The 72,089-nt window shown below is 37.3% G+C and overlaps 1 protein-coding gene and 2 long non-coding RNA genes across 3 annotated transcripts; 1 reads left to right on the forward strand and 2 right to left on the reverse strand.

Moving 5' to 3' along the window:
• Window positions 1-7,089: 7,089 nt before the first annotated feature.
• On the forward strand, window positions 7,090-10,999 carry LOC132099263 (uncharacterized). The gene is made up of 5 exons (XM_059505700.1): window positions 7,090-7,119; window positions 7,233-9,082; window positions 9,201-9,388; window positions 10,551-10,637; window positions 10,785-10,999. Exons 2-5 carry the CDS (start codon window positions 7,872-7,874, stop codon window positions 10,997-10,999), a joined length of 1,701 nt encoding a protein of 566 aa, XP_059361683.1. The 5' UTR covers window positions 7,090-7,119; window positions 7,233-7,871.
• Window positions 11,000-33,701: 22,702 nt separating this feature from the next.
• Window positions 33,702-35,310, reverse strand: LOC132099179 (uncharacterized). The gene is made up of 3 exons (XR_009423049.1): window positions 34,708-35,310; window positions 34,088-34,311; window positions 33,702-33,941 (listed from the first exon to the last, which is right to left on the reverse strand). It is a non-coding gene; the product is annotated as an uncharacterized LOC132099179 (long non-coding RNA).
• Window positions 35,311-37,912: 2,602 nt separating this feature from the next.
• LOC132099180 (uncharacterized) lies at window positions 37,913-40,905 on the reverse strand. The gene is made up of 3 exons (XR_009423050.1): window positions 40,584-40,905; window positions 38,654-38,772; window positions 37,913-38,072 (listed from the first exon to the last, which is right to left on the reverse strand). It is a non-coding gene; the product is annotated as an uncharacterized LOC132099180 (long non-coding RNA).
• Window positions 40,906-72,089: the final 31,184 nt, after the last annotated feature.

Raw genomic sequence — 72,089 nt, forward strand, 5'->3', positions numbered from 1 at the left:
TTTTTTGCAACTTTAGCCATCATTTAGCAGCTTGTGTTGTGTATCTGAAGTTTTCTTTTTGAGGACTGATAAAAAATTGCAATCATAATGTAATTTTATTAAGCCTAATCTGTACTTTTTTTGTTTGTCATCTTTTCAAAGTGTTGATGCAGCTAGAGAAGATGGCAGCCTCGGGCGACTGGTTAATGATGACCACAAGCATCCAAACTGCAAAATGAAGAGGGTCATAACGGAGGGCAAACCACACCTCTGCCTATTTGCTTTGAAGGACATTTATGAAGGAGAAGAAATAACATATGACTATGGTGGAACTGATTGGCCTTGGAGGAAACAGGTTTGTCAAAAATGTGTTGCTGTTCCGGTAAAAAATGATTATGAATATTGGCTTTGTTGTAAAAAAAGTCAGAATGGTATATTTATTTTACCCAGATTTAAACCAATACTGGTATTTCTGCCTCAGATTAGTTTTGCCTAGTTCAGGATAACTTGTAAACAACGTTTAAAAGATTGAATCATCAAATCATCATCTAAAAGACCAAATCAATTTAAATTTTATAGATATACATTGTGTATATTACACTTACCTCAGGCCATCCTTAAAAATATTTTGGTTTGCAGTAACAGTAATAAAAAAAATAAAAAAAAGGTACAAAAATACAAAAATGTATCCTGTGTGACTGGTTTTCCGCCCTTTTTATTTATTTAACAATGCATGCACACATGATGCTGTTTTGTTTATAGTTCTTTAAGCAACTTAATTAATAATAATTGGATCATAAACATTATTTTAAATATGTTTTTTTCACAGTCATGTATTCTAATGCTTTGAATAAACATGCAGTAATATTTTGGTCGATGCGCTATCTTGAGCCTCAGAGGAGAAGCAAAAAGCTTTTCTTCACCCTAACTGAAATTATGCATTTATTATTCGAATACAACTCGAATTTTGATCATATTTAAGTAAAAAATTCAGCTATTTTCAGCTATTTTGACAGCCCTAGGCGATTCAAGTCCGAAACTGTATGAGACTGAATACCGGCAGAATTCACATTTCTGTTGTAAAAGAAACATTGTGCAGAAGTATTATTTGCTGTTATGCGTGTTTGTCCGAAGCTGCAGTTGCTGTGTGACGCCTGTTCAAAAAAAAAAAAAAATCTTGACGCGCTCTGAGAAAAGGTCGTTAAAATCACTTTCTTATTTTCGTTTTCTAAACTTGTGTTGGTTGATTCGTGCAATAGATTTTCGAACATAAAGTGACAGTCGACACGGTCACGGTTTAAGACTAGAGAGGAGAATGGATGGGAAAAGATCTGGGCACAGTTTTTCCAGAACTTTGTGCCAAGTTAAAGCGGTGTCGAGCTGTTTTAATGAATGTTTTAGATGTATTATGGTGCCTGAACCCGTATGACTTTGAACAGTGACCGCGAACATTTAGTTTACTGCAGCCGCAGCCATCATTACCAAGCACGAACCGTTGACTCTGAAAGTGAGTATGAGACAAAGCGAACGCACAGGCCACAGTGTGACATCCGTAAACACAGATGATGTCAAGGGTTTTTTTTTTTTATTAAAGAAGATAGCCTTCATTTGTATGTAGGCCTAGGCAATTTATATATTCATAATACTTACTTAAATATAATTAATAGTATTTTATTGCGTCTGTATTAGTTGTTTTAAGACTAAAAACATAATTGGTCGGTCTTAACGCAAATTTACAATCGGCAAGTCGGTCGGACTAAAAGCAAAAAAAATAAAAAATTGAGTCGGTGCTAAATTGACAGGGTCGGTCGGGTTACGGCAAATAAGAATATTTTTAAGGATGGCCTCAAGTGTCCTAACACAACCACAGTTCCTTTGTACCTATTATTGAAACTTCTAAAGTCTAAACATATACAGTCTACAACATGTGTCATTGAACTTGAGATCAGTTTGCTTTGTCCAAGTGGTACAAGCTGTTGGCTACAGGTGAATTCAGTCCTGCCACACTTCACTGTTACTGCTTCCTCAACTGTAATGGTTACAGCTGTCTTATAGCAGGCAACATACATATGACACAAATCACAGCCAACTTGAACCCATCAAAAGTAACTTGGATTTAGCCTCAGATACAGGACACATGTAAACATTGCTACCACATGCATGTCTCCTGTCTCTCACATGTGTTTGTTGTGTTTGCACTGATGTAATGCTACTGCTAACCATCTACTCCATAATAATGTTTAACTCACTCTTCAGGAGGACAAACAATCGGATGCCACTGAGTCTTTTGAGCCTGACATCTTCAGAACAACCGAACAGACTCCTCAGAGGTCATCCAACGTCAAGACACAGGTACTAGTTTCTCTCTTTTATGGTCTTTCACTGGTTCAGACTTTAGTAATACCATTCCAACAAAAACTTCCCAGATATACAAAAACTATCCCAGAGGTAGCCAAATAAACACCAATATCAAGTTATTTTTCTGATTGAGTGTAGGTTCCTTGCCGCTGTCGCCTCTGGCTTGCTTAGTTGGGGACACTTCATCTACAGCGATATCGTTGACTTGATTGCAAATAAATGCACAGACACTATTTAACTGAACAGAGATGACATCACTGAATTCAATGATGAACTGCCTTTAACTATCATTTTGCATTATTGACACACTGTTTTCCTAATGAATGTTGCTTAGTTGCTTTGACGCAATGTATTTTGTTTAAAGCGCTATATAAATAAAGGTGACTTGACTCAACTTGACTAAAGTCGTGGCCAAAAGTTTTAAGAATTACATAAATATTGGAATTTGGAAAAGTTGCTGCTTAAGTTTTTATAATAGCAATTTGCATATACTCCAGAATGTTATGAAGAGTGATCAGATGAATTGCATAGTCCTTCTTTGCCATGAAAATTTACTTAATCCCAAAAAAACCTTTCCACTGCATTTCATTGCTGCATTAAAGGACCTGATGAGATCATTTCAGTAATCGTCTTGTTAACTCAGGTGAGAATGTTGACGAGCACAAGGCTGGAGATCATTATGTCAGGCTGATTGGGTTAGAATGGCAGACTTGACATGTTAAAAGGAGGGTGATGCTTGAAATCATTGTTCTTCCATTGTTACCCATGGTGACCTGAAAAGAAACGCGTGCAGCCATCATTGCGTTGCATAAAAATGGCTTCACAGGCAAGGATATTGTGGCTACTAAGATTGCACCTAAATCAACAATTTATAGGATCATCAAGATCATCATTCAAGGAAAGAGGTTCAATTCTTGTAAAGAAGGCTTCAGGGCGTCCAAGAAAGTCCAGCAAGCATCAGGATGGTCTCCTAAAGAGGATTCAGCTGCGGGATCGGAGTGCCACCAGTGCAGAGCTTGCTCAGGAATGGCAGCAGGCAGGTGTGAGCGCATCTGCACCCACAGTGAGGCGAAGACTTCTGGAAGATGGCCTGGTGTCAAGAAGGGCAGCAAAGAAGCCACTTCTCTCCAAGAAAAACCATCAGGGACAGATTGATCTTCTGCAGAAAGTATAGTGAATGGACTGTTGAGGACTGGGGCAAAGTCATATTCTCCAATGAAGCCCCTTTCCGATTGTTTGGGGCATCTGGAAAAAGGCTTGTCCGGAGAAGAAAAGGTGAGCACTACCATCAGTCCTGTGTCATGCCAACAGTAAAGCATCCTGACACCATTCATGTGTGGGGTTGCTTCTCATCCAAGGGAGTGGGCTCACTCACAATTCTGCCCAAAAACACAGCCATGAATAAAGAATGGTACCAAAACACCCTCCAACAGCAACTTCTTCCAACAATCCAACAACAGGTTGGTGAAGAACAATGCATTTTCCAGCACGATGGAGCACCGTGCCATAAGGCAAAAGTGATAACTAAGTGGCTCGGGGACCAGAATGTTGAAATTTTGGGTCCATGGCCTGGAAACTCCCCAGATCTTAATCCCATTGAGAACTTGTGGTCAATCCTCAAGAGGCGGGTGGACAAACAAAAACCCACTAATTCTGACAAACTCCAAGAAGTGATTATGAAAGAATGGGTTGCTATCAGTCAGGATTTGGCCCAGTAGTTGATTTCAGAGGTCCTGAAAAAGAAGGGCCAACACTGCAAATACTGACTCTTTGCATAAATGTCATGTAATTGTCCATAAAAGCCTTTGAAACGTATGAAGTGCTTGTAATTATATTTCAGTACATCACAGAAACAACTGAAACAAAGATCTAAAAGCAGTTTAGCAGCAAACTTTTTGAAAACTAATATTTATGTAATTCTCAACTTTTGGCCACGACTGTAGTTGTAGACGCAAGCTCAAAGGGACATAATGAAATCACTTATGCGATTACATTCTATTTGGCCAAAGATATGCCCATTTACACAGTAGAAAGAGAAGGCTTCAGGAAGCTTTTGAATGCACTGGTCAAATGATATGAAATCCCATCATGCGCCTACTTTTCACAGGTAGCTGTCCTGCAGTTATATTTTTGTCTTTTTTGAACATCTGTGCTTTTGTCAGTGGTCCCGTTTAAACGTCTGTTAAAAGCAGGCTGTCATTTCGTCAGCTACAGCTACGTGTATAATAGATATAACAGCAGAAGAATGATAAATGCCCAGGAAGTTCTGCCAGTGACATGAGTGAAGGAGAATTGGATGAGAGAGAGATTACTGCAGGCATGGGTGCGTAATTCTGTGTGTGTGAACGAGAAAAAGAGAGAGCACTCGTTTTATTTATTCTCATAGCAAGGCAAACTAAGCGATTATTACCAAAACTTTATGGCAAGGCTAGCAGACCCAAGTGCAGGACTAAGAATGGGATTAGTTACAAAAGAGGAATATTTATTGCAGGGTTCAAAGGATCTAATATTGCGCGGGTGAAGAGCGAGGCAGAGTGAAAATAGATGCATGCCGAACCGGGTTGGTGGCTGCTGTTCAGAGCAGGGGTAACCGTAGCTGAGAGTCCAGAGTGAGCGAGTCTGATCCAGTAGATCCAGAGCAGAATCCGGGAATAGTTTAGCTGGGCGGGGGTCCAGGCGGAGAGCAGACGGGATCCTTAACACTTAACTAAACAATGCGTTATTATGCATAATGCTCTTTTAACTTTTATTATAGCAAGTAAATGCTCTTCCTCTACATTCGGCCTAATATAATTATTTAAATGTGTTCATTTATATTGTTGAAGCCTACAGTTTAGCCTAGGGCTGGGCGATATATAAAAAAAAAAAATATCTCTATTGTCAATGTTTACGATATTCGATATATATCTCGATATGTTTGCATTTGCATTTAAATAATAAAAAATAAAACATGATTTTCTTTTGCCCATTTAAAACAAAAACAATAAAACTATTTAGATTAAACGGCTAATTTAAGCAGTTAAAAAAATCTAGACCAAGAGATCACTTACTGCTTTTTATTAATGAATACACATAGGCCTATATGTAACTGAAGCAGTGCAAATTAAGTAACAGTTACAGAAAGTGCATTCTGTCAACTTTTTAGTGCATGCAATTCACAATTTAAACTATGCAACTGGGATAAGTATTTTATTTAAATTTTTTTAACAAGTTTTTAAGCTAAGAACACAAGTCTGTCAACTGTCTGTGGTTTTCAGAGAAGCTCTGTGGCATGAAACTATGGTCCTACTGACACTAAAAACCCTCTTAGATGGGGAGCTAGTTGCTGAAGCACATAGCTATTTCTTATATATAAATATATATATAAATGAATACCAAAGACTTTTGCATTCTCTCTGTCTATATTATGGAAACTGGTAAACATATCAGTGAAATTCCCCAATAGTAATTCCAAATGGCCATAGCCTATGTTTCTCTATTCAAACATCAGCTGTCGAGTAAGTGCATTTATTTTGCGATCACAAACGCAAACAATACAGTTGAGATCTCACGACAGAACACAGACCGGCTGAACGATGCTTTCATTAGATCGCTCAATTCCAGCTTGTTAGATTTTTTCAGATTATCGTCCGCTGCTCTTCCGCAATGAGGAGTGAGCACGTGCGCATGGTTGCCAGATTGCTTTAAATAAGCAAACACGGGGCAGAAAATGTATCCTTGTAACAGTGGAGCTCTGATTGGGAGATTTAAACTCTTGTTATCTGGCAACCGCTATCATTACAGCTCTCGTAGTAGAGGGGCGTAGAGCAGTTAGCAGTTACAGGTTCCTTTTTTGGACATTCGGCGCGTTCTTTTGGGAAAGTATGCTTGAATTTGAAATATTCGATATTCCCGTCGTCGTCGTACATCGTCGTCAAAATTTTTCCGATATTATCGCTAATATTCGATATATCGCCCAGCCTTAGTTTAGCCTATTGATTAATGTTAAAATGTAGGCTATATGACTGTTTTGATCTGTAATGAAATTAAGCATTTAACACAGCTGAGGACTTCATTTTGTTTTCCCTTTGATTTGAACTGGAGCGTTACGTTCACTGCTGTGAGCGGAGGTCAGGCGCGTGAAAAAAAAAAAACCTCCAATATTTGAATCTCAATTTGAAAATCAAATGTTTACCTAACAATGAAATATTCAGGTTCGGCCCTAGTCATTTCCACTTCTAAAATTGCAGTATTGTACTTGCTATATATTTAAACCATTCTTATGCCACATGTCTGTTTTATTGAAAAATATGAAGATTAAGTGTGGGTTTCCAGTGTTTTTGAAATACCATTTGATGTACATAGGTATACATTTATGTATCTGTGTGGTCATTCATATCTTATGTCTTTCTTTGATGTTCTATAGTGCCCACACGATCCAGAACCCTTACCTTCAATGAACAAAGTTGGAATGAATCCTTCCCTGGTGGACTACACAGATTCTGATGAATCTCAGAGTCCAAGCACAAATCATGACCAGTTTAATTCAAGCTGCCAGGTATTGTTTTTTTTTAGCATTTGCATGTATTTGTACAGGAATGGTTACCGAAATATAGTATCAGAAAGCTCAGACATTATTGGTTCTGCTTTCAGTACCTATTTTTCCCTTGTCCTTGTGTTTAAATGTTAATTACATATTTTTCAACACTCTAGACATGGTGTCCGACTTCTTAGTTCGAATTAAGCCTCACCCACCAGGACAGAGATTATGTTCCAAGGCTGAGGAGGACCAAAAGCGTACAGGTAAGCAACTCAATATCTAGAAGATGGATGTACATACTTAGAATCTTGTACGTAACCGAAAAGTAATGTTTAATCAGTGTCCTGACATTGACTTCACTTTTTCTTTTCTGAAGATGAACCGAAAGGTTGAGTTTGCTTCAGATGAGCTTTTTGACCTCACCTCAGGCAGCAGTGGAGAGGAATATATTCCTCACAGTAGTGAGGATTCATCTGAAGGTACAGACACAAGCGAAGTCATTCAACCAGTCAATCAGAAAGAGAGCATGCTTAGATTTCCAATCCTAGGGAAATATGCTGACATCCGAGAACTGAACGATGTGTCGTCAAAGCAAATCCTTAACAGAGGACGCTCACCTTCAAGAAGAGGGGGCAACTCTGGTGTGAGACGTAAAAGGCAATGTTCAAGCAGTTCAAGACGTGCATCCTACCCTACAACACAAGCAAGTAGTGGTCACTCAACAAAACGGAGTGGAGACCCTGAATCTGTATTACAGAATACAACAGCTGATCTGGAGAAAGATCTTCCTGAAAGTGCCTCTTCCCTCCATACAGAAGATGTAGCTGATGGTTCACTTTCCATATCTGCTGTCTGTAAAAAGGAGAATGGGTCAAGAATGTACAACAAAAAACAATACTGTTTGTACTGTAGGGAGGGATTCGTAAAAATGGCAAGGCATTTGGAGCGTGCTCATAAAGATAAACCATAGGTTGCACAGGCTCTGTCCTTTCCAAAAGGCTCCAAAGAAAGACGAATGCATATGGAATATTTGAGAAACAGGGGCAACTTTGCACACAATGTGGATGTATTAAATGCTGGTGTTGGAAATCTTGTTCCTCGCAAGCAACCAAGGAAGGATTGTCAAGCACAGAATTTCCTGCATTGTATACATTGTCATGGTTTCTTCACAAAGAACGTTCTTTGGCGGCACATGATGACCTGCAAGTTCAAGCCGAGTGTTCCACAAAAACCTGGCAAAACTCGTGTCCAGGCCCTCTGCGCATTTGCTGTACCTCCACCACCTGGTGTCAAGGTGGAATTTTGGAAGCTGCTAAACAACATGGTTCAAGATGAAGTTTATTCTGTACTGAAATCGAATTTCTGTATCATGGAGTATGGTGAGCATTTGTATAACAGGCTTGGATATGATGTTGGCAAACATGAATACATCCGTCAGAAACTGAGAGAGCTAGGAAGGCTTCTGATATGCTCAAGAAAAAACACTTCCTTGAAGACCATTAAAGATCACATCAAACCTGCCAATTTTATGCAAGTTGTGGAATCAGTAAAACTCTTAGCAGGCTATGACAGTAAAACCCATGCATACAGGTGCCCAAGTCTAGCTCTCAAAATTGGACACAACTTGACAAAGATTTCAATGCTTCTTGAAAGCCATGCAAATCTACAGAACGACTACAGTGCTGCAAAAGATGCTCGTACATTCCGCAGAGTGTATGAAACCAGATGGAATGAACTGATATCAGCCGCATCACTGAGAACTCTTCAGGAGTCTAAGTGGAATACTCCTCTGTTGCTTCCATTCACAAAAGATGTCCAGACTCTCCATTCGTATTTGGATGTGCAACAACAAGATCTTCACAGTAAACTGTCTACAGAGGTATCCCCCCAGACGTGGGCAAAACTGGCAAAGGTCATTTTGGCACAAGTCATTTTGTTTAATCGACGAAGAGCTGGGGAGGTGTCAAAAATGACCCTTTCTGCATATGTATGTCAAAATCCATCCGACCCACATGAAGATGTGAATGAAGCCCTCTCAGATCTAGAGAAGAAACTCTGTCAGCATTTCAGCAGGATTGAGATAAGAGGAAAAAGGGGAAGAAAAGTTCCTGTGCTTTTGACCCCAGTGATGAAGCAAGGACTGGATCTGCTTGTCGGCACACGGCAGGAATGTGAGGTTCCTCGAGAGAATGTATACCTATTTGCAAGACCATCGGCTTTGTTACCGTGGGTCTGATTGCCTTCGACACTTTGCCAAGGTCTGTAGTGCAAAAAGTCCTGAAAGTCTCACTTCTACAAAACTACGCAAACAAACAGGAACACTGTCTCAAGTTCTCAACCTCAGTAATACAGAGCTGGATCAGTTAGCGGATTTTCTTGGGCATGACGTTAGAGTGCACCGGCAGTTCTACAGACTTCCTGAAGGCACCCTCAAACTTGCAAAAATTAGCAAAGTCCTCATGGCTCTGGATCAGGGACGCCTGGCAGAATTCAAGGGCAAGACACTGGATGACATTAACATTGATCCCGAAGGTACTTATTATTAGGACTGTCAATTACTTAAAATATTTATTGTCCATAGTTCACTCACGATTATCCGCAGATTAACAGTGCATTTTTTTTATCTGTTCTAAATGTACCTTAAAGGGATTTTTTTCAGCATGACATGTTTTTATGTTTCTGCTTGTCAAGTTGCTAGTTGTTTCTGATTCTATACAAAAGGCCACGGTCAGAGTCGTTGCTATGGAAACTATACGCTGTCTGGTACTGTTGCAGCAGTGTAGGTTTTAGAAAGTTGCAGACTGGTACGTTGCAAGTCACGAATCTTTGGTGTGAACTGGCCCATTTCTGCTTAAGGAGTTTTGTTTCTGCTCGCCATACACAGCGGTACTGCTGCACCTCTTCGACGGTCATAATTACTGAACGCACATGCATTAATCATGTGTGGGGCTGCAGCTAAAATAATTTTAGTTATCGAGTATTCTATAGATTACTACATCGATTTGTTGAGTAATCGTATAAGAAATACTTTTGCTAGACAGCAACACAAACTCACCACCCAACCAGGCGGAGAACAATAAACGTACATGTATACAAAAAAATTGTGCCTTTAAAAGAAATTTGGGTTAATTCGTTATCACGTTAACTTTGAAAGCCCTACTTATTTAATTTTTCTTCACAGATTTCAACATGAACACTTCATGTCTCATACATGTTTTTCTTTTGGTGTAATTGGGAGCGTGTCTGGATCGAATGAATTACATTGGGCTTTCACTAACGGTCATTCTTTTCCCTTCACAGAAAATGTGCTCTGACACACCTTTTTTTTTCTAGCTACTTGATCCAAATACTTAAGGTCCTTGTTCAAAAATCTTAATTTGATAAACTGTAATTACTGAAGTAATATGAATGATTAACTTGGAGAATGTCATTTGCCCAAATTGTGAATGTGAATTTTTCACATTTTTCACTTTTGCTTCACTAGCAGACTGTAGTGGACAAAACAGAGTTCAGTCAACAAACACAGTACAGTTATGAAAGTGTCAGAGTTTGAAATCTCCATTAAAAAATGCCCAGATTGGCTTTGATACCGATTATATATTTAGGATCCGCATGGGCCATCTCTAATATACTGTTGTATGACTAATACGTCTTAATTGTTATTTTCTGCATTTTGTGTTTTTCTGATTTTCAGAGAGTCAGGTTACAACTACTCGGAGGGAAGAGAATGACACAGCAGTGCCAGATGTCAGTGAGAGCAAATCCCAAAAGAGGGATAAAGGTTAACTTTTTAGATCTCAATTATTTACATTTTGATCAATATGCCCTATGTCTGTTTCATATCAAACTTTGTCACTGTATTTTAAAGAGACTGCTGAAAACTGTAATATTTATGTGCCACATTCTTTGTTATAACCAACCTGTACAGGTCGTCAGCCTTTCAAGAGAAAGATGTGGGAGAAAGAGGAGATCCTTGCTGTTAAGAAGCACATGATGTCCTTCATCACTTCATGCCGTGTTCCAGGAAAAAGTGACTGTGATAAGTGCCTTGAACTGGAGAAAGTAGCACTTAAAAAGAGAAATTGGCTGGCCATTAAGTTCTACATTAAGAATCGAATCACAGCTCTCAAGAACAAAGTTTAAAATGTTTCTGTTGGCACTTATGCTTGTTATGTCACGTTTAAATTAAAACGTGTTGTTCATTTAAGACGTTGTTGAATGTTGGAATTAGATAAGTGGTACCCAGCACTAAGAAACGTTAAAGGGTTAGTTTACCCAAAAATGGAAATCCTGTCAGTAATTACTCTCCCTCATGTTGTTCCAACCCTGTAAGACCTTCGTTCATCTTCGGAACACAAATGAAGATATTTTTGATTAAATCTGAGAGCTGGATCACTCCTCCGTAAGGGATTGAAACTTGCCAGCCCATAAAAGTTATTAAAGACATCGTTAATATAGTCCAAGTGACTACAGTGGCCCAATCTTAAGTTTATCAAGCGACAAGAATACTTTTTGTGCACAAAAACCCCCAGACTTTATTCCACTATTCATTTCCTTCTCTCTGGGGCTCGAGTGAGTTCATGTAGTGTAACATCGTAGCGCTTCTGTGTTATACATCACACGTAGGCTCACTATTGGCCGACGCTGGTCATGTGTGTGATGTATTACACAGAAGCGCTAACCCTTTAAGATGTTGCTTGTAAAAAGAGCCTGTGAGTGTTTAATGGAGTAAAGATGACTCAATATTCCAGCTGTTGAAATTAAAATTTTGCAGTCAATCTATTGTTGTTACTATTCGTTGTTACTATTTGTTGGGATTTGTGTCCTGTAAAATGGTGACCTTAATTGTGACCTTTGTGTTACAAGGCTTCATATTGCACTATTGCTAATCAAAAACGAGCTCAGACATCCTGAGAAAGGGACTTATTTTCTGACAAAGGGAGTATGGAAACAGTTTACTTCGGTTGCACTTAGAAACTACACAACAGCATGTTGACTAATAATAATACTCTACCGGCCAACCTTTTCAACCTTACCAGTATATAATATAATTAGGTTGTACAATTACATAACACCAATTTTGCCAGAAATTATGCTCCAGCAGATATCTTCGCACATGACAGTTATAATTGGCTCTCAAAGTAAGTTTAACCTGAATGTGTGTCAAGTGGTACCCAGAAGACTGAAAAACCAGATAGTGTGTATATGTGGACCCCATTAATAACGAAATACCTGACAAGTCCCCAGGAAGCGGTTCCTAGTCAGGTCACTGAACTCTACTTGGTCTGAATCATCATTTGATGTGACATCTGTGTTTATGACCCCTCCAGTATGCTTCCTGATTTTTTTTGCTGCTGTAAAACCTTCAGAAAGGGTGGTTCCCAGATTGCATGATCCTGTCAGGTGGCCACAGAATGCCACAAAGACAAGGATGTGTGTGTGTGAAAGTGAGTGTTTGTGTGAAAGTGAGTGTTTGTGCGGGGCATAGTTGGGTGAGTGGTGTGTCTTAGGATACTCACTGTTCAGCTAGCTGCCCTACTGGTAAGCCTCAGCCAGAAAGTCTCTTGGTTTTCTTTATTGTCATGTTAATTTTTCCACTGCCTTTACTTTATGAAAAAACACCATTACATAAATTCATAAAAAAATCTTGTAGGAATCAGGGGCAGGGTTTGGATGTCCTTCCTTCACCCTCTCTATTAGACAACTCTAAAACAGGGTTTTCTATAGTAGGTGTTATGTCTATATCTGAATGTAATGCTCATTATTGCAAGTGAATTTATACTGTCACAGTTTTTAAGTTGCATTGTCTGGAGATTTTTACATTTTTCAGTCTCCAATTTCTGTTCAGTATTTGAATGTTTAAATTCATATATATATATATATATATATATATATATACTGAAATGTAATATGTTAACAAATATTAGAAATCAATGCATAGACATATATTGCAAATTAATATATTTACATAGTCTGATATCTAAATGTATTTACAGATATGGGAAATAAATATATGTAAATATTTACAACATAAAATATATTAACATATGTTTAATATATGTGGAAAATATTAAAGAGCAGACAAAATCAAATATTTAAAATATATTTACATATATTTTATAAAACATATTTTCTTCTATTTAAATGTAAGATATTTCAATATATAAAAATGTATTTATTTTAAATATATTTGTATCTATGTGACTTCTGTATGGGGCCGCAGCCCACTAGTTGAAAACCACTGCACTATACTATTTATACTTTATGTGGTGTAATATGGACCTGTGTCTGCAATGAAGCTTTATTATTATAATGTTGCTCTGTGAGCTATTTGGATTTTGCTCTACAGGTCAGCATGGATACCAAGACTGGTTCTATGCTCATGTTAAGCCCAATGTGTTTAGTATCATTGGTCTGATTGGCTGTACAGTTTGCCCAATTGGTTTTTAGAGACACAGGTAGCCTCCGCGATCGACAGTTGGAACAACAGCTCAATTTCCAATTCAGCTGACGTATATGCACGATTCCACGTCTCATTCCTGTAGTATTAATCATCTCTAGTGCATGCATTTAAAAAGAGCATGGGACTTATGTACAAAGCTTGCGTACACACAAAGCAGCTGCGCACGCCTCTTCTCATGCACACATTCAGATGTACAAAGACTACTTGAACGTGAGTGTGCAGTCATGTGATACAGGCCGTCTCTGTTTTCAATGCCTAATGAAGATCCGATGGGATTGAAACGTTGCGTTGTTTTCAAGTAAATAAATTTCCTTTTGGAGCATAAACAGGGGGCAGACCACCTCTTCTACTATATTTGATACCATTGATTTTTTTGGATGTGCACACCACTCTACTCTCTAATTTCAACAGGGGTGCCAATAAATATTTCATTATTAACATTGAAATGAAACTGAAGTGAAGTGACATTTAACAACGTGTTCTATGTATTCTTTATTGAAGATGGATTTTTTTGTGGACAGCCTGTTGAAGCTGGCTTCGCCAAAGAAAGCTAAAGGGTTGGTAATGCTATGACTAGAGTTGGGTTTGTTGGGTGTGCCTTTTTATATGATAAATTGACTTGATAGAGGCAAGAGTGCAGATAACATCAGTAGAACATGTGTGTTATGTGCCTAATGCAACTAATGCAAAAACAGGTAAAACCACACACTGTGTAGAGTAATGAGTAATGGCTTATGGCTAGAGCAATTGCTTATTTGTCAAACAATATGATGTTGTTCACTTAAGTCTCATGGTTTTATAGGTGATCTTTGTCTAAATATATGTTGGTTTTTGATGTTCACTAAAAATAATGTGTTATGATTGCACAGGCACTTCGTTTCAGTAGTAGAGCTGCAGAGGAGATGCTCTGCACCAGAAAAATTCTCTGGTCACCTCATGGTGACTTATTTGAGGAAGGCAAAGGGGGGAAAAAAGAGCTTGTGAGGGAATTGAAAGAGGCAGGGGTGCAGTGACATTTGTTGGCACAAACAGATTTTCCAGCAGTGGGACATGTAGAATGTGAATTGTTGGTGGTTTGCATTCAGTCAGCAACATGTAAGCACACACACTTATGACCGTAACTGTTGACAGCACAGGTACAAAAGGCAGGGTCACCAGTAAATACAAATGTGGCACTTACATCAGTGGTGTGAACAGTGATGAAATCACCATCAACGTGGTACTGTTTTTTGGCAACAATATCTCTAGCCATGTCAGCACATAGCTGTGCAATATCAATACATATCTATGCTTCAGTGATTGCTGATACAATATGTGTGCATACATTTCCCTTATCATACAATCCACCGTCACACTGGATCTTGACTAGATCCACAGTGTTCAAAGTTTAATCTGAGTTGGGCCCTGCCCATTTGCACAGAGCACATTCCTTTGCTCATTTGTCAGGATCTGCTGTCCCACTGTGTTCTTGGCTGATGTAGATGTTGATGCTGACGAGGAGATCCTCAGTCTTCCTGCGTCTGCCAAGTCGTCCAGGTAACTACATTAACAAAAGAGCATTTAGTCTGAGGATAACAGGCATTATTGTGTATAAAATTAAATATAGTATTGACCTTTTTAATCACACAAATTGATCATTTTTAATTCAATTCTGATTTAATTCCATTCATGCAGGACATGTAACAGTGGACAGTATTGTGAATATAGAATTAGTCGATTCAAGTATCTGAAAGATAACATTAACAAATTTACTTAACACTTACTCAAATGGCATGGCAATGGTGTGAACAAAATTAATGTGATAAACATCACAATAACGTTGTTCTGGCCTTACCAATAATATTTTTGAATATGACCACATAGCAAGTGAAGAAGTTGATCAACTCTTCTGTTTGACTCTCCTCTTAGTCTGGGCTACCAACTTTTGAGTTCAGATATATGTCATCTGGAAATACTTTTGTACTGTTTTTTTATGAAAAAGTTATGTAAAATAACTGCTCAGTGCCGCAAAACAAACAACTCTGCTAATGCTAATTTAATTCTATATAAACTATATAACAGCATAGGCCTATTAGTTACTAGCCTAAACTGGACTGAGACAGGGAGCGCCCTGTAACTCACTGACCTGCCTGCGTTCACAATTCACACAGTGCAGATGGAAGGGAGAATGGCTGACTACACTGTTTATGGGAATTCATTATGCATTTCCCTCACAATTGTCTGGTCTCTCTGCACGCTTTGCGAGATCATGCGGCGCAATTTTTTTTTTCTCACTACTGCACGAGTCTGCATGAGAATATGAGGGTGTGGCGTGAGAGCGTGAGAATTGGGTCAATTGCGTGAGTCTCACGCCGAATGCGTGAGAGTTGGCAGCCTTGCCTTAGGAACTGGTATTTAAGTGCCAGAAAAAAAATAAAAGGGGAAAACAATAATATACTGTTATGAGTAATTCATAGATTGAGAAAACAATACTTGCTCAGTGTTGGGGAGCTTGGATTTTGATATTGGAAACTTTGGAAATTATAACTTAATTTGTAAATACAAAAAAAAAAACTGTTCCAAATGTGACCAGAAAACTTGTGTTGAGTGGCAGATTAGAAGAGAAATGTGCCGTCTAGGGAACCAAATGTTCCCGATCATGAGTTACTTTTTGTTTTATATCATGCATTGTAATGTTTGAAAAAAACATGATTATCAATCTTTGAATACCTCTCTGCCTTGTTGTTGGTGTCACTGCTGTTGCGCTCAAACACTCGTCCAAAATTGGCCCATAGTGCTGCATGTTGAAGCCAGTGCACCTTCAGGTATGTTGTCACTCGATTGCTGCCAAGCTGGGCATCCAGGTCATTGCACACGCTAGTAGACACTTTCACAAAATCTTCCTCCTTGACAGGACCGGGCTAATATGGTCATACTTCCTGGTTCTAGTAAGAACTCTTGCTGCTGCATTTTGGACTAGCTGTAGTTTGTTTACCAAGCATGCAGAACAACCACCCAATAAAGCATTACAATAATCTAACCTTGAGGTCATAAATGCATGGATTAACATTTCTGCATTTGACATTGAGAGCATAGGCCGTAATTTTGATATATTTTTGAGATGGAAAAATGCAGTTTTACAAATGCTAGAAACGTGGCTTTCTAAGGAAAGATTGCGATCAAATAGCACACCTAGGTTACAAACTGATGACGAAGAATTGACAGAGCAACCATCAAGTCTTAGACAGTGTTCTAGGTTATTACAAGCGGAGTTTTTAGGTCCTATAATTAACACCTCTGTTTTTTCAGAATTTAGCAGTAAGAAATTACTCATCATCCAGTTTTTTTATATTGACTATGCATTCCATTAGTTTTTCAAATTGGTGTGTTTCACCGGGCTGCGAAGAAATATAGAGCTGAGTATCATCAGCATAACAGTGAAAGCTAACACCGTGTTTCCTGATGATATCTCTCAAGGGTAACATATAAAGCGTGAAGAGTAGCGGCCCTAGTACTGAGCCTTGAGGTACTCCATACTGCACTTGTGATCGATATGATACATCTTCATTCACTGCTACGAACTGATGGGGGTCATATAAGTATGATTTAAACCATGCTAATGCACTTCCATTAATGCCAACAAAGTGTTCAAGTCTATGCAAAAGAATGTTGTGGTCAATTGTGTCAAACGCAGCACTAAGATCCAATAAAACTAATAGAGAGATACACCCACGATCAGATGATAAAAGCAGATAATTTGTAACCCCAAGGAGAGCAGTCTCGGTACTATGATACGGTCTAAATCCTGACTGGAAATCCTCACATATACCATTTTTCTCTAAGAAGGAATATAATTGTGAGGATACTACCTTTTCTAGTATCTTGGACAGAAAAGGGAGATTCGAGATTGGTCTATAATTAACTAGTTCTTTGGGGTCAAGTTGTGGTTTTTTGATGAGAGGCTTAATAACAGCCAGTTTCTGGAAGCACCTCTTTTAGGAGCTTAGGTGGTATAGGGTCTAACATACATGTTGTTGGTTTAGCTGATTTGTATCATATTTTTACCTATTTAAAAAAAATCTTATGCTATTTGCTTGAACAGCTGGTTAATGAATTCCAGCCTTGTGGATTTTTGAATGTGTGTACTTTTACATGTCTACAGGTGTCACAAATTGGAGTGCTTTCTTTTCATACTACAAGGCAGAGTTCTACAAAATCTACAGACTGGAAACTTATATGCAGTGTGGAGACATATTCAAAAATTGTATTCCAGGTATGCAGTGTTAGTTGTTGCCATGTGGTGTTTTGCTTTCAATGATGAATTAAAACATTACAAAAATAATGAACATTGGAATATTTATTTTTTTCTTTCTTTGCTAAACCTGTAGGATATGTAGGTCGAGGAAGAAGAGGGGAACTCGACACCCACCCAGGCTTCTGCAGTGAGTTCTGCCAAATCTGTGCTGACCTTCTTTGAATGTTGTGTGCATGTAGTACAATAGATGCAAACTCCTCACCTTTCAGTGACAACTCACTTCTTTGAGGTTGAAATGGGTCACCTATGAGATTTGCATGGATCCAATGAGAGTGGATCTAACAAGGATAATTGTGATCTAAAGTGGGTAAATAAAGAACTGGTTGTTTCAATAAGTTGTGCATAGTATTTTCTTTACTCTATACTTCTTTACTTAAAAACTGTCTAAAAATGTAATACTTTATTTATTTGAGGTCTGAGATGTGGGAACAGTGAAGAGAGAGAGGTTGGGCAAATATTTTCTTACTGAAAATAGCCGGCATAGCACGTCATCTTTTACAACATAGAATTTTGACTATATGTTAGTCACATGCAGTTTTCTATTAATGTTCATGATCAGTAGATGAAAGCACACCTATTTTCTACTTGATTAGAAAATATGTAGTAGACACTTGATTTAATACCATTCCAATAAAAGCAGATGTGCCTTATTAATTTAAAGTCAAAGTGGACTACTGAGAGGGGTAAAGATTTAGCCGATCAAAAAACACACTTGTTTTTATTCTTACTTGTAACAAGAAACCACGGGCATTTCATGCATTGTGAAATGTATGATTCTGTTTTTTTATTTAGGTAGTTATAATGTTTTGAAATTAATACAAACGTTCATATAAATGTGTAATGATAAAAGACTTCCCAGTCATCGGGAAGAAGGAGGCGGGAACCGGCGGACAATCAAACAACATTTTAATAATTTAAAATAAACACAAAACAGCGCACCAGCCCCTCACGGACGACTGGTGCGCGCAAATAAAACCAAAACACAACTAAAAGCCCAGGCCTGGTCCTCTCTCGTCCTTCACTGTCGTCGCTCCAGTTTTATATCCTTCCATCTCCTCCATGGGCCTCGAGACCGGTGGGTCGAACAGGTGTAGTTCATCTCCAATCACTCCACCGGCCTCGCTCCCATGTCCCTCGGCCCCGCCCCACTCGTCACAAAATGAAAATATTAAAAGATTTGGTACTTGCCCATAATTATGTGCGCCTGATTTCAGTGTTTGCAACTAAGCATTTAAAGTGTTATTTAAAAAAAAAAATTCTTAGCAAGTTTATTTTTCTGTCAAAAGAATAACTTTACTTACGACGCGAATAAGTATGACGGGAATAAGTATGACGTTAATCTGCCATATGTCTAATCTAAATGCAGTGGGATGAGATCCAACTCCGCCCCCTGGACCTGGATCTAACTCCGCCCCCTGGATCTTGTGTTCTGCAGTGAGGGGCTACTGCGGTTTTTTGGGGGGTGATCAACTTTTTTTTTTTCTCCATGCACATATAAACAACATTAGTGTGTAGATTATAATTGCTCTTGTATATAATTAAAAGGAAAATAAAAATAATTAAAACAAAATTAAGTATATAAATTTGCCAAAGTCAGAAAAAAATTTTTTAAATGAAAGAAATATGAAAAATAAACACAAATTTAAAAAATAAAGAGGGGAGGATTCCAGTTATTGCATAACACCATATTTATCCTTAAAATAGTTATATGATCACTAACGTTCCCACCTTATGATTAGTGAAACATATTTTTAGAGAATTAAATAATTAAAAATAATTGTTTTAATTTTAAAACAAAATTGTCTACTTTACTTTAATCTTGTCTAAGGTATGTTATAATCGATCATAAAATATGTGAATTTGTCATTACATGAACAGAGTAAGGTATAAATATTTTATTAATTTGCCTAACTATAATCAACCAATGCAGGCGTTTTACCGTCTGTTTGTATGAATTTACTTCCATACATTAGAGATGTGGCTTAGGTTTAACTCGTACTATTTAAATTTATTTAATACAAGTTATTTAATCTGTATTAGTAATACGAAAGATAATATTTTTTAATTTGATCTCCGAAACAACATACTTCCGCCATTTTTGCACATGCGCACAACACATGTTACAAAAAGTTACACAAGAACACAAAGTAACCTTCCCAACACTGGACCTGAGACCTTGCCACTCAGACAAAGAGAATTGACAAAATCAACTGGGTGTTCATCTGGCATCACCTGATGACGTATTTTCTACTGTTGGGGAGGGAAAATCAAACGATGACGTATATGGCATAGGCGAGGCCTCTGACATCACACTTGGATGTGGGCGGGGGTTGGATGTCCACTGCAAGCTGCAGCGAGACGCTCCTCATTTTCTCACATGCGTCCAGGTAGTTTTTCTCACAAATGCAGTTGAGTAACTTCCTCTTCCAAAACAGTAGATGGCGCTAAGCCAGGGGATTAACCCAGTTATTATTACAGTTTAAAAAATTATATTTTAGTTTGATTTAGTCAACTCTCTTTGTCTGAGTTGCAAGGTGTCAGGTCCAGTGTTGCGAAGGTTACTTTGGAAATGTTATAGGTTACAGATTACAAATTACCTTATTTAAAATGTTATATGTAGTGTAACTGTTTCAGTGACTTTATTAAAGTAATGTAACTGATTACATTTGATAAGTTTTTGATTACTTTTCTAAATTTGCGTGTGAGAAAATCTGCCTGGGCACGTGTGAGAAAATCGAGCCAAAGTAACCTTCCCAACACTGGACCTGACACATTGCCATTCAGAAAAAGAGAGTTGACAAAGTCAAACTAAATTATAAACCCATATTGGATTTTAAAGGGTAACTACTGTTTTGGAAGAGGAAGTTACTCAACTGCATTTGTGAGAAAATCTTCCTGGGCGTGTGTGAGAAAATTGAGCCGAGAGATCTCGTAAAAAGCCAACATTTGTATGAACTAGATTTGGTATTTGTTCAAAGGTTAAATGCAATTTGTTGGATGGTTTTTATTTATTTGTGAAATATCATTTAGGCTCATTTATTTATATTTGTAAAACACAATATTACTCAACTACGTTTTCACTCAAATTGACCTTTGTATTTGAACATTGCTTTCTGTTTGTTTGTGAGTCGAGTATTCCTTTACAAAGCAGATCAAGTTTGTTTGTAAAATGCTGGATTTGTTTGTTTACTTATGGCAAAAAATTCGCTCCATATTCTAAACTCCAACACACTGAGCTCACCTACTCTGCTGCTACTCTGAAGCTCCTAACAGGAAGGGTTGAGAACAGAGAGTCAGACTGACTAAATCTTTTATGCAATTCCTGTACCCTAACTGTTGTTTGATATTTGCCACAATACCTTTATGACCTCTTCTGCTCCTAAGCCAAATGTCCACATTCTTTGTTTGTTTTCTTGCTTTCTTGTCAGTTGTGTCCAGTCTGATCATCTGCAGTGCAGTGATGTCATTAAGGATTTCTTCCTTGATGAACCTCTTAAATAGGCTCTGAGAACCTACAGTATACATGCATTATACATATGAACTATATAGGTCAATGTAAATACGGTATCTTAATAATATTGAATTTAAATAAAAACATCATAGATTACATCCATGGCATGTTATTTATTACCTTCATAAGCATGACCAGGACTTTGCTAATGAATGGCAACAGGCTAATCTGTCTGATATTTAGTCAGAAAGGTGGAGAACGTCCTGGAGACAGCCATGAAGAAGTGAAACTTGGCCATAATGAAAAGATCAGGATGTGCCTCTGCAAGGGAGTCATAGGATGATGTTCTTGGATTTGGAAGCTTTTTCTGTGTTACTGCATCCACATACATCCCGATCATTGGCCATACTGCAATAGCCCTGTCAATGACTGGTAGTTTTTCTATCCAACGATGCCCACAAAATGGCAGGGGAAACACAGATGTCTTGGTCAGAGTGCAGAAATCCTCTCTTCTAGCAGGGCTATTATGGAAAACTGTATGTAGTGCCCTGTGCACTTTCTCCATTTGCCATACACTAAAGCCACTTTTTATGGCATTATTGGGTGTGTGGAGACCACAGGTCCCAACCACAGTCAGCTGGGCATCTCCAAACGCCTCTGAATGTTCTTGCTGGAGAATTTCTAAAAACTTCCAGCTTACACTTGATCCATCCATGGAGATAAGACATCATGTTTCTCAAGTCAAGCTGCTGCACACACTCCTAGGAATAAAAAAAAGCAGACATTAACCTTACAATAGTCAACACATCTCATCTCTGACACAAAAAAAAATTAATCAAAATCTACAGTGAGTATAGGATATACTGACAAGTTTGTATATTTTATTAAAGAAATATTTCACCCAAAAATGAAAATTCTCCCATTATTTACTCACTCCCTTGTTGTTACAAACCTGTATATATTTCTTTGTTCTGATGAACACGTAGGAAGATATTTTGACAAATGTTTGTAACCAAACCGTTTGTGAGCCCCATTGACTTCCATAGTAGGAAAAAAGAATACTACTGAAGTGAATGGGTAACAAATTACTCAACGAAAACACATTAAGCATTTTACCTCACTAATATTACACTACGCCTACTAACGTCAACCAAGCCCAAACACATAAAACGGAAACCCTAAAAAACTCACGCATTCAAGCTAATAACATATTACAAACAACAAAATATGAAACATCAATCAAACACAATGTTACATAAACAATACCATCTTACGTAAACACCACCACCATATTAATGCTCTTAAAGACAATAATCAAACTCCCGTTAAGTTTATTCAGTAGTCTTTGCAATATTTCATCATTAGCATACATATTGACTATTATTTTTTATAATCTTTAAAAAAACGTTGTAGTGTCATACGACCTGTATTGTCATGTGATTTTATCTCAACTGCTCTCTTTTTCCGCATTCCACACTAAAGATTATTACAACATAGTAGTCAATTTTAAAGTTTATTAGCTGAACATTATTAAAAATAAAAGCTTACAAAATAAAACCATATAATGAATTTGACTCAATGATCACTCCAAAGCCAATAGCAAACCACCCCACACAGAAAACAACAGAAGTTGCAAGGACATACGATGACACACTTCACAGAGAGAAGAAAAAAAAACTTTTACATTGACATATATATATATATATATATATTTTTTTTTTTTGTTCTTATAAAAAATCATATTATACCATTTATATATAGGATTTATACATATAGGCCTGTTAGTCCTACATATAATTTGTATCTATATAATAGACAAAAAAATGCCTTTCTGCCATTACAGCCAATACCAGTACGTTTATTAAATCTACCCAAAACTGTTGTTTACAATACATATCATATATTAAAAACTTACAGAACATACAAAATATTTATTTTTTTAAAACAATTACAGGTTTTTTAATCTAGAAAGTTATTCGAAACCAATTATTCATACTATGAAATTTACGAAACCAATACCCCTACACATTAAATTTAAACTAAACAGCATTATAAAAACATATATACTCTAAAATAAGGACATTTAAATGTATGTTCACTCACAAAAAAACAAACTATAATAAAACCATGAAAAATATATAAATATGTACACAAAAGTCAATTACACAAAAAACGATCTATAAAAACAACTCTTTATTAAAATGGCAATCAGAAAAATGGCATATAAAATCAAAACAAACAAATTTAACATAAGTAACAAATAGCATAATACACACACAAAATATAGACTTTAAAGTTTAAATACACAAAATGCTTTACAAAATAATAATAACTTATCTTACCCACTAAAAAATTTTATTTTTACATTTGAACATTAATTTACATTTAAACATTTTCCAATAACTTAAACAATCAAGCTTAGCCTACATGAACAACAATTACTTCAACATCACAAAACTTAAGTAAACTTTACTTAACTTTACATAACTTAACTCGGATTCACCTGTAGCACTTACTGCCTCGGCTGCACCTGTTACAAACTCCAATTCACCTGAACTACACGCCGGGCCACTTCATCTGCTGCACCTCCTGCACACACAGACTCCACTTCATCTGCTGCATACAACAGCTCCAAATCACCTGTTGCACACATAGACTGCACTTCAGCTGATCCAGACACGGAGGATTTAGACGAGCATGCCTCAGACGTAGACGCGGTTTGCTCCGGTTCCTTGACCATAGCGACCACATTGCTATTCTGAATGTGGAGTTTCAGAAAACCACATTCTCACAAATGCTCTTTCATGTCTTGAGCATCCTGCAGCAGATGAGTGAGGTCACAGTTCAGTAAATACCAGTGCAGCACAGAATTGATAATACACACATTAAGTTCTCCAGAATCAAAGAGTACAGTCACATTAGCGATGGCACTGGCCGTATACATTCCCGTCTTCTGTAACATGTTGGGGTCAAACTCCACTTGACACCTGCAGTTCCCTCATGTACGGGACACAGTCACCTCCTCTCTGGTTATTCCAGCACACACAGAAATAACTGGATCCTCTCTGACGTCACAGGGAACAATTGCACCAAGACCTGACAAAGGTCTAACCTCCTCAATACTTGTTTGATGTCCGGTGGTTACAAAAAGCTCACCATGAAACTCCCGGGTGGTCAAATTGGAGAATTCATATGTCTTTTAACAAAAAAAACACGCCAACTTGAGATCCCCACAATTGCAGCCGAATTGTTCCAACTAGCATCCTGGAATATCACGCTCTGTGTCTCCGGTTGTCTGCTCTGGAACTCCACATTGTCGGTCCCAGCCCTCAAATGCACTATGCACCCAGTGACTTCACCAATCTGACAAAATATTAACAAAAACTAGACAAAAAAATTAGCCAAGACAAACTTTAGGATTCATCTGTTAACAAGTCCGAATTAAGCAAGCTACTCAAATTATAGTGAGCTACAGATTATTATTTACTAATTTGTAGTAATGTATTTTATGTTACACTCAATTATTCAATTTGATCAGTGAGCATATTTTAAAATCATTATAGCATTTATAGCAACAATAAGAAAATATTTTAGAAAAGCTAGTGTTGCGAGAGACACAATAATCAGGTGAAGGTGATGAGGAAATTAAATTGCTACATTATGAGACACAATTACCCTGCTCCCTCCAAAATCGACAGAAATGCACATTCAAGACAAGGAGGTAAGAAAATGCCCCCTACACAATCTAAATAAATCTAATACGACTGTCACTTTTGAAGTGAAATGTGAAAATAAATAAAACATGTTGAGGCAGTTACTCAGATTACTTTTGATTAATTTATTCTCAACGTTGAGCTTTACAACGAATCACACACGTCTCTGTTGAGGTAATGATGACATAACCAATCAGATGAGTTTAAAATAGTTACTGGTGAAGGAAACAATCAGCTGAACTCTTGGGTGTTTTTTTTGTTTTGTTTTTTGCTGAGTTCACACCGTGTGCTCAGCTCAGGCACTCTCTCTCTCTTTTTTTTTAGTAGTTTTTCATGCTACTAAAATAACAATGTCTTGATCTTCTAATGCATTAAAAAGCAATTAACTAATTCATAAACGGTTGTGGCATACAATAATGCCCCCCCCCCACACACACACACACACACAAAACTTCTTGGTTACGTATGTAACCCTCGTTCCCTGAAGGAGGGAACGGAGACGTTACGAATGGGATCTCGCCCGAGAGCCTAATCACCTTCGAGTGGTACAAAACGAGCCAATGATACACAAAGTACCTTGGTCTGCAGGATTTGCATCGCAAGCTCCACCCCGCAGAGTGGGTATATAAGGATATATATGGGTATATATGCATTTCAAGTCTTCGCTGAGGAGCCGAGCTAGTGACCCGGCCGTTAGGCGGAACACCCCTACTTCAGGGAACGAGGGTTACATACGTAACCAAGACGTTCCCTTTCAGTCGGTCACATTTGACGTTACGAATGGGGTCCCTTACAAAATGCCAAAAGGCAGGTATCCACCAAGATGGTGATACATAAGAACTCTGAGGTACCCAGCCCACAGGGTGGAAGTTTCAACGACAGAGCTGGCAAGGGGCTTGCCAAGGCAAAGACACATGCTGCGGAGAGACTTACTGTGAACATACACACGTGGGATTGCCCAGAAAAGGGGAATCACAACACATGGAGGCACCTAGTCCCACACAGGGCGGACCAAAGGGCATATACGCAAGTGTTGGACATCAACAGTGCTGGAGGAACCCATGGTTCTGACTGAGGAACTCACCTGAGGGGAATAGCGCACGCATCCAGTCAGCAGCAAGCGGACTGACACCAAGCAGGTCCTTACTGGCCCAAAGGGGCGAGTACCCGGGAGGACACAGGCTCTACACGGAGATTATAAAAGCTTTCAAATGTGTTAGGTGTCGCCCAGCCCGCAGCTCTACAGATGTCTGTTAGCTAGGCGCCATCCGCCAGCGCCCAGGAGGAAGCTACACTCCTAGTTGAGTGAGCTCTCACCCCTAAGGGGCATGGCATGTCTTGAGCCTGATAAGCCAGGACGATAGCATCCACTATCCAGTGGGATAACCTCTGCTTGGAGACAGCCTTTCCCTTCTGCTGGCCTCCGTAACAGGCAAATCACTGACTAACACGCAGATTTCCTTTGCTCTGTTAACAAAACCAGATGCGCGTGCTCACATTATAGACTGCTTAGTGTTTCCTCTATGTTGATTAGTTAATGGCGGCCCGCCACGGCAAAATTTTTGCCGCCACGGTAACGTTAGGGCTCTACAGTGCGACCATTTCACTCGCATTTGCGCCTAAAATATGTCTGTGTGCGACCATGAAAAGATATTTAGGCGCACTTGTGCGACTGACCCGATCGAAGATTTTTTTTGGCGGCCGCCAAAGCGAATTTTTGTCCCGCCAAAGTCTTATTTGACCGGTGTGTAATGTAGATAAACTGCTGCGCTTGTGACAGCTGGGCGCATGTTTAAAAGAACAAGAGAGAGCGAGCGAGAGCACGCGCCCTCTGGTCGCGTGCGCGCGAGCACTCTCTTTGCGAAGCAAGGTTCCACTCGACGGGAGAGAAAGAGAGAAAAAAAGAGACTGCAGCGTTCTGGAGAATAAATAACTTGAGATCGGTGTACACGTCCTTGAGAACGGTAAGACGTATAACTTATGTTGTTCATTTAAGCCTGTTATTGTATTAGTCATAGTTCTTGCTAATTTGAATTAAGTCAGGGCTGCCAACTTACACAATTGACACTTTTCACATGCTATCATGCCACACATCCATTTTCTCATGCACAGAAAAATCGCGAAGCAAAGTGAAGACTGACAGACAATACAGAGCAGGTTACTTATGATATATAAACAAAGTCTCAACTCTTAGAATCAGTCAATTTTATTACAAAATTCAAACAATAAATACAGTTTTGGTGTAAATGTGACGTGTCACGTGACAGATCCCTAGCCTCAGTGAACCGATCATCTCGCTGCCAACTTGTACTTAAGATTTTGGTTGTTTAAGGTTACAGTTCAATCGCAACTGAAAATCTGCCTCATTATGTGTGAATAAATTGGACAGACCTGCCCCCACTGCTAAAAAAAATCCTAAAGGAAACACTGTATAAGGATCAGATATATGCTGCCTTACAACGTGTCTCCTCTCGCTCAACCTGTGTCCTGTGCACTCACAACTCTCTCTGTGCTCACGCGCAAGATATTAAATCTTTTCGCACCTTTCTATCTATAACCTTTTCTGTTCTCATCTTTTTACTGCGTGCAGTGTGAACGTTCTGATCCGTTAACATGGGCTCGAAAAAAAAAGGCTACGCATCACAGACAGAGTGTGTGAACCTGGAGTTAGGCATATGCCCAGTCTGCTCTGTTCTCGCGCTCCACTTAGGCGTGCTGCATCCTGATTGGTTCAGATTACATACTGCGGGAGGTCAGGGCCACGGAAAATCATGCTATAAAGCGATTTAGAAATCGCATACACTCAAATCGCGATTTTATTTCAATTTCGATTAATCGCACAGCCCTAGTTTGTATGTAATCCTATCTAGATGTTTTATGTCTTTGTTGAGGTCTATAAAGTAAAAAATTGTAGTGATAAATATACATTTCAAAGGATTAAAACTTCTCAAAGTATTTGGGTTAAAATCCTGTTGCGTCATCTAGAGGACAACATAAATATCACAGCCTTTATCTTTCGGTTAAAATGGGTGATTGACTGAATATGACTTTATATTAAATGTGTATTAACATTGAAAGTAAATGTGATATAAAAACATTGTAAGTTAGGCTACTAATCTTTCATTGTACAGAAAGAGAGCAAAGAACATTTACATTATCAAAGAACATTTACATTATAAAAGAATATTTTCACTGACAGTCTAGAGTTCAATCACTCTCAAAAACTCCCATTAAAATCACTGAAACTGTTAACACTGTGAAATCAATACCTTATTTACAGATTCGTACACACATCTGTACTTTATTGTTTCTGACGAGAGAATTCTCCAGAAAGAGGTATTCAGTCAGCAAACGAGTGAAGGAAGCGCTGGCATTTTAGCGATGACTCATCTGAACGCCTCTGATTGGTCATTGCATTCATAAGCTCAACAGAATCATGTGTGATTGGTTATAATGCGCAGTGCTGTAAAAACACGTCTGTCTCCGGCTCAGCGCCAGCGAACGCAGATCTGAATTTAGCAGCTGATGATGTGACTCGCTGATCGATCTCACACTGGTGTGATTGTATCAAATATAAAAAATGTTAATCGGCTATTTTTTGTCTTTTGGAAGCTGCATTCAACTTGGCTCCCCTCTGTTATAAGTTACACATACAACAAACTAATGTCATAGTGGTATCGTGTACTGTAATTGAATGTAGCCTAAGTAATACCTGTCGAACCGTAGACAGCACACGCGGTGTTCATCTAATACAGATCTTCATCGCAAGCAAACAATAACCTTTGCAGATTTGCTTTCAATTTAGTGCCATAAAACCATAGAGAGAGAAAAAACCCACATTTTTCTAAAACATTGCTGAAGTTGTTTTAAATAAATATAATCTAGAATCATTCAGAATAACAGTTGCCATTTCCTTTACAATATACAATTAAAAAAATAGCTTACCTTAAAATCTTTTTTTCTGCTTTTGCGGAAAGAGAAGTCCTTGATAATGTCACTGACGTCAAGGGATCTGAGAATTACACTTTCCAGGGACATCAAAGTAAGATAGTTTAGTCTCTCTTGTAACATGGATGAACGAAGACGGTTTTTGACTAAAGACAGTTCTTCCTGACATCGTACTCAGTGAATATGCCACAGATGACTCATCTGGTTGCTTTTTACATTGTCTCTCTCTTTGTATGTCACTTTTGTATGTCTGAGATATACATGACAACGTGTTTTTGGCTGTTGACTCAAACCTCTCAAACTGATCACGGAGATCTGCAATGCAATCTCTCAATAAACCCACCAGAGCAACAGCATTAGACAGGTCAAGGGCCACCATCTGAAGTTGTGTGCTTGTTTTTTGAACGCGCTGCAGCACTGTATTCCACACACTGCACAGAATGGCAACTTCAAGCTTCTCCATCTGCCTGGAGAGAGATGCGGCCTCACTACGAGTGGTCAGGTTTTGATGATCATCTTCTGCTATTGTTTGAAGGGACTGGAAAATGTTGTCATAGTTTAGACAAAGGGTGCTGGTTGCTTGTGCATGTGCACTCCACCTTGTGTTTGACAAAGATTTCAGAGTTTGAACACGGCCCTTCTCATTTTCTTCTAGGTTGTACGTAACAATCTGCTACCTACCTATTTTGAGCAGAAGTAAAAAAGAGACTGTACAAATGAGAAAAAACTCCTCAGTCTCAAGACAACAGTTTACAGCATTTACCCCAAATAAGTTCAGAGTATGTGCCGCACAGGGAACCCATACAGCTAACGGGTTGACTTCACGTATGTGAGATTGCACACTTTTATAAGCACCAGACACATTACTGGCGTTGTCAAAGCACTGTCCATGCCAATCCTCTGTTTATGTTCATCTCCTTCACAACTGATATAACTGAATTGAACAGTGACGCACCTGTGTGACTGCTTATGGGTAGAAACTTAAGAAAACATATCTGACAATAAAAGTGAGCTGGTCTGAATGTGAAATGTCTGGGGTGGAGATGATTATCGAAAAATATTTGGCCATCCTGATTTTATCCAGGATTACAGAGAGCAGCTTGTCACCCATCAAATCAATTCACTCCTCACACACAGTAGAAGAAAGATATGAACTGCATTGCCAAATCGTGCAATATGCTCTCTAAGAAATGGATCAAATGGACTGATTAGTTCAAGGCAACCCAAGTAGTTTCCATTCTGGGGTGATCCAAATTGTTGGTTGTCTCCTCTGAAAGCAAGTCCTCGCTAAGATATAAATTTAATAACAGCAACTACTCTTTTAAGAACCTCTGACCAGTACCGGCTCTCTGTTTCTTATTGCCGTTTCAATTCATTGTCAATTTTACCTTGCTCTGCAGTTCTTGAAATCCACACAAGCATGCATTTGGGATGCGACTCAGATCCCTCGTGCTCGACAATCCGTTCATTTGCATGCTTCCAACCGTTAAAGCTATCAGCACATCCGAATTTAGAAAGGGCATTCTTGTCATTTTACACCAAACAGCCGGCACACAAAACAACACACGGCTCCCTTAGATGAGGAATAGAGCAGCCAATCTCATCTGACATTTTCACCATTCACTACTCTGCGATTAAAAAGACTTTTTAAAAATCTTCTCTTTTGATTTTTATTCTGTTGTTCTGATGCAGTGAAATCAGCAGTCATATTTTGACAAAGCTGTGGTCCTCTATCAGCCCAGTACTCCTGAACCTCGTCGTTGATCCAGGATCAGTGCTTGTGTTCGCTGGGATGTCAACGGCGTGCAGGGTAGGAGAGGAAGCCGATGCAAGGCCACTGATCTCAGGTTGATCTGCAGAAGGATGTCTCAGTTCATTAATATTAGCATCAACTTCAACCGAAACGTTATCTCCTTGCTCAGTCTCATTTTCTCCAGCAGCAGATGAAGTCGATGTTTCATCATTCTGGTGATCAGTTCAGGATAAGCATGAAACACATTTACTGTTAGCTGTTAGATTAACACTAACCTGTCAACATGGCTTGCTAACAGCGAATATAGGGGGCGGGCGATGAGCTAAATGTTATAACATTATACGAGTCATTTTATCTATCTATGATATACGTCAAAGTCAAGTTTAAATTAAATAAATTTAATTTAAAATGTAATTTATGCATTTAGCAGACGCTTTTATGCAAAGTGACTTACAGTGCATTCAGGCTATCAATTTTTACCTATAGTCATTTTTATTTATATTACTTTTAATAAGATTTTTATCATATCAAAGTGTAATGCCACTAAAATTTCATAATTCTTGTGACCAATTTCAATAAAAAAAAATAATAATATTAGCTTCAGAAAAGAATGTCAAGCTTACTGATGACAAGAGTCACAAATAACAATAGAACAAAGGCACATAAGAAATCGACCTACTTGAAAAACAAAGCACTGAATAATATTATATTGTATAAAGTAATCAAATATACAATACATAGTTTTCACTATAAATTCAATATTTATTCTTATTTATTTTACAAAAGTGATTCAGTCAAGTTTGATTAACATTATTGACACAAATGGCCACAGCATTAACAGCTTCTGTCACTTTAAGACCTCCCGTTCTCTCTCATGAACAACATCCAACAAGGAAGTGAAAAAAACTGTAATTCATCGACTGGCCGCTTGAGGCTGGCTGCAAAAGGGAGTCAGTCCCTTTGATTTTGGTCTATATACACAAATTGCAATGTATTACTTACAACTGTCTGTTTTCTCAACTGGTGCCATTGTATGAGGCACGAGAGGGGAGTCAGAATTAGAAACACCTGTTTCACATAAGTTAACGTTACAACACAAAATTGGGGCCAATAACTACACAAAAGCCCGAGCTGCTACCTCGGATTGCGGCGACAGACCCTGTCAATCACTTAATTCACAAGAATGTCAACTTTATGGAAAGATACTAGCCTGACCCTAGCCAGCTCGCTAGCTTATGTTGATAGTTGCACAATTAAACCGGTTAACATTAACAATTAAACAACATCTCATAACAAGGAGATAACTAGCTAAACACTTTCTAAGTTATACCGCTCCCCTGTCGTTGCCAGAAGCCACGTTGAGGTCTCAACCAACTGAAAGACAGAACTCCACCGCGCTAGCTCGCGCTCGCGACACAGGCATATCGCGCTGTGTGAACGCGTTCATGTGATTGGCTTAGAAGTAAACAATCCCCCGCGTGGGGTGTGTTCTTGTGATTGGCTAAAACAAGGGAGATATCTGATTGGTTGCAGATCATTCCCCGTTTAAAAAAAATGCATTTGTGTGTCGAGCCAAGTCAGAGGAGTCTCAAAATTCACACACAAATGCAGTGAAGTTCACAGACCGCAAGCAATTTGTAAATCAAGGTATATTTGTGTGTGCATCAGAAATACATTTCTGAATCTTGTCCTGTGGATTTGTGAATCTTGAGCGCATTTGTAAATGTTGTTTGCATTTCTGAATTGTGTGTGTACTTATGAATTTTGTGTGCATTTGTGAATTTTGTATGCATTTGCGAATCTTCTGTGCTTTTTACATTTTGTGTGTGCATTTGTGAATTTTGTGCACATTTGTGTATCCTGTGTGTGTATTTATGAATCATGTGTGTGCATGTATGAATCCTGTGTGTGCATATGTGAATGTAGTGTGTGCATTTATCTTTTTTGAGACTCGTTTAGCTCCATTGTTAACAGCCCAAATGTTTTACTATTCTAACTGACTGTAAGAATTTGATTGAAGATAATGCACACTTTTAGTGATAAAATGGCTTTATAAAGGTAAATATCTCCATATAAGGGACAAATCAATTTAAACTTATTGGAAAAGATACATTTCTATCACTGCTGTGAACCACCAAACAGAATATGATTTATATCAAATATTTTAGGAGTCAGCTGTCCACGGTAGTCCGATACCAGCACAATAATGCACTCAGCAAAATATAATCTTATTATTGTTACTGATAAAATCCCAGAAATTACTGAGATATTATTTTGTTAATATAGCATATCCCAAATTGGAATACTTATGAGCAGAAACTAAAGTTGTTCAGTAAATTGTGCTTGCCTTGCTTTCTATAACATTTACATAAGTTTGGTCTTGAAAAAAGTCCAGCTAACTGTAAAAATTTACTTACATTCAGTCTCCTCTCTTCCATCAACTGTGCAGCTTCCTCACTACGCTCTAAAGACAATCTCTGCGCTTCCTAATAACAGAGAAGTGTATTACTTACATTTTATGACATTTAAACCCCACTTCACAGGCCAACTATGAACATAAAATGGCATGGTGTCAATCCAGTAAATATAACCTCTTCAGTATGTCCCTTGCCTAAAAGTTAAGTTAAACTGAAAAGTAGTAAAAACAAAAGTGAATGTCTAAGAAAAACAAATGGATTTGCATTGTTTTGGACTTGCCCTATCCTGGTCCCTTTGCTGGTCTCTGTTGAGGGCCTCCAGGTATTCTATGTCCTGGCTTCTCCTTAGTGTCCGTGAAAACACACAAATTATGTGGCAACATAGACTTAGACACCGAATTAAGCACAAGTGTACTATTTCAGCACTGGATATGTCCTAAGCAAACTATAAATAAAACTGATTGCATATATAACATTTTTCATTTAGTGGATGCAACTCACTTCCACTCTCCGTTCAAAAGATGGCACCTCTGGATTTTGCCCTCTAGCCTCTGCCAGTCGTGTTTCCTCAATTGAGGGAAAATACATAAAATCACAAAGGCATACACATTTCATTAAAAATTGATTTTTGAACACCTGAGAAAACAAGTAACCTGTTAAACCAAAAGATTTTAACCTCATCCAGCCTCTTTTGTGACTTGGAGGCTAATTATCATTGACTTCTTTGCAATCAGGAATTCAACATTTGTAATTACAAATAGTGAAAATTCATCCAAAGTTTACCTCCACAAACACTGAATCCTCACAACTGACATCATTATGCACCTGACTAGACAATCTGCTTGAGCCATTTCTAGTTTGCTGTGCAGTGCTTAAGGGTATCCTTCCTGGTGACAGGTAAACAGGTCTTTCTTCTGTGGGGGGCACATGGCTGTTGTCAGGTAACAGAGAGTCTGACTGTCTTTGTCTGGTAATTTGAAATTGGAATTTGGCGTTACAGGTAAGGGTGCCTGGTTGTGCACAGTAAAAGTAGGTTGGTCCTCAGCCTGTGTGTATAAATGACAGGTTAGTAAAACTGCTTAATGATCTATAAATCCATCAATGTTTCAAAAACTGAGTATTCATATGGAGTAGATCAATAAATCAAAAAAGGTAGAAATAGATAATTCTGGTTCAATACAAAATGGGTTACCTTGATTCTGACGTAAACCGCAGACCTATTCAATTCAAGGCACTCTTTTATGTCACGTGGTGTGATGCCAGGCAAATTCAGGATGATGATGTGATGATGGGCATCCATCCGACAAAGCTTGAATGTTCTATCACCAAGCATTGGGAAAACACGCCTTATTTCACTGACAAACTCCTCCTCTGTCTGGTCCAAAGGCACATACAGATTTACAATACCCTGGCTCTCTGCAATTAAAACAAAGAAAAATAAAAATCCAAGTCCAAATCCTGTGTCCAAAAACCTATGGCCAAATCAAACACTCGTTGAAAAAAAGACTATAGGGGTGCAACAAATGATTATTTTGATAATGAATTAATCTAACCTACGGAACTATTATTAGAACAATTACTCGACTACTCGCTAGTTATTTCACTGATTATTCAGGAGCTTTTTAAGTATTATTCTGCTTTACAATTACGTATAATATTTAGTTAAAAAATTCAGCTTTTGAAAATGTCAGTTATATTTCTATTGTACAGTACAAGCTAAACGTAATTTTAACTAAATTGTGACCAAAGATTCTACATCGTTTTAACCTCCAACTGTTGAAAACTTATTATTTCGATCAACTCATTATATACCTCGAGCAACTGGACGATTTGTTCCCTCTTCAATGAATCCCAAGCGTACCCTTATCGTACGTGCGGCGGGGTTGGGCCTCCTCCTTCTCCTCCTTGTAGGTCTTGGATTTGTCTCATTTCTGAATTCTCACAACCTAAAAGTAAAACGTTACACTAACTTGGACATGTGGTTTTAGAATATCAATAACGTTAATAGATTAACCCTTCAATTATGCTCACGTGACTGAAGATTTCTTTAAGCTACAAGTGTCTTGCTAAAAAAGCTATCTGTTTAAACGATTAATGTCCGCGGGAGCGCGCGCAGGATGTTCAATAACAATTTAAATTTATGGCTGGGTTATACAAAAAATAAATTAACTCTCTTGCAAGTATTTTTATAACTACACACTGTTTTATAGTAGCCTCAATAAAATACCTTTCAATAAGACTGCCTTCTTGATCCTCGTTTGCCAGACTTGCTTGTCCTATTAACCTATCAAAGTTAACATTTATCTGTGATCGTAAACTTATGAGACGTTATCTGTACCTCTGATCTGACATGTTCTTTCTCTTGTATAACAAGTTGAAGGCTGATCTTTCTCCACTACGACTTATGTAGCTAGATATGTGCTCTATGCAGACCACGTTTTCCCATGATCCTGTTTGTCATGGCAGGATTTCCCAGACTTACACAAACGCATTTCGCGCGTAATTATATCGTTATTATTGGATGATATTATACCCATTTAAAAACATAATATTCATGACTTTAATAATGTATTTAACAACGTAAAACATTAACCCAAAGATTACAAATGCATTAATTAAATATTTGCAAATTAATTAAATCTTTATAAACTAATGTATTATAAATCACACCTTATATGATGGACACTTAGACGAGTATAAACACATATTAATAAATTTATTTGATATTTTACTGTTTGTCGTTTTAATTATTGTATGAACAATTCACTGCCAAATAATATGCCAGATAACTGAATAACAAAAACTCAATTACCCTTTAATAAGGACCTCCATACAACATTCAGGGACACATTTACAAATAGGACAATGTGCAATGCAGTCAACATCACACAAACACAAACTAAACTTATGTACCTGTACTGTCAAAAATGGCCAAGTAGCTTACAATAACTTAGACCAATACATAAAACTTACAAGAACTACAAAAAAAAATTGTCACAAAGCTATAATATTAACAGTCTATGGATGAACCACAGACTGCAGGAACATAATTGTCATCTGAAGAAGGTCAACAGCCATGCCATCCCTGGAGACACCCAGAGGATCCACCAAGCATTGGAGTTGATGAACATCATCTTCATTTAGATTGAACAGACTTTCAGGGACATTAATGTCCTCTCTCCATAGAGGATCGGAATTATGGTACTCAGGTGTGTCCATTTCTTGTGCCATTGCTGGTTCTGGCCCCTGTGGTAGAACATCACCCTGAAGATGTGGGGCATTGACAGGTCCTTCAAATACATCCTGAATGGCTCTTAAGGGCCTGTTCTGCAACCGCAGGCATGCTCGGACAAACAGCTGTATTGGAGTACTAAATCCCTCAGTGCGCAGGCCATGATTATTCCAACGACGGCGGAAACTTCTGAGATCCCTGTTTATTCTCGGGAGATACACATACTGCAAAGCCCACATGTGCAGTTCATTGGCAGGATCAAGGATCCCCTCAGACTCTAGAAATGTAAAGAGGCTATGGTACACTTTGATCATGCCAGACCAAAGATCACCCCAAAACCTCTCGATCCTTTGATTGTGTGTACTCTGACCTCTTAAAACACTCCTGGTGCCCATTCCATGGAAGAGACAAACATCAACGTTCTCTCCACCATAATCACAACGCACTTGTGATGGCACACCATATTGGGTGACTGCTGTGCTGAAATGTTGCAGGACTGTACTGCTGCGATTGTTGTTGGATGCAACAAGGAAAACCACAAGCCGACTGTAGCCATCAATCGATCCATGAATCACAATATATTCACGAAATATTTTTTTAAATTACCATGCAGCTCTTTCTCTAGTTTAATATGAATATGAAGGAATATTTCATACGTAGCTGATAAAGTCATTATAATGAAAATCCTTGAAAACAATGTCTTAATACGAAACTATATAATATGGACTACGAAAATTGTCTAGTATTTGTCTAGCTTGATGTATGACTCAATATATTTACCACAATTACTAGTCAAAACAACTGTAAACATGACGGTTGGATGAATACCAAGTAAATTACCATATAAATAGGTTTAAAATAATTGTAAGTTTATTTTTTTGCAGATGTTAAGAAAATTAATCATTACCTTATGAGCTTGTGATAACCGTCTAGCTGCCAGAGAGAGTTTGGGCCAGCTACGCTATATGTTCTGCGCTGTAGTCTTTGTGATGTAGCTCTCAAAACAGCTGCATCTGGATTGGTTCGAAGCATACTCGCCCTCACCCTCCTCCTCTGTACAAGCACATCTGCTGAGCTTAACTGAGCACTCACAGATTCAGGTCCAATTAGATCATTTTGACCAACAGCATCAATGACCATGCTGTCAAGCTCCTGATCCGTAATCTGTGCATAGCGTCTTGAACGGTTGAGATGAAAGATTCTGTTTAAAGGGAGGATTTGGACAAAGCAGTTACTTAATATTGTTAACCATTTAATTTTGTGCCATTATTTTATTTAACAAATATCTTACAAAGTCTTACCCCAAATTCTGATATCTCTTTAGTTATCTAGGGGATTTACATTATTTTTTTGCAGTTACAAAAGTGTTTGCCAATAATAGCCGTGGGGATTTACAAGTCTACAATCTACAATCCAAGTCTACAATCCTCTAGGCCAATTCAAACAGAGCGTTCTGATGAGGGGGGTTAAAAACTGGACAGAAAATAGTAAATTACTTCTAAATTATGGTGTTTTTGATGCAAAAGTCTTGATAACATTATTAGACCGCAGATAACAGTACAAAATAATAAAAAGGCTGTTCATGACTCTTTTAGGCTCCAAAAATATCCATGTGTCCACTCTATAGTTTCCTGACAGCCACTTGTTGCGATGAAAACATGTGACAACTTGACTTCAATTTAAGAAATTTGGTGCTAACATGTGCTAACATGAACATTTACAGTAATTTTATGGCATGCACAAATGTGTATTAAACATTTGAGATTGGCTAAGCCTTGCCTTAGTCGCCGTCTCACAGTGGATTGTGACACACCAACGATTTCAGCAATTTGCCTTGAAGTAAATCCAGACCCCACCAGAAGTTCTAGTTGTGCCCTGGTTATATCATAGGATGGGGGACCTTTGCCATCATGAATAAATGCTACTTGATACCCACTTACACATTCTGGAAAAATAGAAAAAACAGTTAGCATTTTCCATAAAATGTTCATAGGAACTCACATGCAGACTACATGGTCATACCATAAAAGGATTGGCAAATAACTTCTGCCCATTAACAATCTGACAGGCTAACTGGAGAAGCTTTTTGATTTCGTGTTCAAAAAATATATATTTCCACATTATGGGCTCTTTTAATAGGGTACAAATTTCGGCCATCCCAAGTACATTGCTTTATTTAAACTGAGGTGTGCAAGAAATGTGGTTTTATTACCAAAGTTCGGGAGGAGCACGATTAGATAATCATCCAATTTGGCACAGGTGCATCTCGTGTACATATATCCAGTCTTCCTACCTCCTGTACCACGACAGTTTTTCGGCATCCCTCCTCCACCCCAACACCTCACTTCTAATATATTTATCCCAAATTAGGGATAGAGGGAGTTATTTGGGTTCGGGCTATGCTCCGGGCCCAGACCCCTCCCCCAGGACAGCATGCCAAAATATGCCTACTATTCGCCTTCAGATTAGATGTAGGGGTGAACTTGTGAAAGGTAAATATAAATATTATCAATGACATCAAACAACCTTGATTACTGGCCTGGTCTCGCAGGACCTGAATGAATGCTGAGAGAAGGCCGATGAGTTCTTGCAAAGAAGTAGTCCCAAATGGTATCCCGCGTAAACTGAGCAACACCGTTTCCAATCTACAAGCACATAACAAAAGAATTAAAAAATGTTCAAGAGACAAAAATATAGATTAAGTTCACACCTGGTCTGGTCTGGTCTGGATGCCGTTGGTCAAAAAAATGCATACAGTATGGGTAACTGTTTCAGTAATGTTGAAACAAACTTTAAATAACAAACATTATATAATGCGGATCATTAGTTAATATATATATATCTCAAAAGATCATTAATGTAAATTGAAATGCTTACAAATGTCATTAAACTTTCGTACAATTCATACAAACATGTAATCATGCTTTTTTTAAATCTTCAAATAATTTTGACAGATGGTTTACAATGATTAAAAGCTTTATTAATAAATCATTAACAAACATTATATAATGCTTAACGGATCATTAGTTAATGTTTACAAATGTTATTAAATGTTCAATGCATTTTAAAAGTCTACAAATGATTTTAACAAAAATTATGTTTGTAATATTGTTGTGTAGACACTATTTGTACATCTTAAATCAGTTATTAATTATTTGTTAATGTCTTTGCAGTACCCAATCTAAAGTGGAAACTATTCAGCAGTTGTAAAGGTTTATAAACATTTACTCATCATTAGTAGCTACCTTTATGAGCAGTCATTTTGATGGCAAAACGTTCCCAAAATGACTGGAATTCACCCTATTTTCACATATTTACGAAACATGTATTAATCATTTGTTTATGTTTTTGCAGTACCCAATCTTAAATTGAGACTATTCATCATACTAGTTTTTTAGTACCATTATTGGCACTGGACTTTTAGATACTGTAACTATGTTTGTGTAAAGGGTGATTAGTTAAGTTTGGCTAAATGCTTGGCAAAGACATAACAAATTGTAATTTGGGTTCAAAACATGTTTTTATTGCCTCAACACTTATATTAGTATGTTAGTTTGTATTATTAAACAGGATAGTCCTTGAATCATACATCAAACAGGAGGTAAAAAAATATTTTCAAGAAAATACATTCATGATTTATTAAAGCAATAAAATATAAACAGATTTAATTGTGTTCCCTTATCAAATTGACCTGTACACTGCTGACCCCTTAGCCAACCTTAAACCACCAAACTTGTCCCTAACCTTACCGTATCATACTTAAACCGCAGAAAAAGTGTTGCACTCTAACAAAAGCTTTTAAACATTGAATTAACGTCTGTTAAAATCCTTTTTAGATTTTCAAGATGTGCATGATCATATGAATTAGAAGTTTAATAACATTTGTAAGCATTTTAAATTACATGAAATGTTAATTATTAGGTAATGTTTAATACAGTTATTAGTAAACATTAACAAGCACATTATCTCATATTTATTGATATGTGAATATATATATATATATTACCTAATGATCTGTTAAACATTATATAATGTTTGTTAATAATTTATTAATTAAAGTTATTATAAAGTGTTACCCTGGTGGTGAATGAAAAACAGTGATTAACCTACCTTATAATTGTGGCTTCCATAATATCGAGGTCCGGGTTTACCATTGAAAAAATTTGACGACAACTGTCGTTAAAAGTGATCCTGCACTGTACAAGAATTCTACGAGCCATTGTAGTCATCTAGGTGGTGCTACATGGTGTACAGAGGTAAAGTTAAATAGCAGCTAAAATTAACAACATTCATGTAAACTGTACCACAGCACTGATCTATAATAAAGAGTGTATCAGACCCATTTCTTCAATGAAGCTTAACAACATACAATTAAAATGTGTCCCTTAAACGACATAACATCGCTCTTTACGACCGAGTGAAAAAAAAACATATGTTTGCGGAAGCCATGCCTTACCGTAATAGCCCATATATAGCGGACAAAGCATTACAGACTCCTGCCCTATGAAGTGAACACACGCTTTCGACGTGCCATTTTGAAAACACTAGGAGAGCGCACGTTTCTTTCGCCTGTTTGGATACTTCAAAAGACGTTTGCACCGCCCGTTTGGTTGACCTGTTTACACGTTCAAAACGTGCGTTTTGTCCGACTCAAAACGCACGTCTTGGACGCCCATTTCTATTATGATAAACGCACGTCAAAAACGCGCGTCCTTGGTGACTCCAAAGCGCACGCTAAGAACGAGCGTTTTTACAGCCGATCACACGTCGAGGACGCGCGTTTTCTGCAAACCCAAAGCGCACGCTTAGAACGCACGTGATTATGGCAAATCGCGCGTTTTGGACGCGAGGACGTGCGTTTTGCTGTAAAATCGCACGCTTTTGACGTGTCTGTGTGCAATCAGACGCCCGAGAAGGCGTTTGTGACTATTTTGGCTTTCCATATGACTGACAGACAGCCTCCGCAGTGTGCATTAGTATGGCGGGTACTCCGTGCCAAAATCAAACATCCGAACGACCGACCGACCGATCGAACGTCTATCCGAACGTCTTGAACTTTCAAACGGCTGACCCACGTGACGACCTGACGTGACGCCAGCGTCATGAAATTTGCAGCTTTTTGACCATACAAGTATACAAGCTGATGTGTAAAGGCTATAAATGGACATGATAGGCAATACATATGCCTACAGATGTTATACCTTAAATAATACTCAACCATTTCCTGCACTTCCCTGAATAAGCCTATTGTAGGCTAAGTGATGAACTGACCAAATTACCCCCTGTAGGCTATATCATGACTTTCTGTGTATTTCATGACTCTAATGTTTCAAACACCAGACTCACCTATTGTAACTGTATAGGCTACAGTGGTAGGCTTTTCATTAATGTTGTTGTATTTTTCCTTTTTTATTTTTTTATTTGTCAAACTGATTAATTGTATATTGTCTGATATGTTGTTTTACAAGTAAGAGTTAAAAGTTATAAGATAAAGGGTTTTTAATTTCAAAGTCTTCAATGCCATGGACCATGTTGTCATTAGTTGGCCATTGACTTTTCACGGTAATAACACATTGAGAAAGACACAGTTAATTGTCAGGAGAAACAGGCTAGATTCGGATGCGGGTAAACTCAAAGCTTTATTTAAGCAGAGGAGGCAGAGTAGATGAGTCACGTTCCACAGGTTTCACTCGTAGTGAGAGAATGAGAAGCAGATGAGTCAAAAGCAGATGAGTAATGTTCCACAGTAGTACATATGACCGCCGAGAACGGAGGGATGACAGCTGGAAGCTACTAGGAGCTCTGGGCTTGTAAGAACAAGGGCAGAGAAATCAGCTAAACACACTGGAGCCTGAGGACAAGACAAGGTGAGTGCAAAGAACAGCTAGAAGTTCGGATCTATTGGTACGAGTAACAACAGTCTGACAATAGACAGAGAAACACAGGGAATAATAAAGGGGAAAAAATTAGAAGAACATAGAGAACAGGTGGCGAGCAATTAAGGTTAACAACGGGGAAACAAGGGAGGCGGGGAAAACTCAAACAGGCAGACTGGTGAGCTGTCAAACCATCCAAACACCCACAAATACATACACACACCAAAAAGGCAGGTGATTAGTCCCGAGACCCGACAGTTAATATTATCCAATATAATCTATTGCCTAGGCTACTTTGTTAATTTTTACCATGATTTCATCTTCATTCTGAAATTTACTTTGCTGACTCCGCTGACTCTTGGGCTACAAGACAGTTAGTTCCTCTAACATAAGATGTTGATGGTTTTTTTTTTCTCTGATGAACTCTGATATATAAATTCTGTCATAGAGAGAGGTCATGTAAACAGTAAACACTGTTTCTTACATGCATTTTCACTGTCTCTTGTGTTAAATATAGTGCTAAAGTGCTAAAGGGGCATAAAGGTGCGTTTTCTTATGTAGTAAATGCATCTTGATTTAAGAATGTTTAGATATTTTTAATGGATAAAAGGCTAAGTAAGAAAATCATTTTTTTTAAAGTAGGCCTACATTCATTTATTGCACTTTTTTAATGTAACATCGGAGATGCAGAGCACATTAGTAAGGCAACTGTATCAGAGCAGGAAGGAAAGTGTGCAATTGCTCTCAAGCTCTTTTGGAGAGTTTTTGTGTTGTTTCCTGAACACAAACCAGTGAGATCCATCAAAGAGGAGATTCACAGAGTGCAGGTCAGTGGTTGAGAAATCGGTTTAAATTAGGATAATCTGATAAATGATGTTCACTTGATAACATCTGGTTGTGACCTCTGAAAGTAATAATTATAATTTGTTTTATGATTTCCAGTGTGGTTGGATGCATCGACGACACACATAATCCCATCATCGCACCTTCTGAAAATGAACCAGATACTGGATGCCTGGATTAATGGGAGGATGCCAGATGGAAGGGTAGAGATATATAAGGACCGCAGCTGTTAAATGAACACAAATTATTCACAATGTATTTGGTCCCTTTTATTTACTACAAATACAAAAGCAAAGTTACAAAAGCCATTTTAACATTCTTCCAATATTGAGTGGTGGGACAGGTCCATCCTCTGTTGGAAGTAAAATGTTAATTTAACTAGTCTGATTAAAACATTTAACAGGTTGAAGAGAGCATTTAATTGTGTGAAAATAGATATAGGCTACTACATAGAAACAGCGAGGCACATTGAAATAGAAACTGAATTATATTTATTTAATATGTGAAATGTTTGTAAAGTCATGTAGTCTAGAGCCATGAACCTTTTATGCTTAACTGATTGAGTTATCTGATTTAATTTGATGAGTATAAGTCCACTAACTTACCTTTATGTGCAATAATAAAAAATAAATAATACATAATAATAATAAAGGAAAATTGTTAAAATTGAAAGTAGATTACATCTGGTCTAGGCTATTTTTTTTTATTTGGCTTTGTTATTTATTTATTTATTTTATTAATGTCGGTGAGGCCATCTAATTTGTAACTTTCTTAATATAAGAATGGGGTAGGAGTTTATAAGATTTTTTTTTCTTCATCCTACTCCTGTTCTTATTGTCATGGAATGTATTTTTGTTGTGTTTGTTGGATTGTTGTTGTGGCATTTTGTGTTGCATTACCATGAAAAGAGAATAAATAAATGAAATGAAAAATGAAATGAAATGAAATGTCAGTTTTCAACTGATAATAAAACATTGATTAAGAACAATACTTGTGTATTGACTCGGAAGTATGCAGACATCTTTTTGTCTGTGTTGACAGCTCCGTAAAAAAAATTAATTCACAATTTATTCTTCAAAGAATGTGGTGGTCTTAACTTTCTATTTGCTTGTGATTTTAAATGTACAAAACTCCTAAACAAAGTGGTCTAACTTTCACAAACAAGCTTTGAATGCATGGAAAATATTTTACAAACACAATTTCTCTCCCTATTCTTGTATTGGAATAACCAATATATATTATTAAAAAACAAGACCATTTTTTGGAACGATTGACAATTTTTCAATCATCAAAAAACGATTTTTGTTACAGATTTGATAAATCAATCAGCTGACCTATATAATTACAATGAAGTTGTTAATTATCTTGGGAAAAATTTGTCTTCAAAAGATTTTCTTAAACTTATTAATTGTATCTCCCCGAAATTACTTTATCTTATAAAAAAACGAAAAGATGTATAATCCTATAACTGGTTCTCTTCCCAATCTGACTATTGAGGGCCTTTCCATTAAGGATGAAAAAAGAAATAATATATTAATCAGAAGAATTTTAACTAATGAAAAAAGTTCTTCACCCAAGGCAATGGGGAAATGGAAACATTATTACCACTTTAGTGTCTTTAAGAATTTGTGGTCCGATATATATGTAATGCCTAATAAAGTCAAAGAAACTCACTTTAAAATAATAAACAGATACTATCCATGTAATGACTTTATTAGTAGCCCAAGTTTAAAGAAGGGTTCTCGCCATTATGCAGTTTCTGTGAAGAAGAAAATGAAACAAATGTACACTTATTTTTCAGTTGCAAGTATACTAAATTATTTTGGTCCCAAGTTCTTGGTTTCTTTTTGAGTTATTTTATAAGTTTGTAACAATAACTGATGTAATGGTCTTGTTTATGGATTGTGATTCTGGCTTATTGGAAATGAATAATATAAATTACATTTCTTATACTATTTGGAAAATACCGTATACATAAACCAAAGTGTATATCGACTGTACCAAATGGTATTTCCCACTGATTTGAAGATTTTTATGACATAACTTCAATACCGGAAGAATCGAAAAGCTCTAAAGACATGTACAATGCTGAAAAGGATACTGAATGTAATAGAAACATGATTGATTTGTGATATAGAATGTAGAAGTTTGTTATTTGTGTTTGTGTTGGATTCAAATGTCTCTGTATTCCCCTTTGTTTTGTTATTTTGTAAAAAAAAAAACTCAGATGTGATTTGTGCTGCTCAGATAGAGGGGCATATTTAATGAGCATTATACCAGAGCCCGTCTGATTATACCATAGGGATTATACCAGGATTGTACACGACAGGATTATACTCGACACCAGAACAACTCCCAATTTGTGCTCTCGTGAGAGCTTTGGATTCCAGGGTGCTCACTGACTACATAGATTTTAATTTCGCCAACAAAAATCCAATCAAAATGAACCAATCCAGTTCATCAGGGTAAGTTTTGTTACTTGTTTGGCGCAATTATTTGTCATTACCTGATACGATTATTCCTAATAGTCCTTGTTCAAGTTGTTATGAGTGATCCCCAGCTGCAAAGTTTGGACCAGCTTAAACCCTTCATAAAAAAGCCCATACTGTTAAATTGTGTGTGTGTGTGTGTGTGTGTGTGTCTTCTAGGATTATTATTTTGCATTCACTTTTGCCCCTTCGTTTCTATGTTCTTGTTTTCACATGTTAGGCTACTTCTTGTTTTGTCTGATCTTAGACCTATTAGTCACTAGTCAACAGCTGTTTCTATTTCAATTAATCATAATCACGTGTTAATGTACCCTCATTTTGATTCAAATCTTTGACTGCTGTTGTCTTTATGTGAAGATGTTGCTTTTTTTTCTTGTTTCATGATGGATTACCTTCTTTGTTTTTTTGTTAATGCATAGAACATGTTAGAACATGCAGCAACCCCAAGAATTTTTGGAAGAGTTCTCCAACATTTTACATGACCTTGGATGTAGATTGGCATCCATTCATGAGGACATGGACTTTGTCTATATAAGAATTGAAGAAATTCTAAATGTGTTGTCCAGGTTTTCTGAAACCACTTCAATTCCCAATGCTCCAGAAGTTTTGCGGAGTCTGGTGTCTGCATTGGAAATACTTGACCGTTGTCAGTGCACAGTTCTCAATGGTTGCCAAGCACCAATTATTAGATCAGGAAAAACGGGACACCCTCGTTTTGACATATCAAAAGAGCACCTTGAATTCCTTCTTGAATTTGACTTCACTGTTCCTGAAATTGCTAGACTTTTGGATGTGAGTGTTCGAACAATTAGAAGACGAATGAAAGAATTGGAATTATCAGTGAAGCAGTGTTTTACAGACATTAGTGAGGAGGATCTCCAACGAATCTCCAGACTTTCTTACAACAACTCCCAACTCTGGATACAGAATGGTCTCTGGATATCTGAGGAGCATAGGCATAAGGTATGGCAAAATAACATGCTTACTATAATGTTTCTTAACCTAAGTTTTACCTAAGAAATAAAATGGTTCTAAAATTCAACGCAACTAACTTTCATATCACATATGTGGAATCTATCTTAGTTCAATAACCTGGACTAAACTTGCTTTTTTCCCCTAAAAGGATCACCCAGCAAAGAGTCAGAACAACTCTCCGATCCATTGACCCCATTGGAAGTGTCTTACGAGGCCTTGAGGTCATGCTCATACCAAGAAGACCCTACTCCGTTCCCTCGCCACTGTCACTTTGGCATATAGATGGAAATCACAAGCTTGTGAGGCAAGTCTTTGTTTACTTCATAATATTCAATAATATAAAGAAGTTTCAAATTCAACAAAATCCACAAATATAAAAACAAACAACTGTTAAGCCATGTTGACAATACAAGTTTAAGAAAAGTCTTACAGAATTTTAATCTTTAAATTAAAAAGATTTATCAAATTAATAGATGGCAAAATTTGGGATACAGTCTCTTCTATTTATGCTGGTACATATTGTTTAATAGTAGTATATTACTTTGTTCCAAAATAAATTTCAGTTTTATCATGTGTTTTACCATCAACATATTTGAAGACATTTATTTGTGAAAATGTTTTATTTTTTTGTAATTGTGCAATTTTAAAACCGTATGAAAATGGTTATAAATGTTATTTTAGCTATGGGTAACAATGTAAACTAACCTTTTTCATTAATTTAGTTTTTCTTTTAACAATGTCAGTTACATATGATTGTAGAGAATTATGGTAGTTGACATAATATGACGGCCAAGAATGGTAATCCTCAGAATTTGTCCTCTGCATTTAACCCATCCAAGTTAGTGCACACACATTAGGAGTACTGAACATACATACACCCACACGCTTCAAACTGCAGACTTTGAAACTGTGGACACGCATTCACATGCAATGCTTCATTTTGCAAAGAAATGTGAGGCATTTTGCATTCTGTGTGCGCAATTCTTGGATGTGTAAAATTTAGAGGGAAAAAAGCCAAAGTTTTTTTAAAATGTGTAAGCAGTTGAAGAAAAAAGTAATACTATATTAAATGCATACAGTATTCCTCAGCTATACTTTCCAAGATGCACTTATTTTTAACAATCCTATCGCATGTGTTCTTCTGGAATAATAATAATTGTTATTTTGTTGTTCTTATTTTAGATGGTGAATAATTGTCCATGGAGGAATTGATGGTTATAGCAGGAAAATCATGTATCTTCAAGCAAATGCTAACAACAAAGCCTCAACGGTGCTTCATTGTTTTTTGGAGACTGTACAGAGTCATGGATTGCCTGTTCGTGTCCGAAGTGACAAGGGTGGTGAAAATGTTGATGTTGCTCGTTTCATGTTAGAACATCCCTTAAGGGGATCAGGTATTTTTACTTTAAATATTTCTTTGTTTTCACTTCTACAATCTCATCCCCTGTACTTCATCATGATATTGATGTTGTTTTTTCTACATTACTATCACAAACAAATTTGTACCTTAAATCTTCCTTTTTACTTTGTCAGAAAAAAGGAGCATGATCACAGGCAGAAGTGTGCACAATCAAAGAATTGAGCGATTATGGCGTGATTTGTGGTGCTCGGTTCTCAGCAACTATTATGCAGCTTTCCATCATCTTGAGGACTCTGGCTTTCTAGATCCCAACAATGACCTGCACATCTTATGTCTACAATTTGTCATGATTCCCAGGATAAATGCACACCTTAATATTTTCAGAAGCACATGGGACCGACACCCTCTTTCTTCACAAGGCAACAAATCTCCTCAGCAACTTTGGCTTTCAGGACAAATTTCAAGTACAGAAACATTGTGTGATCAGGTGGAGTAAGCCTTGATAGCTGGGTATTTCTGTCTTTTTTTCTGTTTTTTTTTTTTTTCTTTTAATTTTTTTCCCTTTTATTTCAGTTGGGAGCTGATCAGTTGAGCATTGACTGGGATGGACCGGTCGTTACCGAGATTGATGAGCAGTCAACAGTTTCTGTTCCAGAGCCCCCTTCTTTACTCAGGGAGGTGGTTGTGGCCAAATTACAGGACAATATTGACCCTTTCATACACAGTAACCCATTTGGCATGGAGGTTTACAAGGAAGCTGTGAGAGTTCACATTTGATTGATTTTGTTTAATTGCTTGATGTATGTTTCACAGCTGGTAACTGTACTTTGTGCTGTAAATAATATAGAAACAGATGTATGATTATGGTTTTATTCCCATGCTGCTTAAGAGCCATATACAGAATCGACCCCTTTTCAGCGATGATGATAGTCAGAATAAGATTGTTATAAGATCGTTTCCACTGCTTAAAAAAAACAAAATATGATAGCACTGTAACTGTTGTAATGTCTGGCATTATCACCTACACTATCTTAAATAAAAAAAAAATTGAATCGTGAAAGTGTCAGAATCATTTGTAAAGTAAGCTTTACATAACTTTAATTAAAATGGGCGGTTTCTTTTTTGGGCGGAATATTGACCAATTAGAGGTCTGAAAGTTGCAGGAACCACAGTGCAGCCCGCCAAATTTTGATCAGAGCTACGCGCCTCATTTCAGCGGAATGATGCAGAGCGATTGATTTCCGTAAGTTGCAGTTATTGATTTATAAAAAAAAAAGTTATTGATTATTTAGCATTATATCTTGATCTGTATTAAGTGGATCATGTATTAACAACGTCTTAATGTTTAAAAGCAGACTAATTGTTTGCTAGGTCTTGGCTACAAGCTTAGCTGCTATTCGTCTACCATAACTAATTTCTGCAGCAGCAGCATAAGGAGGTCTTGTATAAAAACCTGTTAAGGTGGCAATTTAAGAATACAATTGTTAATTTTTTTTTAATTATTATTATTATTGTTACTAAGTTCTGCATGTAAGTTAGGTTATTTAGGTTTCTTGAAGTCGATCTTGTTCATTATCAAATGGTGATATTGGGTTAAGTAAGTTACAGTATAACAAAAGTAACAAAGTATAACAAAATTCTTGATGACCATTTTAAAATCATAAATGTGTGGAGAAAATAAACAGTTACAATACAGCCTATTGTGATTGATTAAACTTTTAAGAGGCTATACTTGTGAGCGCAGCAAATTTCAAAGTGAAGAGAAAAAAACTAGCCTAATGGACCACCTCGCATTTAAGGTTTAAGGTGTTTGAAGGACGATAAGATTCAAAAGAATGCAATACTGGCACACTGTCAAAAAAGGGGGGTGGGGTTCTTTATAGCCTAAACACTGATTTGAGTCTTAAATAGCGTTATCGCAACCTTTTACTCCTATTTATTTGCATTTGTTAGAACTGTTGCGTTATTATTTTCAAGCTCAATAAATCATTGTTATGTGTTTTGTCAGATTAGCATTTATTTCTAACTTGACTCTTATTTCCTTACAGAGAAGAACGTGAGCGATTACAAGCTTCTGAAATGCTTTTTAGAGCATCAGACTTGATCAGAGGACAACAAAACATAACATCGTCTTCCACATTCATCCCAACTCGGTCTCATCCCCACACAAATTCCCTTACCTTAAATCCCCAGCAACACCATCCATCAACTGCCATTTCCACACAGACATCCACACTGCGTTCCAATCCAATCATCCAATCATCTTTAATTTCTGGACCATTGGACACAAACACACTGTCACAAAACCTTTTGCAAAATGGTCCAACAAATGCCATTCTGACACCCTCACAATCTAATTTTGTATCATACATTCCAACGCCACTGCAGACCTCAAGACAGTCCACCATCCAAAGTTTTCAGCCAACCTCGATTCCAACAGAACTGCATACAAATACACCCTGCAAAACAATGCAACACCAGCTACTCTAACACCTCTGTCTTCAGTGACATATATGCCTAGTAGACAATCTCACACATTTAGCAGAAAGAGAACACATACAGAGACTGTGTTAAGGGGTCTTTTCAGCCCATACCAAAAAGCACAGACAAGAAGTTCTTTTCAGTACACACAAACTTTCTGTTGTCTGGCTGAAGTAAACCGTAACCTGCCTCCTTCCCAGAAAGAACGCCAAATTTTGGCTTTATCTGGCCTGGGCTTGAAAAGGGTGGTTCTGGTTTGCACAGCAGGCACATTTGATGAATTGAACACCCAGCTAACCTGTGCTTACCCTCTTCTCAAAAGTGCACATGGCTTCAAAATACTGAGATGCACACAAAGCCAAAACTTAATTGGCATACCAATACCAAATTCTGGGTATTCCATACCATATTTGAAGGGTCAGCGGGGCTTAAATAAAGCCACAGCTTACATAGCTCCACTCCAAAACAACCTTCCTTTACAATCCATAATGGCAGAAACATCAACAGAAGATATGGTAAGATTAATGTTTTAAGTGAAAATTCAATACACCTATATTGAGTAGGAACACAAAGTATAATTATAAATTGTATATGAATAATTAGTAGTTAATGAATACTGTCAAAAATGTTTAACATAATTATTCTTGTACAATGTGTTGTTGTTGTTGTTGTAAAGTACGTTGTAAAGGAAGTCTGCCAGGAGTGCTCTGGAGTTGTTCCCCTTTTTGACCTGGAGAAACACATTAAACAGTGTAAAAGGTAAACTTCTTTTCCTGCACACGTTCTTTTTGTCTTCTTTAGCAGACCAAACCCTTTTTCATCATCTCTTATGATTTTCATTCAGATAAAATAATAATATACTTATTATTTAACCCAGAAACAGATCACCAAACAGAAATGCAACAGAGTACTTCGTAAGTCTTTGTTCTTTAATCGTCTATTTTTGTAATGAATTTAGTAATTAAAAGGATACTCCACTGTAAAATAAAAATTCTGTCATCTTCCATAGTAGGAGTCCAACATGGACTCACCCTCATGTTGTTTCAAACCTGTATGAATTTCTTTCTTCTGCTGAACAGAAAGGAAGATATTTAGAACAATATCAGTAACCAGACGGTTTTTGGTACCATTCCATAGTATATTTTTTTCCTACTATGGAAGTCAATGAGACCAGAAACTGCCTGGTTACTGACATTCTTCTAAATATCTTTCTTTCTGTTCAGCAGAAGAAAGAAATTCATACAGGTTTGAAACAACATAAGGGTGAGTATATGATGACAGAATTTTCATTTTACAGTGGAGTATCCCTTTAAGTATGCATGCATGTATATGTAAATATATAAGAATATATCTCAGGTGGCAGTTATAAATGCCCATTAATAAACATGTAGTTGAAGTTAATTTACAATGCACACTACAGTACACCTTTCTGGAAACGTTGTTACATTATAGCTTCAATAGACGTTTTTCACAGACTGTTGACATGTTTTAACAGTCATCAGCATTGCAAATCAAGTTTGTTTTATATTTAAATGTTTTTTTTATGTGGATTCATTAATAACACTATAATTTGTATTATATTAGCTTTGTATAAATTTACAAAAAAATAGTTAGCACTGCTGCGAGGGTGTTTCTAAACACTGTGAGGTTTTCTTTTGCCATTTGAGCAAATGGGAACACAAAAAATAAATTTAATGCAGGTTTTTTGCCATTTGAGCAAATGGGAACACAAAAAATACATTTAATGCAGTGTCTCATTGGCCATTATAAAGGTTTACCTATCTATGACGACCTCACGCTTCTGAAAAACCCAGAAATGTGAAAAGGGTTTATAATTTGATCTTACGTATTGTGTGCTGCCCTGTTGTGGCATACTCTAGTCTGTCACTCAAACTGATAAACAAACAAAGAATATCTGTATTGCTTCAACATGCTATATTTCAGGTTTTATAAACTTATGAAAATTATAAACCTGTATTCCACAGCACCCTTTATCAGGAAAACCCTTTACAAATGCAACCATCTTGGTCCTTAGGAGTGGTGCTGGTGCATGACCCATTCATGGACGTTTACAATTCAAAAGGTGGTAATTTCTTTTACAGAACTTAAATTTTACCCTATGGTTTTATTTGCTGTAGTTACATTTATAAGATGTCATTGATTTAAACGGTAAATATTTAGAAAAATGCTGAACTGAGTACTTAAGATTTGTGCATGAGTTTTAATTTGTTTTATTGCTGAAATCAGAGTTTGCCATTACTGATCTGACTATGTTTGAATTTCCCCCCTCAGCAAATAAGATACGACGCATTACGGTGCCCCTGACACTAAATGCTCAGCAATTCGAAGAGTTTCTTCGAAAAGAGTTTCCTCTACTTGGTCAAAACAGTTTTGAACTCTGCAGAGTGGACAAGACCAGAAGGCTGCATGTTTTGACCTGCCCAATCAAGACACCTTCTGCAATCAGGGCTATGAATGAGCTTGGGCGATCTGCCCTGTACATCAGGCAAAAGGTAAGTGCCTTTTTATTAAGGACACAAACATTAATTGTAGGCTGATTTTAATTAATTAGAACCATGTCAATGTTTTCCCTCAACTATTTTATTTATTTTTTTGAAAAGAACACTTTTTCCTACTTCAACAGTGTGAAAATAATGACAATAGCTATGCAATTGTTCAAACTAAGTAATATTTAAAACTTTAAAAATTACTTGTCAAAAAATGATGCAATTACTTTGTGCCAATATGACTACTAATGATAACTAATTGTCAGATAACTTCAGATGGCAAGTAAACTAGTTCATATCTTTTATCTTGTGTTCCTGAAATTCCAGATATTTTGGCCTTGACATTCCTGACTTACAATGAGATAAACTGAACAAATAACATGATGCATTAATAGACAAGATTGTAATTTTTGTCTTTGTTGTAGATGGACAATGAGATGACAGGTGCTGACCCAGATGTACTTTCAGAGGTGAACAATGTACAGATAATATGAATACATTATACAATATAATACAGTTAATTAATCTCTAATCCGTTCATTTTGACCCTGAGGCTACATCATCTGACGGATCAGAGAATATGGAAAGCCTAAACTATCCATCTGATTCACCACTGCCTGAGAGAAACCCCATCCTGCCTGAATCGGATGAAGACGGTCCTGAAAATTTTATTCTGGCTTCAAGCTCTGCAACTGATATTAATGAACTGATAAAAAAACTTCAGCAAAAAATACAAAGAGAGCCACCTAGAGCAAATATTATAAATGTGTACAGGGAGGATGTATTAGATTGTGCCATACGGGCCTTCCAGAGGCAGAGGTTCAGTGCAGAGGCCCGCGTTGATGTTGCATTTGTTGATGTTGAAGGCAGAGGGGAAGGATCAGTTGATGAGGGCGGGCCCAGACGTGAATTCCTGCGCCTTTTGATGCAGGAAGTTCAACACTGCAAGATATTTGAAGGGCCAGAGGAATCAAGGTCATTAGCCCTTCTTGGTGATGGTAAGTTAGATTCACATTCACTCTGTATTACGAATTTTGAAAGAATTTGTTTTGCTAATGTATGGTTTAATTATAAAACAAAATTCCTTTATAGCTGTGCAAGATGGGCTGTATAGAACCATTGGAAAAATGATTTCAGTGGCTGTGGTTCAGGGAGGGTTGCCCTGTACAGACAAACTAGTGGTGTTCTGCCACCCACGTTTGCTTTGGAGGAAATTGCTGACCATGACATCCGGAATCAGTTGGAGAAAAGTAAGTACTTATGTTTGAGGCTACATCATCTACAGTTTGATCATGAGATCATACATCCATTTTTAACATAAGATCATTTAGTGGTTGCTTAGTAATTTGATTGTTTGTTTTTTTGTTGTTTTTTTTCTCATAGGGTTGATGTTGAAGGGGTTAATAGACTAACTTGATTAGATTGACTTGGGTTTAATGAATGGAATACTAATAGCATGGTTAATATAAAAATACAAAATAGAATTGTATTTGCTTTATTTTTTATGTAATGTTCATTTAATGAGGAGGAAAATGTGACTGTTAAGAGTAACGGACATGGCTTACATATGATTTACAAATAAATAATTAAATATAAGACTGTGAGGACTTTGCCTTCTCATTTCAGAACACCACTGCACGCCACTGGTTATAGTACATAAATCCTCTACTTTTTTTAAAAGTAAACACACAATGGCAAGTGGAAATACTGGTTTAATTCAGCCATATGTTTAAGCAGAAACTGTTTCAGAACAAGAATAGGAAGAGTGAATTATACAGGCTTGTATAGAAAGTCGATGTATCAGAATCTTCTAAGTTATCAAATAGCTAATAATGTGTTACTATTGTTACACAAACCTTGTAAAATATGTACAAACCCCTTTTGCATGCTACTTTTCGCCATGTCATAGTCAAAGATCTGACTTCTAATCTGCATCTTTACATTCAACAACTCAGAACGTCAGTGGAGAAAGGCATAGGCCTATAGCTCATCAACATAACACCGTCATATACATTATATACATAATTCACCCGCGATATAGATAAATGTTACGAATTGTTCATGTCAACAGAAAAAAGATAAGATAAGAAAGCAAAAAGAGCTGGCTTCTTTTGAAACTCCTCTTCTTCATAGTTAATGATATGCTAAAGCCCGCACGCACTTTGATCTAATGGTTATAAGGTAATTTGTGACGTACGAAACACTGGCGATATCAAACCGTGTTTTTGAGACTGTCTTTGGTTCACTGCAGTTTTAAGTAAAAAACACTCAGCAATGGTGTTGACATGATTTGCACATGGTTTGTTTTAAAGCATATTAAAACTAACGCACAGACATAAACAACAATAAAAACTGTTTGCTGGGCTAGATGATATGTTAAAGATACAAAAACATGGTAAGAGCTCAATACAATTTTTTTGTTTCAGATCAACACAGCAGGATCTGTGGAGGAAGCAAGGGCAGCCATTTCTGACTTTGCTGACACCCTAGGTGTTATGGGGGCCTTCACTTACATCAAAAATTTAGAAGAGCGGGATAGGGTAACACAGATCGCATTGAAGTTTTATCTTGAGGACAGACTTGCACAGGCTCTTGCACAGTATGTTTATTTGTATTAATTTATCTAATTTGGAAATTTTTACTTTTGGCAATCCCGTAAAAAATAATAATTATAATAAGTGTTAGTATATAATAAGTAAAAAAAAGTAAAAAAGTGTTACAAGTGTTTATATATATATATATATATATATATATACACTAACTGAAGCATTTACTATGGTATATTTTTTTAATCATTAATTTTCTGTCTTGCACCCTAGGCTAAGAGAAGGTCTAATGACTTTGGGGCTCCTAGATGAGGTTGTTGCCAACCCTGGAATATTTCACACCGTGTTCACTGAATCTGTTGTGCCTTTAACTTCAACCGACATGGCCAATCTTTTTAAACCAATTTTCTTGCCAGTTGGAAGCAACAGGAGGAGGTCTGAGAACAGAACTCTTGCTTTCTGGAGAGATTGGCTATTGGAGGTGGAAGGTAAATCAAATGTTGAGATTTGCTGTATCTGAGTGTTTAAAAAGCAAATGTATGTCAGTGTTTCCCAACCATTTTCCTGGAGGCACGCCAACTGTACACATTTTGGATGTCTCCCTTACATGATCCATCCATTTCAGGGATCGGGCTTCATCTGAAATCGCATACTCTGAGTGGGTAACTCTTATGAATAGTATTTACTTTGCAACAATTAAAAAATAATGTTATACAGTGTTGGCTAAGTTTCTCAAAAAAAGTAATTAATTACTAGTTACTAATTACATCCCTTAATAGTGGAATCAGACAAAGTACTCTCCGAAATTACTTATTACTAAGTACTTTCTAAATCCTATGTCAACCTCGAATACTTAAGTGATTCAAGGATGGACATGAAACGGCTCTTATAATTAATTAAAATAAATAATATTAAACTAAGGTGTAAGGTCAGGGCATGCAGCAAACTTACATAAGTCAGTCCACAATAGAAAACAGTCCAGGGCAGGCAGCAAAAAATCATGAAGAGAATAAAGAGTCCAAGAGTAATCCACAGGAAGACAAAAAAAATTAACAGTTTTGCTATTTACTGTTCTAATAATGTACATTTTTGTTTTGTTTTCTGTTTAATTTTAGAAGGAAACGTTGACAACGTGAGGCTGGAAGATATTTTAATCTTTGCTAGTGGGGCATCTAAAGTCCCACTTGCAGGATTTCAGGGGACTCCAACTATAACATTCCTGGAACCAGGGTTAGGCCGAAGCTTTCCAACGGCCAACACCTGCTCAGTGAGCCTCAATCTACCGATGTGCTCAACATTTAATGATTTTTCTGAAGGCATGGCATTAGCCATAGCTTGTGCCAAGACATTTGGCATTGCTTAAATCACAGTTTCTTTCTTTTTTTTAAATATGTATATACCTTTGGGGCATTTTGTTGTTCTGAGTTTTCTTTGCTTCAGTGTTTTCTGGGAACAATATATATTAAGAAAACCTTCTGGAATGTTTCTACTGTATATATACACAAAGTGAAACTGTTGTGACCTGTAACTGCAATTTAAAATATGAATAAAATGTTGACCCTTAAGACCGATTTATGCATCCCTGTTTTGTTTTTGTATTGTTTTGTGAGGTGAATAAAATTTGTAATTTGTTAATAAGTGTTATGTTATGCTGAGAATAAGGGTTTTTGTTTTGGGGGGTCACCTGCGAATGAATTGTAGAGAACCTCCTAGTGGTACAATTACAGGATATTTCAGGGGGGAAAATCTACTACAATATTAATTATTGTTACTGAAAATGTTATAACATAAACAATAAAAAATACTTTTCTAACAAATGTGACAAGTTGAAAAAACTATCATATTAAGAACCTTTTTTGTTGATACTTCAGGATTTAGCATTAAGCTTTGTATTATTAGGAAACCTGTAGACCTCCCTCATGTCCCCCTGAGACGAGAGACTTCCTGAAATTAAGTCTGGGTTACATTACACTCTTAAGGGTATCATAAAGTAGACATGTAGGCCGGCTTTGTATTTGAAATGCCAATATGTCTGATAAATGGTAAGCATATTTTATGTAGCCTATATAATTCATTTCCAATTATTTTTATATTTAGGTAAAGCAGATGGGATACTGATTGTAGTTTTTGCTGCATTTGAATACGCTACAGCGTATTTCTATTCAATAAGATCTATTCCCGATTTAATGGGAGATGGAGAAAAATTATGTGGACTATCGTGCTTTTCCAAAATAACCGTTTAAGCATGTCAGGTTTGTCAATAATATTTAGCCTCTGCTAAATTTAACTTTAATAATACACCATACATAACTTTCTAAATCGGTCATTGATTGCAGTAATCAAATGTGGACTAGTTAGAGGATGCAACCGAAGAATAAGAAGTTAAACTAAGGTTTATAAAAAAAAACGTGTTACAACGTGTCTTCACACGTAAACAACACGTTGGGAAGACGATCAGTTACTCGCGCTTCCGACTATGGAAGGCCATGAGGGTCAAAAATCAGCGCGTATTTAACGTGTATTTCACGTGTTAAATACACGTTAAATACACGTGAAATACACGTGAAGTACGCGTTAAAAATCAGTTTGAATGGGTCAATGTCATTGGCTGCTGAGGACTTGGGTCAAACCACTTATGTGAGCTTAGAAGGGTGTACCATTCATAGACAGGCAACCACCATTTAACATGCTATAGATCAGCTTATTCAGCCTTATTATTTAGTCTTTTTTTGTATAGCCTATAGAAATAATATATTTCAATAGCAGTTTTATGAAATATTTATTTTTTTATAAATATTAATTAACATTTTGTGGTGATAGCATAAAGTTTATAAAAGTTACAGTATTTTGTAATGGAACAGGACTTTTTGTTTAGCTCTTGACTCGTCGAAGTATACTATTTAAATACTGTTGCTTTCTGAGTGCCATACACAAAAATACCAACTCATAACTCCACGAATATAGCAAGGAGAGTCAAATTCGATTATTCAAATTAGTCTGATTCTACTGTGACGGTCCAAGGGGCTGTAGTACTTTATTTTGTCCAGCAGGTGTCATGGGGTAACACTTTTTGTGTCGTTAGGTTAAGTGCTGTGATGCAGGTGTGGAAAATTGATTGTGATTAACCATGCTGCTTATAAGATGCTGGCTTTCTTAAGCCTGGTTCACACGGGACGATTTTAAAATTGTCGGCCGATTTTCCAAACCTGAGAGACCCCACACACGGCGATAAAAAATCACGGCTCTAACAGTTTTGGTCATACAGTGTGTGGTGTGCAGCCACACGGCAAAATCAACGCATCACACACGAACCGATCTGACTCCCGAGCATTCCCAGGTCAGACGGGAAATCTCGCAAAATTCCTCAAGATCTAACGTGACTTCAGAGTAAACAATCATGGCGGACGAAGAGGATGCAGTGGCCATAGTTTGTGCTTTGTTTGTAACCGGGAAAAAAACATAAGAAAAACAAGAAAAGGCGATGGTCAAAGAAGTGGAGACAAAGTCCTCCATCTCCGACGTCCACCGGACTTTCTGGTGCGCCAAGCCGCCGGCTGTTTTGATTTTGTTTCCCGGTACTTCCTTGCCGCCTCGTCACCTCGCTTTCTGATTGGCTACACGCCACAGTCCACAGGCTGCGTGATCGTTTGTCCTCGGGGGACACCACACACGAGAAGAAATCAGGCCAAATAAATCCAACATGTTGGATATCCCCGATTTGAGATCGGAACGGTCCCGATGTCCTTCCGAGCAGAGGAATGCATTCTTAACACACAACACACGGCAGGAATATCTGATCAGATTATTTTACGATAATCGGAGCATCCTTAAGATTGTCGGAAGGTGTCAATCGGGGCTAAAATCGGCCTAATTATCCTGCCGTGTGAACCAGGCTTCACCCTCGGGAGGGAAGGAGATTGGGGCTTGGTCTCTGCTGGTCTTGCTGTTTGGTGGTCAGGCGGACTTTCTCACGCTCTCCAGTCCAAGGTTTCATGTTGTGTTTTTGTATCTTTATATTTTTTATGTTTTACCTTAATGTAGTTATGTCTGTTTTCTGATTAAAATACATATTCGTGCAAATTTGATTATGTTGTATGGACTCTCCATTCATGTTGCTCCTCCTTGAGCCAAAGGGGTTGTAACACTATGTTCTGTCAAATGTTTAATAGAGTTCTCCAACTGATTCATGACATATATATGAAAGATCGTAATGGATTGTTTTTATTTTGGACTGGAATCTGCTGTCAATAATGATATGTCATTTTTCACCACCAAAGCATGTTTCATGATCATGAAGTTATAAAGGTAAAATCATGAGAATATTGCAGCATGTGCGCATTTGGAGTTTTTGTTTTGTTTTGTTATAATTCGATGACGAATATCTTCAAATCTAAATGACAGATTATTGTATAATTGGGCTCATTTTAATCTAAAGAAATTTACATTTTCCATGAGCTATGCATGTTTCATGAAGTAATGAATGGAAACGTAACCTGTTTTTTTTCTCAATTGAATGGTTTCGTGATAATATCGTAAGTAATATATTTATATTATATATATACAAATTACGATGAATTTGAGCTCCTTTTAATCTGGAGAATTTTCTGAAAAAAATGACGTATGATTTTGCATGATATATGAATGTTTCATGAAGTTATTAATAAAAGCGCAAAGTGAAACTAAAGTTATTTGTCATGCTGTGCCTGTTGGGTTTTATGTGTTATAGCAATATGAGCTATATATTTGGATCTCATCCATGGATAACAGTAGGCTATCTCTGGGCTCATTTTAATTGGGATAATTTTCTGAAAATAATAATCTATGCATGATTCCTGAAGCTATGAATGAAAACGAAACGTGAAGTATCGAGCTGTTTTTCTTTGCAGCCTCAGTGCGCCAGTCTGCTTTCATGTGTCACAGCTCTATGAACGAAATCTGTCGATCTGATCAAAGGATCTGTGCATGTTTGGTGAAGTTAAGAGGTAAAGCGGCACGGGACTGAAACCTCTGATTTTTTTTTTTTTTGCTAAGATACATTACCTAATTTTTTTCTATGTGTTATAGCTTTATGAAACATATATTTAGATCTAAATGATGTTTTATGGTGAGTTTCGACAGTTTTTAATCTGCAAATAGTGACGTATCTTTTTTATGATATAGCCTATGCTTTTTCCAAGTTATGAGTGAAAAGCCTACATGATAGTTACCATAGATTTTTGGCTAAACTACATGCTCTCTGTGCAGTTTTATGTGTGTTATAAATCTTTAGATATAAATGACAGATTTGACAGATAATTTTGGGCTCTTTTAATCAGGAGAATCTACTATAAAATTCTGGTGCACAATTTTACACTGAAATCTTGTTTTATGAAGTTACAAGTAAAACGGTGACATCAATAGGCCTATTATTATTATTATATCGGTCTGGGGTTGACTTCTTGTACAAAACTTGCTCCAGTTTATTCAAAGCCTCAAACAATTTCTCAATGGTGCGACTAAAAAAACTCTTGAGGTCGCACCGGTGCAACGAGCCATTCAAGGGGAAAAAGGTCTCTGCGACTCTGAAGGTCTCCCTGTGGTTCAACAACAGACACTAGAATCATGCATTTTAGCCTGAGCCCGACGGGCTTTTTACCCCCTCGAGCCGGGCTTCGATTGTTCAGATGTGGGCCGGGCCTCCAGTCTGTTTAGACTTCTTATTACTTTAATATTTTAGACATTCATCAATTAGCGATGAAAAAAAAACTTGCTTCGCTGGTGGAAACAACACGAGACCATGATGCCACGACTGTAAAGAGCGGCTCGACGGTGTTTTGTGTCCCGCAGCAGCGCAGCTGAACAGTTCTGCGTTCAAATAATAGGCTTAAGAAGAAGGTATTTTAATTATTTACTAAACTAGTGTTTTCTGAATCTGTGTCTAAAGGATGAAGTTGCAATCCCGACTCGTCATCTCCTCATTAGAAGCGCTTTTAGAGATAAGTACATCTTTATGGGTTATGATTATAATGAAAGAGTTTTTGATTTGTTTTATTTCATTTAGTTATTAAAAGCTTGTGTATATGTATATATATATATATATATATATATATATATATATATATATATATATATATATATATATATTTATTTATATATATGTTTTCACTGAGTTTCGGTTAATTTTTGTACTCCTATTAAAGACAACATGGTAGAACGAGCAACTGTTCTGTTGATATTGTGTGTGCAGTTACGAATAATGTATTACTCTTACCTTTATGAGCAAAAATGAGGCATATCCACGGAAAAATGCAAGTGATCATGTTGCCGTCTCCCTGTCCTGAAGCATCTCCTCACAAACTACTGGATATAGCTTATATTTATCTGGGTCTAACGTTTAAACATTGTCATATGCTTCAACTGTTTTAAATCTATAGATTTTATTTTAGGTAAGTCGTGATGATTTGAGAAGGCTAAATTGATCAAACATAGGCTCACTGTCTGCCGCTGGCAGCTTGGTCATTACTTAAAAAACCCTAAAACTTATATTTAACAAACATAAAATGCTCCAAACGCTTTTCTAACTTAACTTAATAAAATATATTATATTAACAAAATATAATCACTTTGCTATTACATACAAAACTGAACTATTTTAATAGCTGATCCAATAAGTACAAGCTGTTTAGGGACTGTTCACCTGTTCAAATCAGACAGGTTTGTCTGATTTGTCCCATTTTTTCAGACACAGTGGAAGATCTGATAAGAATCAGTGTAGAGGGCCAAATCTGGAAGATTTTGATGCTAGAGAGAGTGTGGCCAGCTGGATAAGCCAAGGCCAAAGATCACGAAGACCAAACTACAGGAGTTGGCCATCCGAGGGGCATGTGACTGCAGTGGAGGATAGTCCATAAGACATTGAGCCATGATATGTTCAGTTTGAAGCCCTTAAAACCCTTAATTTAGATTTTCTTTTTATTTCATATATCTTGAGATGTTTTAAGTTTAAATTTCACCTCAGTGAAACACTTTAAGCACCAAAACTTTTTCAGTAAGTTACCTTTCTTGTAGAATTGTGCTTCAAATAAAGAACATTATGTTGACCAGGTTGTTAGTTAATCTTTTAGGCTATAAGTCAATATTGTTTATATGGACAGTGATTTAAAAAAAGTGGAAAAAAGTTAGGCGCACTAGTGTAACAAGTGCAAAAAATTTGCCTAGAGCCCTGTTGTTTTATTCTACTTCATGAGACCTTTCAGATGACATATGGCACATGAGTATCAGAGTTGTGTGATATTTTTATAAATATTAGAGTACATGGCAAAATGATTATTATTATTTTTCTCAGCAAATAACTTGGCACTATTTTGGAGTTGATCAACATGCTATATGCATTGTAATGCTCAGACTCTAAGCTTTCAAATGATATCTATTTTTTCTTGATTTTAATTCAGCAGTTTGAAAAATATGATTAGTAATATTGATGCGATGGGGGGTTGGGGCGGTTCACGGTGGTATGGTGGGAGTAGTAGAATACTTCTGTTGTCCTGACCCTAGTACAAGCTCTCATTTTAATCCTGAAAGTCTTAAATGCTTATGTCTTATAACATCACCTGTGTACCTAATTACTGATTGTCTGATGAGTGCATAATCGCTGAACAAAAAATGCAGAATTGCTGAACAAAAAGAGGTTTCAATTAGTGCCACCTGATGGCGATAGCTTTAAATGAAAGCACAATAAAAGCTGTTGATTACTAAGATGATTGTTTTCTAAAGACAGATATTGATTTCAATGGTTTGTATCTTAAACCTGAATTGATTGCTTACCTCCATTGTAACTATTTCCCCCACACAAATGTTAATGCTTGATGCTAACTTAAGTCTTATACTATCACCAAAACATTTGAAACAGATACACTTTAACTAACCTTATTTATGTCCTGAGATATTGAATATCAAATAAGACGGATATAAATAATTTCCCTTGAACACTACATTTTTTCTTACATTTTTATCAGTTATTTCTCAGCAGGAGAATGTCCAAATATATATAGTTTTTTTACTGAAAGTCAGAATTGAGCAGTAAGTAGTTACTAGTAATTTAGTTATTTTAATTATATAACTTTTGCATTAACTAGTAGTGTAACTAATTACTAATTATATTTCAGTAATAATTATACAGTTACCATCCATAAAACAGATTTGTTGCTTTACTTCTAACCCTTTAAGAGTGACCACTATTAAAGCTAAAATATCCACTAATGTGTTTATTTACAAAAAGGCATGAGTGGTAAAAAATAAATATTTCATAAAACTGAAACTTAAATATATTATTTCTATAGGCTATATAAAAAAAGAAAAGAAAAAAAGACTAAATAATAAGGCTGAATAAGCTGATCTATAGCATGTTAAATGGTGGTTGCCTGTCTATGAATGGTACACCCCTCTAAGCTCACAGAAGTGGTTTGACCCAAGTCCTCAGCAGCCAATGACATTGACCCGTCCAAACTGATTTTTAACGTGTATTTCACGTGTATTTAACGTGTATTTAACACGTGAAATACATGTTAAATACGCGCTGATTTTTTACGCGTAAACAACACGTATTTAACGCGTTAAATACGTGTTGTTTACGTGTGAAATACACGTATTTAACGTGTTGTTGACGCATTAAAATTCATGTGAATTTGACCCTCATGGCCTTCCATATCCGACCGGTCGCCATGGAAACGTCTTAACAAAACGTAAGCACATGTAGGAACGTGTTACCTACGATTTTATTTAAATATTTCATCAACAAGTTGCTTGGAAACTGTGTTATGTGCACAATTGTTCTCCCCATAAAGTTATTCTGTGGAATAATTTCGTCCTGCCAAGGAAGGATCCTTGACATTGAGAAACACCTATAGACTAAAACAAACAAAAACATGGCGAAAAAAAGGTTTTACACGAGAGGAGGCGATTGATTTGATCTCTGATGACACCTGGGAAGAGACTGAACATGATTCATCAGACCCGGAGTCTGTATTCGGACGTTGAGGAGGTGTACTGGTTTTGATCCAGTCGAGGATTGGTAAGTGAAGCTTATTTATTTTTTTCTTTCTGATGAATCGATGAGAAATGAATAAAATAGTCAGACTCCGTGTTTCTGTTCGAAAAAACACTGTTTCACACACTTATATCTGCATTGCACACGTGTAAGCGCGTATGTGCATGCATGCTTTCATATTTGCTCATGTAACGTTAGCGTTATGTGTATGGGTGCGTGTGCATGCATACATGATTTTCTGTGTATGTAAGTGCATGGACCTATCCCTCTCTCTCTCTGTGTGTGTGTATGTGTGTGTGACACACACACACACGCACGCACCTTTACACATGCAAATGTAAGCAACTGCAGGCTTTATTTTTATTATTTTATTGTATTATTATTATAGTTATTTATTTATTACATTATTATATATTTATAATTATTTTTACAAATTTTCTCTTACTAATAAATTGCTTCATAATGAAAAGTATTTTTATGTACATGTATAGTGAGTTTGTAATACATGCTGCTTTTTTTCAGTGTGGCTTACTCCAGTTATCTATGAAGAAGCAAATAGCCATCTACATCGAACACACACCATCTCAGAGGGGCCGGGGCCGGGGCCGGGGCCGTGCTCGCAGCTGTAGCTGTACAATAAGTACATGGGGGGACTTGACACCTCCAACAAGATGCTCAGAACAAAGTCGGTGCCCCATAAAACAAGTCGTATGTGACCATTTTCCAGCACTTCCTGGACATTGCAGTGACCAACAGCTTCATTTTGCACAAAGAGCTGTGTGCCATCCACCATGATAAGCTCATGACACGGCAAAACTTTCAGGAGCTGCTAGCAGCTCCGCTCACAGGTGTTCCCCTGGATGGCCGGCTGAAAGAGAGATGCGATCATCTGCCTGTTCCTGTGAGTGATACTCAAGACCTTTCACAGAGTTGCATATGATGCAAAACAAGAGTTTTGCAACAAGAGTGGCGCCGATACAGGATGGCTGCCTCCGTGACGTGCTCTGTAATTGTTTTTGTGTTTTTGTTAGTTTGTCCTGTCTTTAGTTATATTCCTGCAATCAGTTTCACCAGGGACGAATTGCTGGATATTCGATACACATCTCCCGATATTTCACCGGTTTTCGACTATTCTGATGTTTTGCTAGACATTCTTGTCGGCGGAGCGGCTGCGCTGATCACACGCTTCAAGAGGACGCGCAGGCGGGGAAAGCGAGTGGGAGCGCTCGTGAGAGTCAGAAAACGCGGATTTCGAACGCCGTTGCCTAGCATCCATCTGGCAAATCTCCGCTCTCTTCCCAACAAAACGGACGAACTGCTTCTGCTCTCTCGGACAAATAAAGATTTCTCCCACTCTGCTGCTCTGTGTTTCACGGAAACTTGGCTGAATGACACCATACCGGACAGCGCGCTCCATCTGCCGGGCTTTCAGCTGTTCAGAGCGGATCGCGACGCAGAATCAACGGGGAAATCGCGCGGCGGCGGGACATGCTTTTACATCAATGAACGGTGGTGTACAGATGTAACTGTGTTAAAGAGTGCTGCTCAAATCTCGAAACGCTCTTCATTAACTGCAAGCCGTTCTATTCGCCGCGGGAGTTTCACTCGCTCATTCTGGTGAGTGTTTACATCCCTCCTCAAGCGCACGTGAGCTCAGCTTTGCAGAAACTCGCTGAGCACATCACAGAGATAGAACAACAACACCCAGACTCTGTTTTAATCATTCTTGGGGACTTTAATAAAGCCAATCTCTCCCGTGAACTGCCAAAATACAGACAGCATGTTACTTGTCCCACAAGAGACAGTAATATATTGGATCACTGTTACACAACAATAAAGGATGCATTTCACTCTGTTCCACGAGCAGCTATGGGACATTCTGATCACCTTCTGGTTCATCTTATACCGACCTACAGGCAGAAACTAAAATCAGCTAAACCTGTATTAAGGACTGTAAAAAGATGGACTAATGAAGCAGAGCAGGATTTACAATCTTGTTTTGACCTCACTGATTGGAGTGTTTTTGAAGCTGCTGCCACCGATCTGGACGAACTCACAGAGACCGTAACATCATATATCAGTTTCTGTGGGGATATGTGTATTCCTACCAAGACTCAACTAAATTACAACAATGACAAACCGTGGTTCACTGCAAAACTCAGACAGCTCCGTCAGGCCAAAGAAGATGCTTACGTGAAGGGGGACAATGTCTTGTATAAACAGGCTAAATACACACTGGAAAAGGAGATCAGAGTGGCAAAGAGGAATTATTCTGAAAAAATAAGGACTCAGTTCACCTCGAACGACTCAGCATCATTGTGGAAAAGTCTAAAGAAGATCACCAATTACAAGACACCACCCCCCAGCACTGTGGAGAATCAACGACTGGCAGACGATCTGAACGAGTTTTACTGCAGGTTTGAAAGAACACCCATCACCTGCCCTGAACACCTCTCCACACAACCATTCACACCAATAACAACTCCTGCAACCAACCCTGAATGCCTCTCCAAACAACCGTTCACACCATTAACAGCTCCTGCAACCCATCCTGATCACCTCTCCAATCAAGCGCTCTCACCATTCACACCTCCTGCATCCCCCCTCTCCCCCACACCTGCAATACAGATCAGCGAGGATGCGGTGCGCCAGGTCTTCCGGAAGCAGAAAAGGAAAAAAGCACCAGGCCCAGATTGCGTTACACCAGCCTGTCTGAAATCCTGTGCTGACCAGCTGGCCCCCATCTTCACAAAGATCTTCAACAGATCGCTGGAGCTGTGCGAAGTCCCTTCATGCTTCAAACGCTCCACCATCATCCCCATCCCCAAGAAACCCAAAATTACAGGACTAAATGACTACAGGCCTGTGGCTCTAACGTCTGTAGTCATGAAGTCATTTGAAAAACTGGTGCTGGCTCACCTGAAGGACATCACTGGACCCTTGCTGGATCCTCTTCAGTTTGCCTACAGAGCAAACAGGTCTGTGGACGATGCAGTAAACATCGGACTGCATTATGTTCTGCAACACCTAGACAGACCGGGGACCTATGTGAGGATCCTGTTTGTGGACTTCAGCTCGGCTTTTAACACGATCATGCCAAACCTCCTCATGCCCAAACTAACTCAGCTCTCCGTGCCCACCTCCGTCTGTCAGTGGATCAACAGCTTCCTGACAGACAGGCAGCAGCTAGTGAGGCTGGGAAAATACACATCCAGCACCCGTACAATCAGCACCGGAGCTCCCCAGGGCTGTGTTCTCTCCCCACTGCTCTTCTCCCTGTACACTAATGACTGCACATCTAAGGACCCCTCTGTCAAGCTCCTGAAGTTTGCAGATGACACCACACTCATCGGCCTCATTCAGGACGGTGACGAGTCTGCTTACAGGCAGGAGGTTAAAGAGCTGGCTGTCTGGTGCACTCTCAACAACCTGGAGCTTAACACGCTCAAAACAGTGGAGATGATCGTGGACTTCAGGAGAAACCCCCCTGCACTCCCCCCACTCACCATCATGAACAGCACTGTGACTGCAGTGGAGTCATTCAGGTTCCTGGGCACCACTATCTCTCAGGACCTGAAGTGGGACATTCACATTGACTCCATTGTGAAAAAGGCCCAGCAGAGGTTGTACTTCCTTCGCCAGCTGAGGAAGTTTAACCTGCCACAGGAGCTGCTGAAACAGTTCTACTCCACCATCATCGAATCCATCCTCTGCACTTCAGTAACTGTCTGGTTCAGCTCAGCTTCTGAATCTGACCTCAGAAGACTACAGAGGGTAGTCCGGACTGCTGAGCGAATCATCGGTTTAACTCTCCCATCAATTCAAGAACTGTACTTATCCAGAGTGAGCAAAAGGGCTGTTAAAATCACTCTGGACTCCTCACATCCAGCACACTCCCTCTTTGAACTGTTGCCATCTGGTCGACGCTACAGAGCACTGAGCACCAGAACGACCAGACACAGAAACAGTTTCTTCCCTCAGGCAATCCATCTTATGAACAGCTGATACACACTGAACACACTGAACACACTACACTTTATATTTATATACACATACACTTAATTTATCTAACACACATACTTAGTATACACTTACATTTTGCACATAATATACATGTACATACATAACTGCATTTTTGTAATATACCTGCCTACAATTGTAAATTTGTATATTGTCATTCCTTATCTACTTATTTGTATTTTTTGTATTTTTATATTCTTTTATTATGTGTTTTATGTTCTGTCGCTGTCATTCTGTTGTACTGCGGAGCTTCTGTCACGAAAACAAATTCCTCGTATGTGTAAACATACCTGGCAATAAAGCTCATTCTGATTCTGATTCTGATTCTGAAAAGAAGCACCCCATGGAAGTGCCAGGAATGTGATGTGGGACTATGCTTGCAGTTAGACAGGAACTGCTTCAGAGAGCACCACATTTAAATGACTGGATTGAAGGATCCAAAAACGCCTGGAGAACTGGAGTACAACAAATGGCTCCTGAGTGAAAACTGTGCAATCCAGTGTCTCAAAAAGACTTGTATATATGTATTATAGTTCCCTTTTCAAGATTGAGGCATTAGATTCTTTCGATCATGAGTTTTCAGATTTTTTCTAAATAAAAACCAGTACAATTTCTTCCCGTTTTAAATTTTTTTGTCTATTTAAATTCTATTTACTAACTCATTACACAAAATAATGTACAATAACTGCAATTTACTGAAAGCCTATAATTTTCTGAAAAAAATGACACCTTACACTTGAAGATACCACATTATGTTCTAATTTTATACTCAAAAAAACAAAATGAGTGAAAACGGCCAATTTTAGCTTTAGGTTCAAAAGGGTTAATGAGAGAAGAACTATTTTGCCCAAACTTTTATTGGATGGAGTTAGTATTCTCAATAAAAAATGTAATAGTAAACTTATAAAGTTATTGTTACATTACACTGTTTACACATCCCCTCGATGTAAATTTTTCTGGAATAATTTTTTGACTGTATTCACTGGAAGAAAGCGTGGTTACTCCCTGAGAAATATTGTATGTCCAATAAAATCAGAGAGGTACACTTTAAGATTCTTCATAATGTTTACCCAACTAACTCACAAATTTCCTCTTTTGTTGATATCTCTGACCTTTGTGTATTCTGTAAAGTTGAGAAAGAAACTTTTTCATTTATTCTACCACTGTAATAAGGTTAAGCCTCTTTGGCAGAGCTTGGGTCTTTATCTTTCTCATTTTGTCAAATGTGATTTAAACTTTTCATTAAAGGATATATTCCTCTATTTTTCTGGGAGTGACTGTGCTATTGATAGTGTTGTTAATTTCTTTGTGTTGCATTGTACATTTTTTATTCGCAAAAACAAATTTCTCAAGACTTTACCTAGACTTGAGGCCTTTATTGCTGAGATTTCCCTTGTTGTTAAATCTCTTAAACTCATTGATAATAGTAAGAACAAGAAGTTTCTTAAGTACTATGTACAGTTTTTTCCTATTTGAGGAGGCTGTTGTCTTCTTTTTTTATTATTATTATTAATATTTCCATTGTAGTGCTGTATGTTGTATTTCTTTGTTAAAGGAATATCAATCAATAATAAAAAAAAAGATTTTATTTAAATGATCATTTTTTGGCTCATTGTTTAAAAGTTGTAGACATAAAAATCAACGAAACTTAATTACAAAATAAGATATATTCAGCTGATCTTGTCTAAATATACATATGTTTTTAATAAACCTTTCCACTTTAACATTTATGATGATTATTTGTAAAAGATTATGATAATTTAGTAATTTTATTAGGATTGAGTAAGTGTTGAGATCTCTAAGTTCTTGAAACAAAAAATCATGCTTGATTAGATTTACTTTTTATTAGGCTTACTTTATTAGTTTGATATTATGTATAAAAAATAATGCATGTTTTTAATCTATAGGACAGTTTTCCTGAATTGCTAAAAAACATTTCTTGAAACCATCACCCACTTTCTCAAAAATTTAAATACAAATACAAATCTTCAAACTACATTCAGAGACCATCTGACGCTTTTCAAAATAAAAAAATTTACTCAAAACCATTTTATCTGTGCTCATAATCAAACAATGCTTTCAGATCATACACAGCTCAATATCATAAACACTGCAGAGCATTCATTAGATCATTCAGTCCAAATATACTAATCTAATATGAAAACCTTCTGGATCAAAAAGTAAAAAATAAAATAATAGACTACATTTAATTTGAGTGTTTTTTTATGGACATGTGGGAACATTGTACATTGGGCAATACAATTAACAATAATAACTAGTTAAAATGATTATACTGGTCAAGACTATTGAATGTCTGTAGCCTATAGACTATAGGTAGTATTTCTGCTCTTTGAAAGTAAAACACATAGCCCCACAAGCACAGGATTCAGGAAAGTTGTTTTTGGGGTACAATATTTAGGCTATATGTATTGCCTATCATGTCCATTTATAGCCTTTACACATCAGCTTGTATACTTGTATGGTTAAAAAGCTGCAAATTTCAAGACGCTGGCGTCACGTCAGGTCGTCACGTGGGTCAGCCGTTTGAAAGTTCAAGACGTTCGGATAGACGTTCGATCGGTCGGTCGTTCGGATGTTTGATTTTGGCACGGAGTACCCGCCATACATTAGAGATCTCGCAGATCTCACAGACAAACGTCTTGATATAATCGCACATTAGATATGTTTGGTGAGATAAGATGTGCATGATAACATTATTAAGCAAAAATACATAGTACATTATTTTTTTTCCCTTGTTCCAGTACCGAAAGCAGAACCGATAGCGTCAGATCTTACTGATACGGTCTTTCATAATTTAGCCCCGGGGCCAGTTTAATACCGGGTTTCGGGACACAAACCTACTTATACCTGAATTTTTCCTCTCACAAACTCTGATTTATTTTTTAGCATGTTAAAAAAAAAACATGCAGCAAATGAAAATAGGCGATTAATCCGTTAAAATTTTATACTTCAGAGCAGAGCCTGGGCCTAATAAAGGCTATCCAGGTTTTTTTTTTATTTTTTTATTGCATCTGAAAATGTCTTGATCAGCCTCCCGCGATGCTCAGCTGTGGACGATTTAAAAATGTTTGATATAAAGGTTGCTGTCCCATTTTATACAGGAATTGTTCATTTAAAAAAATCTAATTATATTGTTAGTTCTAATTATATTGTTAACACAAGTTCATTTAGACTATTTAACTTTGACTAGACTATTTAAGTTAGTTTAATAGTATTTAAATTCAAGTTTAAAAATAGGTTTTAACTGCTAAATACCAACAACCATACTGCATGTGAATAAATAAAATGCAAACTTTTCATAACATTTCATTATTCATAAAATGCATAACGTTTCTGGTGTTTGGATTTGTACTTCAATATAATGAGCTCTAAGCTTAATAGACTGGTTCTCTCTCTCTCTCTCTCTCTCTCTCTCTCTCTCTCTCTCTATTTAACAGCATTAGCTCAATGAAATACGTCTTCCTTCAGGTAGAATGAATGTTTTCCTGCTTGCTAAATGTTGGTCTCATGATCAATAAGTTGTATTCGCCTCAATCTGATTCGGTAAAGTCAAACCGCAGACAGTGAAGTTGCATCACTGAGCGGAGTCCCGCGCGCTGTGAGGCGGGAACAGAGGATTCCGCTTGGTCTTAATGCCTTCCTCAAACATCCACGATCACAAATAATAATTAATGATTTTCGTAAAATAATTATTAATTATGCATTGATGATTTGTTATTATCATTATGGTCTTGTGAAAATATATATATACGGATAAAAAGCTAAATGTTTTCATTTCATTTTCATTTTGGTTCATTCTTGGTTTAAAAAAAAATCTTC

Source organism: Carassius carassius, chromosome 22, assembly GCF_963082965.1.
Source record: "Carassius carassius chromosome 22, fCarCar2.1, whole genome shotgun sequence".
In the NCBI taxonomy this organism is placed as follows: Eukaryota; Metazoa; Chordata; class Actinopteri; order Cypriniformes; family Cyprinidae; genus Carassius; species Carassius carassius.

Excerpts from the sequence above, each read along its gene's own strand:
- LOC132099263 (XM_059505700.1), top strand. The coding sequence starts at position 7,872 with ATGCATATGGAATATTTGAGAAACAGGGGCAACTTTGCACACAATGTG. Across the intron at positions 9,083-9,200 it reads AGACCATCGGCTTTGTTACC|TAATACAGAGCTGGATCAGT; the intron begins GTGGGTCTGATT and ends TCTCAACCTCAG. Across the intron at positions 10,638-10,784 it reads ATCCCAAAAGAGGGATAAAG|GTCGTCAGCCTTTCAAGAGA; the intron begins GTTAACTTTTTA and ends CAACCTGTACAG.